Source organism: Falco peregrinus, chromosome 14 (assembly GCF_023634155.1).
Source record: "Falco peregrinus isolate bFalPer1 chromosome 14, bFalPer1.pri, whole genome shotgun sequence".
Lineage (NCBI taxonomy): Eukaryota > Metazoa > Chordata > Aves > Falconiformes > Falconidae > Falco > Falco peregrinus.
This window is the reverse complement of record NC_073734.1, coordinates 5,680,185-5,737,756: the sequence shown is the minus strand read 5'-3', so window position 1 is coordinate 5,737,756 and position 57,572 is coordinate 5,680,185. Positions and strand designations below refer to the sequence as shown.

Here is a 57,572-nt window from a genome sequence, read left to right as displayed (position 1 = left end):
AGCGCTGAACCCCCACACTCTTTCTGTAAGGACGGTGGGGCATCCTTGCTTCTTAAGACTCTCATGATAAAAACATCTGCAGTGGCAAAGAACTGCGTGGATGCTGCAGGAGAGTCTGAAACGCTGGTGACGGATGGGTAGTCTGCTTTTAATAGGGAATGAAGTGATCCCTAACCAGGCTCGATTTGAGTTCACTTGCAGCAGCAGAGGAGCCTGTGTTTCACTGCTGTGTGATGAGAAGAAAAGTTCAGCAGTACAATGGGAAATACTTTACTGAGCCAACTTTGTTCAGAAGTAATTAAAAATGAGGTCTTTCTATTCTCTGCGCAGCCTGATGTCCTCGCTTGTCATGTGGTTCAGTGCATTCTTTCCAGCTCCTTTCATGGCACAAACAAGTTAGGATGTTGTTACTGCACACCCCTCTTTTTGAGGGTTCAGCGGGGAAAGATGCTGAACAGCTCTGGAGGCTGGTCGGTGTGAGCAAACCCCGCTCCACCCTCATGGCAGCCGGGAGGGTGTGGGATCCAGCAGCGACCACCCTAGGTGTCACATCACGGACGTGAGCTTCCCAGGGCAATTTGGCCCTTCCTCCTATCCTCGCTCATGGGAGAGATGCGAAGAGAAAACAGTATCAGATGAATGGAGCCTCTACCAGATCCACGAGACTTGAGAACATGGGTCACTTTGGAGGGGTTTTTCTTTTGTTGAATGATATTAGTCACAGCGTGGTGTGTGGCACAGAGCAGTGAGGCAACATTGTAATCTGCTAACAATAAAAGCGAGGTGGCTAACTGCCACTCAGTGCTGAAAACTATACAATAATTAGGGTTTTCCTTCAGACAGCTACGTCCATGCATTTCCTGGAACAAGGACAAGGCCACACAGCTTCAATACACCGAAGACAACAGCGGGTAAACAAGTCCATGTTGCTGTGTAGTCTTCTGAGTGACAGGACTCAGAGATTGTTTGTTTCCATGGAGAGAGAAAAGAAAAAAAAGTATCTCCTCATCAGGGGAGGGAGGGAGGAGAGCCCTCCCCTGGGCCCCGCAGCCAGGCCCCCTTCCAGCATCTCCATGCACATCAGTCCCTGGTCCCACCCCCCAGAAAGCAGGCCTTAAGGACAGAGGCTTTATCCCATTATCTCTGGAGACCAATAAAATATCGTAGAAAAGGGACGGTTAAATACTATCTTCAAGTCATGTCTGGGTTATTTTTTTTTTTTATGATTTCATCGTCTTTTGCTGCTCCAAAGGGAGAAACAAATGTTTTCTAGGGGCATGTTTCCATTGAAAAATCTAGCACTGGGGCTGTGTCTGCCTCCACAACTGCAGCAAGAGGTGAGGAGCTGGGAGAAAAGCATGTGCTGGGATTTCTCTCATTCCGGTTCCTCAGAAGGAACAGCCCCGTGCAGCAGTTCTGGCTTTAGAGGAAACATCTGTGGCTGTAGCCACGTTATTCAGGCAAACATACCCCTCCGTGAGGTAGGCTGTTGTGTACAAATGCTTTTATTTCCTCATTGCCATCTATTAAAGATTATCTCCCTACAAGAAAAGTGCACCATTTCCCATGTTTTCATGTGTAATGTCTGTGATGTCTGCTGTAAACATCATGAAATGTTTGCCTGCTCCTACACTGACATAGGTATAAAAGTCACTGCTTTTCATCTTTCAAAGCACTGCAGAAATGTTTAGGGTCGTGTATCCTGCCATTGTTCTGGGCTGGGCATCCCACTGAAGTCACTGGGAGAAATGAGTTCAGGATACGGACCTATCTAGTCAATCTTTACATGGCCCCAGTAACACCCACGTTTTACAGATGGGAAAATGAGGAAGGCGGAGATGGCTCCTGATAGACTAGATGCAAATGGCAATTCCAACCACTTTGGAAAACAACTGGAGGGAACAGACTAGAAACTCATCAAAAATAAAAATAAAAATAAAAATAAAAATAAAAATAAAAATAAAAATAAAAATAAAAAATAAAATCCCATAGCATGGTAGCCTTTGGACTTTTCTATGTGACAGGTACCTGATGTCCCAGATGGGCACCTTGTTGCTGCTTCCCAATGGAGAGCCGCAGTGTTGTGGTTGCTGCCTCCACGCGCAGGTCAGCCCTGCTGTGGCTGGGAACGATTCTGCCCATCCTGCTCCACAAGCGCCTTCCAGTCAGGGCACCCAGCACAAGCCTTTTCCCAGCCCAGGGACAAACCACAGCTCTCTTGCCCTGTGAGACCAGACGTGCGAGAGAAACAGAGATAATTTTTTCCAAAACACGCCTCCTCCCCAGGTCTAGCTAGTCACATACATGTGTTACAGTGCAGCCATCCCATGCAGGAACACATGGAGCTAGACCAGGGTGACTTTCTTCCTTTAAGGAATAAGGCAAACATATGGGATCATTAGTGGGAGAAGAAAAAAGGGGGCACAGAAAGAAGGGAAACATGAAATGCTGCAAAAGCTTCTACGTTTCTAGGCATTAGTGTATCCATTGCTGCCACTCCTTAGTATTTTTAAGTGAATAATTAGTCAGACAAGAGTAACACTTACATTTTTCCAGAGGGATATCATGTTTTCGGAGTCTTTCCAGGCACCTGCACTGCTCAGACTCTGCAGCATAGTGTTTCCATCTCTCTGAAGGCGGCGATTGCTCGGGTAGCTGGTCTGCAGCGGCTTTTCTTGACCACAGAGGAACACCATTGCTATGGCAAGTGAACTCTTGGTACTGTGAGTCCCTGCAAAACTTTCCAGGCCATGTCATCTTGCTTTCCCAGGTGTGTTTGCTTATTTTTTCAGTAATTAGCCTGAGGCTGGGCTGAGCCGCAGAACTGCCTTTTTGCACCACTTTGGGTTTTTCAACTCCGGCTGCTTTAAGTAAAGAAACGCCTATGTTCAGGCTCACACCCATGTAAGAGCCACTGAAGTAAAGTGGCACTGCCAGTGTCCCCGCATCTCTTTCCATGATCAGGCAGAGATGCTTTGTCCTCTAGAATTGTCATTTGCTCTTTGCTGCTTGTACCAGTGGCCTGCAGGCTTCCTGGGATCTCTCAGAAGACCTGCGAGAAGTGTCCGAGAAGAGGAAATTCATGTTTATGACAAAGTGATTCACCTCAGTGACATTTGCTGAAGGATCTGCATCTCCCTTGCAAAAATTTAGCTCATTTTTAAGATTGGAGTTAAAACATTTATTAGAAGTTTGATGGATCAGAGCAACTATTGATCATGGGAATTGGTCTCAAAGAGCTTTTTGTAAAACTGTGCAAACAGACAAATCCCCAACCCAGAAGCTCAGTAACAGGTTTATTCGTTGCGTTGTCTTTCCTCAGCAATATTCTGATGTTAAGTTCTTATCGGGTAGGATGGATACTGACGGTGCAAGTTACTTAAAAACCCCTGAGCTGTGGGCCTTCCCTCGCTGATCTGATCTGGTAATTGTTTCTATGAATAACATCAGCCCCTGATTGCAGAGCTGCTGCTAGTGCCCAGGGCACCTCCTGCTCATCGGGGGGTTGGGGGGGTCTCCTTTGGCCAGTCACGCTTACCTGCATCAGATATTTTATCCCCAAGGATGGCTCCCAGTGACAAAGACTTCTTGGCAGGGATATGCAAATGCAAAGCCCACAGGAGCACCCCAGCACTGTCTTGTCCTGAGGAGATCAGTGTCAGGCAGCAGCTACGCTCGTAAATATGCATGGAAAGGGAACAGATGTTCAGGTGTGGTCTTCCAAAAGCTTTTCAGTGACATAGAAATCCAAGTCCCCTTTTCAAAAGTGACAAGAACTGTGGCTCGGATGCCCTGTTGTACACAGGTCCCAGACTTCTGGTTTTGAGGGAGAAATCAGGCATCCAATTGTTCTGATGGATCTGAGCCTTTGCCTGCTAAGAAGTTGGTACCAAAATCAGAACTTGGCCTTCCAAATCCTGCTTAAGATTCAAGGTGTCTGTTCCCCTCAGTTAAGGCTCCAGGGTACCCAGTTTTCTGCTACTCTGGGTAACCAACCTCACCTGAGAGCATCATGGGCCGAGTGTCGGCATTTATGGGCTACTTCATGCTATGCCATGCCAAATAGCCCCCTCTGTCCCTCCCGGGCACTGATCAGAAGCATCCCATAAGCCAGTTTGGTGTGGCATGTTCAGTCACCACTATCACGATGCTACATCTGAAGGTGTGATAAAGGAACGTTCACCTTCAGAGCTCCGGATGCCAGAAGCCGGGGGCGGAGGGAAGGGGGGGGGGCAAAAAGAAAAAAAAAAAGTAAAATAAAGCAAACCTTTAACACCCAGCCCTTGGAGAAAAGGTCAGAAATCCCCAGAACCGGCCAGGTTTTAAGCCCAAATTGGGGGAACCCGCGGCGGGGCGGGGAGCGGGGGCGAGGCGCGGGGGGGGGGGGGCGGTGGTTCCGGTCCCCGACACCAGGTGGCGCTGCCGCCACGGTAACGGCACCGCCCGCCCCCTGCCGGGGCGCCCCCCACCCCGGCCCCGCTCCTCCCGCGGGGTCCCCCCGGCCCCGCCCCGAGAGCCCCCCCCCGGCATCCCTGCCAGGATGCTGCCCCCAAAAAACGAGCCGCAGACCGCCCCGACGCCCCCCGGCGATGTGCGTGTCCCCCCGGGGGGGGCCAGCCCCGTCTCTCCTGTCACAGCGGTGTGCGCTCCTGCTCTGGGGTCCCTGCGTGACCCCACGCCCCTCAAGCGTGTCCCCACGCGGGACCATCCATGCGCCCCTCATCCACATGCCTGGGGACACAAGCCGGGGGGAGGGTGACAGGGTGGCGGCAGATGCGTGGTGGCCCTGCGAGGGTGGTGGACGTGCCGGGAGGAGCAGAGGGAAGGGTCGAGGTCCCCAACTCCTGGCCATGGCAGGGCACGGCCGGGGCACAGCTCGCCTGTGAACCCCTGGTCCCCTGAGCCAGGGGTTCGCTTTGCATCAAACCCAGCTGGAGACACCAGGCCCTGTTTCTCGTCATGCTTCAAAATCTCAGCCCTGTAGAAAACTCATGGGCCTGCATCTGCAATGAGACCTTTCCTCCAGGAGAAATCCAAAGCCCCAAGGAAATGGTGGGGGTGTAGCACCCACAGACTGGGAAGCGGGTGCCGAGGAGCAGCGAGCGGGTTGCTGGTACCCAACGCAGCCACAGCAGCTGACCACGCTCAGATCTGGGCCGTTACGTGAGCAAATACCACATTTCTGAGCAAGCCCATGTCTCATCTCCTGTTACAGGGCTCCAACAGCATTTCTGAGCAGGCTTCTCTCCTCGCCTCCCACCAGAGCCCAAACCAACCCTGCAAACACAGGCGCGGAGCCTGCATAAAGGCACCGTTTGTGATAGCGGCTGGGGGTTTTGCCATCCTCTGGGACAATACATGCAGGGGAAAAAATCAAGTTTGTCTTGTGCAGAAGGGCTGGGGGCAGGAGCCTGCGGGGTTTCATCCTCTCCTCCCTGGTGGAGGTGTCTGAGATGGAGAGCTGTCTGTTTAGACTGCGCTCACTGGCTTGAGGAATATGTGGCGTCCGTGGTATGCGGTGGCTCTGTTTTTCCAGGTTTAGGAACCGATGGGAGGGAGGAAAATAAATCATGTACACCTTTGTTGGGGACCAGATATCAACCCCCTTCAAGCTGGACCTCAGGCTTGCAAGGTACCTGCTCTGCCCTTTCCAGCCTGGCGGAGACCAGGCTGTGAAGGCACCAGTCCTGCACACAAACGAGCAAGTCCAAAATTAATCTGAAGGATGAAAACGAGCCTTAGGAGCAACAGCAAGATTTCAAGGAAGGAAGAACCACTTGGCAAAGACTGAACTCCTAACCCTGGGCCTTTATCTCAGCCACACCTAGCGCAGTTATGTGCTTCAGGAGCAAAACCCTCAGTCCTCAGCTGGTATATGAAAAGGATGGCAACAACACGGCTCACCTCCAACGGGGACGGGCAGCAGCGCAGACGATGGAAAACAAAATCCACCCGTAAAGGCATAAAAACAAGGAAACCCCCATAAATACTGCAGGCTGCTTGCCACTACAGACCAACTCTCACAAAAAAAAAAAAAAATAATCCAAAACCCCTCTCTTCCCCCCCAAAAGAACCCCAAAACAACAACAAAAAAACTCTCTAAGAGAGGCCTCCACCAACTCTGTTAAAGCCTTTCCCACCTGCTTAAATTAAAAGAATAATTAAGCTGTTGTTGTTACCAGCTAACTTTGCTTTTAATTAAGCTGATCACACACAGCTGGGCTAAATAGTGTACAGTAACCTAATTTCCCTATATAAAGACAGAAATACACAGCCAACTAATCAGATTAATTCACATGCTGTTTTGTATGTGTATATTCATAGTATGAGTGTTGATATAGATATACTGGCCCATGGGTTAAAGCAAAATTTCCTGGGTATGGTGGTACCCTCATTTAGATCAAATAAACCCAAACTTTGCAAGGAAAAAACTACTTTTTTTTTCCAGTCCCCGCTGCCTGCTGTCCCCTCGCTGCGGATTTATCCCACAGCATGGGATGGTGATGGTGCAGGAGATGATCTGCTTAATTTTTATTATTATTATTATTTTTCACGCAGGGGAAGGAGCCGCGGGAACTCGCAGCGCCGTGCCGTTCTCAGCGGAGGTTCCACGGGTGGAGCACGGCGGGGATCCGCGGGGATGCGCGGCTCGGGCTGCCCCAAAAATGCCCGTGTCCCTCCCGGGGTGGGGGGGGGGGGGGAAAGGAGGCACAGGCTCCGTCCCCGCTGTATTTTCTCCAAGAAACAGGCAAAGAGCCGTGAAACACCGCCTTTCGCTTTCTCCTTGGGGGGAACAACGTGAAATAATAATAACCGTAAAAAGATAAAAATAAAAACCGTCTCCGGTTTTTCTTCCCTCCTCCTTTCGTTACCCGCATTTTAAATATCCCCGGCGCGGGAGGACCCCTCGGAAGCCGCAGCCGAACCCCAAAAAGGGCCCTTTGGAGCCTGCACCGAGGCAGGGAACTGAGGCACCGACCGCGGGAGGTTTGCGGAGCCGGGCCGGGCGTCCCGCGCAGTGCGGAGCGCTCCGCGCAGCTCGGCGGAGTTCACACACTCCTCAGATATAATTACGCGTGTTACACCGCATGCTCGTTTATTTGATGCTCATACAATCGTGAAGCCCATGTACAAATAACATACATGTTTTATTTCGGTTCGATTTTTTTTTCCTTTGGGGACAAAACGTACACAAAAGGGCAGGGCGAAAAAAATACCCCCATAATTACAATTTTATACAGTGCAGAAAGAATTAAAATAGGTGTCACCGAACTGTACAAAGACAGGGCGAAAAAAAAACCATAGAAAGGGGAGGGAGGGGAATAATCCTTCATTATATATATATTTCTATAAAAACATATGGAGGATTGTCTTTACAGAGACCATGATCGGTTTAAAATTTACAAAGGTTAACTAAAAAAAAAAAAATCTATATGGCAAATATTGCCAACAGAGATTCACCGATTTAATACTGATCAACTGAGACTACTCGTGTCTCGATTATTAGCAACAACAAAAAAATTATGTAGAATAAATAACAGAATGAGCATGGCTGTCTCTTGTCAAAGTGCCTTATTCTCTCTGCATAGGGTCTGATCCTGCAGTCTTTATGCAGGCAAAAAAAAAATTAATAGCTAAAAGAAAAAAATCCCTCTGACAGATTTCTGCCCCCTGGGTGTTTGCCGGAAAAAAAAAAAAAAAAATTTCTCCTAAGAAGGGGCTCGAAGTGAGACGGGACCGACGGGGCTGGGGCGGGGGACCCCGGTGTCGGGCCTGCTCCTGCTCGCGGTGCAGCGCGGAGGGGACCGCGGGCGCAGGATGCGCCGGCTTTGGGGTCGGGGTCCTTTCCAGCACATCCCCCCCCATCCCCAGCCCGATCCGGCTGTCCGCCTACCAACCGTGATGGCGACACTGCTCAATGCCAATTACAAAACTGAATTAGTAATTTAATTTTATCTTTCCCCCCCCCCCCCCCTTTTTTAAAGAAGCATCAAAACCTCAGTTGTCAGACTCTTCACCCAAACTCGCCGTCAGGGTTCTCAGGGCGGAGAGGGGGCTGCTTTTGCTTTCTTCTCAACCCAGCCCCAAGCGAAGAAGCAGAAGAAGGCAGAGACCGTCGGTGACTCAGACCCGTGGTGGCGGCCGGGCCCGGCCGATGCTCAGCTGCGGGCAGGCTCAGCCCCGGGGCCGCACGCCCCGTCCCCTGCCGCTCCCCGGGGCGCCTGTCTATACCTCCCGAACAAAGCCAGTCTGCAGAGACCCCCCCCATTCCATCGAGAAGGTCCTGGAGGGGGGGGGCTCGGTGCCCGGGTCAGGCCTTGCCGGCCCCAGGAGGTGTTTTTTCCGCCCCGTATCACATAACGCACGGCTTGATGTCCTGGTATGTCACTTGTTGGTGGTAATAGGAGCCGCTGCCCGCTGAATGCATGGAGGAGGAGGCCATGGCGTTGAAAGAGAAGACGAATTCCTTTCTGTCGCACATGCTCGGAGACTGGGAGTGATACCGCGGGATGCCTGCGGGACGGGGGGGGGGGGGGGGGGGGAAGATAGTCAGCCATGGGAATTACATTTAGTAGAGGAGGTTGAGCGCGGAGGGGGCGAGAAAAGAGAAAGCCGCCGTCTGGGGTAAAATAAATAAATAAACAAATAAATAACCAGCCCACCCAGCCCCCGCGGCCCCCGGGTGTCAGCGCGGAACTGGGTGTATTTTTGCACGCACACAAGCACCCGGGCACCGCCGGGGCTCCGCGGGCGCGGACAGGTGCGGTGGCAGAACCCCGCGGCCGCGGGCGCTCCCTGTCCGGCCTAGGGGCGCTCCGAGCAGCCGGGGTCCGGCCGCGCCGGGTTTAGGGCTTTGCTGCCCGTTCTGCGCCCTCGGAGGTGCCCGGTGCTTTTCCCACCGCCTCCGCCCGGGCGCAACGTCCGCGGGGTGCGGAGCGGGGGAAAGCGCCTTCGTGCAGCGGGGCCGGCGGCAGAGCCCGGGCGGGGAGGCCCAAACGGCACCGGAGCGGGGCCGCTGCCGCTGCTGCCGCCGCCACCCCGGGGCACAAACCCCAGGTGAACGCGGGTGCGACGGGGCGCGGTGCTCGCCCGGGACCCGCGCTGCCGCCACTCCGCCGCCCGCAATTCCGCTGTTAATCCGGAGCGTTTCGGTGAAGGCCGCGAGCGGGCCCGGTGGCTCCTCGGGAGGGATTTTTCCTCCGTTTTCCCGCGGATGCGGGCGTGCTCCCCCGGAGCCGGGCCCGCACGGTGCCCGCCGGCGGGTGCTGACCCCCGGTGCTGGGCCCGGGCTCGGCTGCTCCCCACCGGCCGCCTGACGCTTCTGCCCCGCTTCGCTTTGCCATTTCTGCCCCGCTAACGCTCCGTTTCACACCCGCCTCTGCCAGGCGCTTCCCGCTCCCCCGAAAGGCCCGGGGTGATGTGCAGGGACCCCCCCAAACCTGCCCCTTCGCCCCACCACGGCCCCCAGGGCTATCCCCGCGCCCCGAGGTGAACGCGGGCGGCAGGACGAAGCCCAGCGCTGCCCTCGGCCCTCCCCAGGCCTCCTCCCAGCCCAAGCACCGTGACCCCCTTCCGAGAGCCGGGGCACGGCCACCCCCGGCAGCTCCATCCCCGGGCCGGGGCTGGGGGGCGCGGGGGGCCCGGGCCACCGACAGCCGCAGGGGCGGAGGAGCGGAGGGCGGGGGGGGGCGATGGGCCGGGAAAGCGCAACCCCGAGCGGAGTTGCCGGCGGGCCGTGGGGTGCGGACAGCGGACATTCCCCCTTTCCTCCCTCGGGGTCCCGGCTGAGGCGTGAGACCCCCCGGGCCTCGCCTTCCCGCAGCTCCCGCCCTGCCGGAGCCCACCGGCTCTAGGCCCAGCGCTGCCCCAGCGGCGGAGCAGCCGCCCCCGGGGAGCGGAGCCCCGGCCCGGCGGTCCCCAGACCCGCAGCGGCGGCGAGCCCCGACGGCCTCCCGGTTGCCCCCGGGAGGGGAGGCGGGGAACGGGGGTCTCCTCCCGGGGAGCGCACGGCCGCTGCCCACGGAGCGGCTGGGCCGGGGCCCACGCGTGTCCGCGGCCGTCGCGGTGTGTCCCACGCGTGTCCGCGCCTTACCTTGCAGCTCGGCGGTGTTGTGGCTGTTCTGGTGCAGGTAGGACTGGTCGAGGGAGTGCGTGGAAAGGCTGGAGGAGAGCGGGTTGGCCGTGGGGTTGCAGGGCGAGAGGGGCTGCTGCTTGATGTAGGACGCGCCCGTGTTCAAGGCCGCCGAGGCGGAGGGAGCCCACGCCGAGGCCGAGCTGGAGTAAACCGAGTGGGGCTCCATCACGCCGCCGCCGGCGAGCAGCGGGGAGGCGGGCACGGAGCTCTCGTGGTGCGGGTACTCCCCCGCCGAGGAGCCGGTACAGCTGCCCATGTAGGAGTGCCCACCGTTGGCGGGCAGGTGGGGCACGGAGTGTCCCGCCAGGCCCATCCCCTCCACGTTGCTGGACAAATGCCCGTTCATCATCCCCAAGCCCCCTTCGAGGGAGAGGCTGTTGGGGGGGCAGGAGAGCCCGCCGGCCGAGCCCTGGAAGCCGTAGCTCTCGGGGAGGTGGTTGAAGCTGAGCCCGTTCATCATGCTGTACATGGGCTTCAGCGCCTGGCATTTCCTCCTGAAGCCGCGGGGCCGGCGGCGAAAGGAGCCCTCCTCGAACATGAACTCGCTGGCCGGGTCGATGGTCCAGTAGTGGCCCTTGCCCGGGCGGCCCAGCCCCTTGGGCAGCTTGATGAAGCACTCGTTGAGCGAGAGGTTGTGGCGCACCGAGTTTTTCCATCCCTGGTAGGAGCCGCGGAAGAAGGGGAAGCGGCTCTGCAAGAACTGGTAGATCTCGCTGAGGGTCAGCCGCTTGGAGGGCGAGCTCTGGATGGCCATGACGATGAGGGCGATGTAGGAATAAGGCGGTTTCTCCGGCCGCCGGATCCCCGCGTTAGTCTTCTTCGCCTTGGGACCGCCGCTGCCCGGGCCGCCGCCGCTCCCCGGAGCGCTGCCGGCCGCCCCGCCGGGCGCCGCGGAGGCGGCGTCCATGGCCGAGCTCTGCGGCTGCTTCTCGGCCACGGAGGACATGGGGCCGTAGCTGCTCTGCACCGGAGGAGGAGGGGGCTGAGAGGACAGAGCCTGCTGCGCTTCTGCAGTCATCTACGGCCAGGTCCGCGGCGGCCAGCCCCGGCCCTCCTCCGCCACCCTCCCCCAGGCGCCCCCCCAAAAGGCCACGCTGCCGGGGGCTCGCCGCCGCTCACCCCCCACCCCCCCACCCCCCCGGCCTCCTCCCGGCCCCCCGGCGGGGTTTCTCTCCACCGGGAGACTTCACCCCTCCGCGGATAAACAAATGGAAGCGACGACGACACCCCCCCCCCCCTCCGCTTTCCCTCCTCCTCCCACTTTATCCCTAAATCCGAGCCCGGCTGCAGAAGGCGAGCGAGAGGCGGAGGGTCGGGAGGAGGGGGGTGCGCAGGGAGGCGGGATGGGGGGGCGGGTGGAAGCGATCTGAGCTCGGCTGCTGCGAGAGAGAAGCCGGCGGCCGCCGCCTGCGCCTGCCCCGCTGCCCCTCGGCGGGCCGGGCTCCGCCGCCGCCGTGCCCCCCCCGCCCCGCCCCGGCTCTAGCTGGGCCGGCGCTGCCGGTGCTGCGGGGAGCTGCTTCCCATCGCGGTGGCTGTCGAGTCTGCCCCCGGCCCCGCCGCTCGCCTTGTACTTTATCTCTCGCAGCGGCGTCTGCCGCTCCTTGACAGACGTAAGAGCGGAGCGGAGATCCCCGCCCCGACCCGCTCCCCCACGCCCTCCCGGGCGGCCCCCTCCGCCGCCCTGTCCCGGCCCCCCTCCGCTCCCCGCTCCCAGCTGGTGGGCAGCTTTTAAAGAGCCCTTTCCACGCCGCCCTACCCGCCCCGGGGGCCGCATCCCTGCCCAGGACGGGGCGGGGGGGGGCTGTCCCACGCGTGACCGCGACGCTGCGTGGGCAGGCCCCCCCCCATCCCCCTGCCACCTACTGCTGAGAGCCACGGCGGGGGGGTGGGGAGGGCCGGGCGGTGCGGCCCGGGCTGCGGGCAGCGCAACTTCCGCGGGCGGCGGGGGCGGGAGGCGCTGCCCGGCCGCGGCCTCCGCGCAGCGCGGAGCTTCACCCACCTCAAACCCCCTCTTCGTGCGCTCTTTTAAGCTCGGCGGGCCCGGGCAGGATGTTTATACTGCGCAATGTAAACACGGGCTCGGGGGTGCTTTAATAAAAAGAAATCGGCGAAAACTCCCGCTGCCGCTCGAAATGCCCTTTTCTGCCTGCGCCGCCGCGCCGGGGATGAGAGCAGGCGTCGGACCCCTCGCCTGCTCCGAGGCTGCTCTAGGGATGAGGGTGGGTTGGTGTTTCGGTTTGTTTTTTCGGCTGGGTGTGTTTTGGGCTTTTTTTTTTTTTTTTTTTTTTAGCGGGGGGGTGGATATAAATCTGTGCTGAAGTTTTGCAGTTGAATCCTAGGAGCCTGGTGCTCAGCTCTGGCGGGTGCCACGGGCACGCACAAGGGGTGGGGGGAAGGAGAATAGGAAGGCAGGGAGGCAAAGACCCCCTTCTTTACCCTGCCCCCCCAAAAAAACCACCCTTTTGAACCTCGTCCCATCAGGAGACCTGTCACTTAAGGTAAGTCGTTTGAAACCTTTGTCACCTTCTTGTGAACCGCGCGTGGAAACCTGCGCTCCGGGGGGCGGCAGGGCGGGTTGCACGGCTGCAGGAGCTTTCAGGGCTGCTGGCTGCCGCAGAGTACTCCCTTGCAAGACTGGGGAAAGGAAGAGGGAAAGGAAGGGGAAAGAAAAGAAAAAAAAAGAAAAGAAGAAAAACTTCCCCCCCCCCGCCCCCGCACCGCTGCAGGCCGCAGCGCAGTGCTGTGGGTCCGGCCCCCTGCACCCTCTGCACAAACAGCGAGCGGGGGACACCCCCCAAGCCCCCCGTCTTCCAGATTTGCTTTTAAAGTTTTTAATGACAATTTAATACCTTTTAAAAGAAAGATACCGATCGGGTTTCCAAACTCCCTCCGCGTTATTCGCGAGCAGTTGTGAGCAGCCTCCGGGGCGCCTGTCACATCTGTGATACAACCAAGAGGGATTCCACATCAGGGGCTTTTCTTTTTCTCCTTTTTTTCTCCTTCCTCCCCGTCTTTCTTTCCCTTTCCCATCCTCTGCCCCCTCTCCGAAAAATAAATCCTGCCGAAAGCACCGGCCCTCCTGTTCCCGGGGCAAGGGGGGGAGGGGGGGGGAGGGGGGCTTTGGGGACAGGGACAGGCAGAGAAGAGCCCTGGACGAACCCCAGGCCAGGGGCAGGTAGCCGAGGAGGGGGTGAGAGGAGGTGGGGGAGTTACTTCTGGAGCTTTTCCTTTGAGGAAGAGGAGAACGGGCCGCCCGGGCTGTCGGGGGAGGCGGCGGCCGCTGCGCCCTCCCGTCCGGGGTCGCGGAGCAGAGCGCGGAGCGGGGCGGCTGCTCGGCAAGGGGGGGAAAAAAAACCCCAAAATGCTTTTTCGGAAAGCGATCACCTTTCCTGGCTGCTTACAGCTCCGGGGCAGCTGGTGCAGAATAAATCCTCCGCTTCTCGCTGTATTTCTTTTTATTTTTGCGGAGGGAGGGCATCGCTGACCCTGAGCTTTGCTCCGCATCGAATTCCCCGAGCATCCCCCCCCCTCCCCAAGACGCCAGAAGGGTAGGTTTCTTTGCTTTACATCTCTCTGCGACTGAATCTTCCCGATCTGTCCCCAAAACACCCGGGGATGAGCTCGAAACACAACGTAAAGAGCTCCTGTAAAACCCGCGTTCAAAACCGTCGCCACCGGCAGCGTTTCCACTAGGAAATAAAATATCTCCGAGCAAAAAACCCAAAACCTCTCCGTGGAAATCAAACCATTCCCCTTCACAGACAACCAGCCCCTGCACCAGTGCCCCTTTCCCCCTCTCGCAGTATCTTTTTGGAGTGCGAAGATTTGGTTTCCTCTATATTTATGATAGCCAGCAAACGTTAAAAATGGAAATATATCGCTGCAGGTTTTATAGGCCTCGCCGTGGGAATAGCAGGAAGGTTGGAGGGTTTTACACCGAGCCCCTGAACCGGGGAAAGGCGAGCTTGGGGAAGAGAAGCCGTGCTGTGCCTGATATTCGAGGGGGGTGATGGTGTGCGGGTGGACGGGACCCGCTTGTCCTGGGGTTAAGGGGGGTTGGGTGGCCTAACTGCCCCCCCCACCCCCGGCAGGGGAGAGATGCAGGGAAGGGGGAAAAAAATGAGGAGAAGACGACAATAAAAGATCATCTAGAGCAATTAGCCCTGCTAATCCTGGCACCGTTTGGAGCCCGTTTTGCCGCCCTGGCCCCGCATATTCCCCGCGACCACCCCCGAGCCCCGCCACGCTTCCCAACCGCCACCCCCACCCCCCACCCACCCCCCCCCGAAACTCGGCAGTGTTTTGTGTAAAAATAGACAAATCCAAGCTTTCTTCCTTTTCCTGCGCCGAAGGTATTTTTACTAGCTAATTGCTTAAGTGAAGTCAACTTTGCAACCAGGCCGGGTGTAATCCGAGTATGGAAATGTATATAGGTGGTATTGTTATAGGCGGGCTGGGTGCTGCTCGGAGAGGGGCCGGGGTGTTCCTGCGATCCCGGACCACCCAGGGCGAGGGGAGTGACCGCCTCATGTCCCCCTCCCCGCTGCCCCTGCTTTGCATTAACACCACCCGCAGGACACCCCCCCACCCCACCCCCCCGCCTCCCTCTTGCCCAGCACCATCCCTTTTCCCTCGGCTGTTTTTTTTTTTGTTTGTTTGGGTTTTTTTGTTGTTTTTTCTTTCTTTTTTTTTTCTTTCAGTCGCGACCATCCCCGTGGCCGCTGGCTCCAAATCCGTAGCAAAACGATCCCTAAAGGTTTATTTAAGGCCGAGGGGGTACGTTCAAGCGAGGGGCTCAAGGCTGGGGACATAGGCGCTTGGGTGTGGGTGGGTGTCAGGGGGTGAACGGACCGAGGGAGAAGTGGGATCTGGGGGGACACACGCACCCCCAAACCATTTTTGAGAGTCCATCACACGGCAACTCTTTGCCCCACGCGTGTGTGTGTGCCCGGTGGCAGACGGGCCCTCTCCCGGTGGCAGCCAAAGCCCAGCCCCGGCCCCCGGGCACCCCCCGCGGGCAGAGCTCGGCCGCCGGCTCCGAGCGGGACCTGCGGGAGCTTTTAGGGAAGAAGAAGCCGCAATCGGGAGCGGATGCGAAGCGGAGCTGCCGAAGCACCTAAGGCGGCTGTGGGGAGGTGCGGGCTGGCTGTCAGCCGTCGTGTCTCAGGCAGAAGTTCAGGCTTTGGTCAGAAAGGGGGAAAAAAAAGGAAAAATCTTACACGTGTCCCCCCCCCTTGTCACCCTTTTCCCCCCTCTGCCCATCCCGAGACTGCTCCCCCCCCCCCCCCCCCCCCAGCCCACATTTTCCATGACGTCCTTCGATGAAATATTGCAGCACAGGAATTTACAGCCCTTTTCAGCGCTGGATTTTTTGGGAGTTTTCTGGCAGGACGCAGTCCCAGCAATACAAATCGGTTCCAGCGATAATAAGCTCCGAGCGCTACCACTTAGGCACAATCGCTTCCCACAGAGATCTTGAAAATATCAAAGTATTTACATCCCTGCTCAGGGACGGATAGCTTTGCCGGGGGGGTGGAGGGGGGAGGGATGCTTTTGGACTAACTGGGATTCAGAGCGACCTGGGTACCGGGAGAAACAGCGGGGCTGAGCCGGAGTAGAGCTGGGACCAGGCGAGGGATGCTCCCGGCCATCCCTCAACAAATTCGCCCTTAAAGACAGCTCGAATCGTAAATTCAGGTGTCAATCCAGAGGTAAATCCAGGCTGGCATTGCTGAGACACCCATGCTTTCTCGGACAAGTTTTCTTCCCTGGGGGCTCCTCCAGCGACGGGGCCCGGTGCTGGGGATGCCCCCGAACCCCAAAGAGGACCCTTGGGAATGAACACACCCCCCCACACCCACCCAGCTCCTTGGCAGAGCAGTGTGGCGTGCAAATAAAATTAGTAGCCATTTCCAGCTTTTCTAGCCCCAGAGCCCGGGTTAGCGGTGAAATGGGGACAGCGAGGTCGAAAAAACATTTCGATCCGCTGAGCTTTTTGGGGTCGGGAATCCCCTCCAGCCCCCGACGGCTGCAGGAGCGACAAGCCCGGCCGGGCCGAGCCGGGCAGGGGAGCCCCCTCCAGACGGGGAGCGCGAGGGGCTGCCCCGGGGCTCAGCCTTATTTCCAGGCTGACTGAACATTTTCGTTGTTTTCTTCCCGACTTTAAACCAAACCCCCGCCGAAATCGCACCGACGTGCCGATGCTAGAGGAGCGGTGTGTGTGCGTAATTTTTAGCGGCGGGCAGGCGAGGGCCCCCGGCCCCCTAGTTTCGGGGTATCACGCAAAACGCGTCTCCACGGAGAGGTGCGAGAAGTTAAAACGGAATAGCCCAAATCAAGGAGAAAAGGATTATTTTCTTCCACGGGTACTAAACCCTGCGGGGACGGTATATTGCCGGGCTGAGTAACAGCCAAGCTGGCGGCTTCGTCTACTAAAGATCGGGGAGAGATGTGAAAAAACAAAGCCGCTGGGTTTGGGGAAGGATCTGGCCTCCCTGTGCTGGCCCTCGGTGCTCAGTCCCGGGGCACAGCAGTGCCTGGACGTGGGGGCCCGCCCGGCTGCGGCGAGGTACCCCGGGCCGGGGGTGCGGGCAGCGGGATCCCTAAGGGGAAAACCCCGGGACGGGGGGGATTCGCACGGTCTCTGCCACCGTGTGGAGCCACCAGTGGGTCCCCGGTGCTGCGGGTGGGCTCCTCGGAGGAAAAAGAACCTTGTGTAGCACGGTCCTTCCTGAGACAGGAGCATCACCCGGCTCCGAGAGAGGAGGGGGTGCCAGCACCCGGGGGTTGCCCAGGGCAAGTGTCCCTGGGGTCCCCCGCAGCCACCACCCCTTCTGCCTTGTCACCTGTAGAGTGGGGAGAGGGGGTTGCGGTGGCAGAGCCATCCACGCAGGACGCGGCGGTCCCCCGTGGGGAGGGATGCGACAAGAGGAGCGGCTGCCAGCGAAGGATGCTAAGGGCAAGGCTCCTCCGGGAGGGCCGGGCGAGGCTGGCACCATCTCCGGGTCGTGACAGCGACCTGCCAGGAGGTACCGGCCCACCCAGGTACCTGCCCGGGGGAGGAAAGCCCCCGTAGGGTCCTGGCGTGCGAGAAGGTCCTGGTGCAGCAGACGGGCTTTGTCCCTCTGGGCTGTGCCCACGGAGCTCCCACGCTGCTTGCAAAAGCGGCTTTCGCTGGAGGGACCCCTGGAGCATCCCTCTGGGGGAAAAAACCCCAAACTCACCCGTGGGCCGTTTCCCCGAGTTTTTTGCTGCAGGGAGAGGGGCTGGGCTTCAGAGCGGCCTTGCAGCCCCCGGGCTAAGGGGCAGCACGCGGCAGGCGGAGGGGGGGGACTGCACTGGCCAAGGCAAAGGCCCCCGGCCCGGGTCGGAGGGGCTGCAGTGGGCTTTGCCTGCCCATCCCGGCGGGACCTCCCGGCCGGATCCAGCTCAGCCCGCACAGCCACCACCTGTGTCCCAGGGCAACCTTCTGATTTTTTAAACTTTTTTTCTAGAATAAATCCCGTATCTAAACTCTATTCCCCCCCGCCCCTTCCCCATCCCAAAGCGGGGGTTCGGGACTCGTGTTTTTTGTGAAAAATCCCCGCTATAAACAACTGCAATTCTTCTCTCCCTGCTCCCCTCCTTACAGAGACCTAGGGATGCCTTTCCTTGGAAGCTGCCCCGGCAAAACCTGTTTCACATCGTTATTATTATTATTATTTTAAATAAGTAAACACCCAAGTAATGATGTGGAGCCACACTACGCGGGGTGCTGCAGATTCGTGTCCCCCTTTGCTTCGCAGTTACCGGTGCAGAGTTAAAAGACACCAAAAATTGGTTAATCATCTTTCCCACCTCCTTAGCAAAACAGCAGAGCGCCTAGCAAAACGATCCCTTTTGCACAACAGGTCCCTAGTTAAATATTATAAGCGATTTTGGGGGGGCTTTAAAAAATGTTCTGCCGGGAACAGCGTGGTCGGTTGGCATTCCCGGGAAAGATGCTCAGTGGATACTTGAAATCCCCGAGCCAAGGTGGGAAGGCGTCCCGCAGCGCTGGTGGTGATGTCCCGACGGTAACCGATTTCTGCAGCAAAACCGTTGCTTTTTGCGAGAATCGGGCTGATAACGGGAACGGGCGCATTCACCCTCCCCTTCCGCATCTGGGTTTCTTGGGGAAGGGGATGTGCGTGTGCGAAAGCCGGAGAGGAAAGGGGAAGAAATCTGTAAAATAACCCCACCAAAACTGGCGTAGAACTCACGAAAAATTCGAATAACGAATCCAGCAATGGTTTTGTTTTTCCTGTTTTCAGAGTCGCTCGCTGAATTACAAACCCCCCCAGTGCGTTTCTCACAGCACCCTCAGATCCGCGCCCTTAATCTCCCTTAAATTCCAGTTCTTAAAATATACAAAATCATTTTACATCTAACCCCCTTAAAATCGATGAATGAGGGAATTTCTGCCTGGCCGCCAAGGCACTGGAGGCAAATCACCTTCTCCAGCAGATTTTGCGGTCTACCTGCGAGGAAAGATGCTGCCCGAGGGCTTGGGTTGCAGCACAGTAATTTTTCTCGCAGGATTATTCGTTTCCCCTCTGGAAACGATCAAATTCGAGCGCTTCACGCAAAGCGCCGAGGGCTCGGGGACCTCTGTCCCCCCGCAGCCGCGTCTCCCCCGCCGGAGCGGGGCTCCCGTGGGACTGGCGGAGCTGTCGGTGCTGGGGGCAGAGGCAGCCCCGGGCCGCCCGTGCACCCCCCCCCTCGCCACGCGTGGGACGGGGCGAGCCACGGGCGGTGCCGTCGGGGCGCGGTGCTGAGCCCTTAACCCCGCTCGAAACGTGTCTGCGCAACCCGGCGCTGGGAGGGAGGGGGTCCGACCCCCGGGGGTGTTCAAACCCTCTCGGTAAGGGTCAAACGGCGGGGATTAAACTAAATCCAGGCGAGCTGTGACATTGGCATGGCATGGCGGGAAAGGACATTTTCTTTACATCGGGAAGAGGCTCCAGAGCAGGACTGGAGCGGAGCCCGGGGTCTGGTTTGTCCCCCAGCTCCAGAAGAGGAAAATAGAAGTGCCCCCAAACACTGCAATAGATCCATGGGTATATAGAGAGTGTGTGTGTCCTGGAGGGGAGAGAAGGAGGGAGAACAGGAGAGTGAGGAAGAAGAAAGAACAGACCAAACTACACACAGTAAGGCAGAAAGAAAGACATAGGGAGAGAAAGAGAGAAAAAAGAAAAGGAGAGAAAGAAAAAGAGATAAAGAACGAGAAGTAACAAGAAAGACAGAGAATATGAAAAAGAGCGAAACAGGAGAGAAAAAGAGAGAAATGAAGACAGACATGAAAAGCAAGAGAGTGAGAAAGAGAGAAAGGGTGAAGGAAAGAAACAGAGGAACAGGGAAACGGAGAGGCAAAAATGAGGGCGAAACAGGAGAGAAAAAGAGAGAAATGAAGACAGACATGAAAAGCAAGAGAGTGAGAAAGAGGGTGAAGGAAAGAAACAGAGGAACAGGGAAACGGAGAGGCAAAAATGAGGGAAACAAAAATTAAGAACGAAAGAGAGAAAAATAGAGGCAAAGAGAAAAAATAGGAAGAGGAAAAGCTGGAAAGAAGGAAAGAAAGAAAAAGAAAGAAAAAGAGAAAAAGACGAAGAAAGGAAGGGAGAATAACAGAAAAAGAAACAAAGAGGGAAACCAAAAAAGAAAGACAGAATGAAAGGGAGGAAGGAAGGAAGGAAAGGAGAAAGGGGTAGAGAAAGGAAGGAATAAAAAAGGGAAAAATGGAAAAAGGGAAAGACGAAAAGAGAAAGAAAAAAGAAAGAAAAGAGAACGGCAGGAAAGGGGAGAATGAGAGAGAGCACGAAAGAGAAAAAAAAAAAAAACCAAACGCAAGAAAGCAAGTACAAAAAGGGAAATTAATTTCCTGCAAAACCAATAATGAGACATCGACAACCCAAGTTTTCCCTGGAAAGCTGGGCTGAGCCGGGAGGGAGCGGCTCCTGCGGGTAGAGCAGCGTGGCCGCGGGCGCTGCCCGTCCCGCCCCGTCGGGGCCGCGGGTACCTGCCGCCCCGGCCGCTCCGCCATGCCCGCAGCCCTGCCCGCAGCCTGCCCGCTGCCTGCACGCAGCCCTGCCCGCAGCCCTGTCCGCAGCCCTGCCCGCAGCCGCCAGCCCTGCCCCGGGCGCCGCCGAACGGCGGGAGTACCGGCCCGGCACCCCTCTGCCCAGGGGGGATTGCTTCAATGCTTTATTGTTCCCTTCATCTTTCCCCGGAGAGGGGAACTGGCAGTGTGGGACGGCTCTGGATACTCCCCGCGCCCCCCGGGGCAGGGACACGATCGGGACCGCGGTTGAGCACCGGCTCCCGCGCAGCTGCGGCCCCGCCGCCCGTCGGGGAGCGCGGCCGCCCCGCGCCTCTCGGACCCGGCTCAACCCCGCGGCGCGACCGGCTCCGCGTTTGCTTCACCGGCTTAGTAGGTGGCCGTGTATATTTTTGTTGAAGTAGTGTTTATGTTAATGAAAAAGGCTGAGATTACAAACAGACCACTGAATGCCCGGGATGTTGCTGCCGGATTGGTCTAAGCTGTGTATTTTAAACCTAATCAGTTTTTGGGAGCAAATACGACTTTTTTTAAAAAAATTATTATTTTTAGTGGAAAGACATTTGGGTTCTTTGGGGAACCCTGTGCTGCCCCTTCCCTCCGGTGTCAGGGCTGCATTTCCCGGTGTGGTGGGGAGGGATGGAGGAGGGTTGCAGTGAAAAGCATCTCTAAGAATCAGCCGTAAAAAACAACGAAAACGAGCCCTGGGCTCCTGGAGGAGGGCAGGGGAAGGGGGCGTTCAGCTCGCCCTCCCCGAGCACCCCCCAAGGATGCAGAGGGGTTCCCGGTGGCAAACGGGGCATGTCCCCCAAAATGTCAGCTGTACGGGGGGACAAACATCGGCTGTGCTCAGGGGTTTGTCCTTGCCGGGTGGAGCCAGGCAGAACCTGAAATTTGCTTCAAAACCCCATGTAATTTACCATTTGAGATGGTAAAAAATAATAATTATATATAATATAATTCCAGTCCTTTTAAATGCTAACTAAGCATGAATCAATTAGTCAATTTACATAAAAAGAAAAATACAGAAGTTTTTTTTTTTTGGGGGGAGAAGCAGCTATCCGTCTCATTACTTTGATTTCAGGATCTGACTTTGGCGTTAGTCTCCTAATTTTCTTAACAAAACCCCCTCTCTCCAAAATTATTCCTGCTTCCCCCACTATTTCTATCCCCATCTGCTTTGGCATGCTTGAACTGTCGATAGTTAAAAAGATCAGATTTTTACAGACTTTTTTCCCGCCCCTACTAGATAATTTCCCAGCATGGAGGGATCCACTTTGGGAGCGGGTTTCTCCCCCCCAGGAGCTCTGGGAGCAAATGTGTGCGCAGCGTTTGGCATCTCCCTCCTTTTCAACACTTTCCTTTTGTGGGCAAAAGCTCTGGGTGAAGGAGCCTCTTCTGCAGGGACAGGCGGACCTGGAGGATTTGTATGTTCAGATGTTTTACTACTGCTATGATTCCTCATTGACTCGAGCACAAAGAAAATCAGAGTGTAAACAAGTTGCTGTTGGAAGGGGATGGGAAAAAATTTGGGGTGAGTGAAAATGTAGCAGGGAAGGGATTAAAAAAATAAAACAAACCAAAGGAAAAATGGGAAAATGCAAAAACCCTACCCAAATTTTTCCCCATGTAATGGCTGTGCTGTGCTAGAGCTGCAGGGGACTTCTTGCCAGGTTTGGGAGGCAGAGGAGTGCTCTGAAAACAGCTTTTTCTCCCTTAAAAATATCCTTAGGGGGTCAAACCTTGTGGGAAGGGGAGATTCCCAGCATGGGGCTTAGTGAAACCTAGAGGAGTTTCTTTGTTCTCTCCCCACACCTGGAATTAGCCTTTATTCAATTATGCTTTTCTTTGCCCCCCTCCCCTTTTTTTTTTTTTGGGGGGGGGGGTGGGGAACATCGTTTTGTCCCAGTGACATTCAGCCATTCTGTAGGAAGGATTCTCAGGACAAAAAAAAAAAACCCAAACCCAGTAGAGCAGATGGCTTTGGAGAAAATGTCACCGAAAGTAACCCTGTGCTGTTAGAGTCAGCTAGGCCCTGTGTATGTGCTGGGGGTGAGGGTCAGCAGGGCAGGGGGTCCAGGGGTCCCCAACCACACAGCCCCTCACTGGTGCCTGCCTTGTAGCAGGGACCTTGCGCTGGTCACTGCGGGCAGCCCGTGCTGGGGACCAGCTAAGGACGGGCACACAGGGCTGTCCCCTACCCCACCATGCACACGTGTGCACCCACGCACCCCCACGTACACATGCTCCGAGACCACCTCCTCCCCAGGCCCCCATCCAACCGTGCTGCTCTCTAGAAGCACTAATGATGCCGCAGACCAGCTATGCGGTGTGAGGCAAAAGCAGATGAAAGTGATGTCACATTAATGTCAGCTCACAACTCGAGCCCACACAGCCTTGATTGCTCTTATTAATCTTGCCAATTTGTCTGTCAGCACTTGGCTAATCCCTAAATAGCCTCCCAACAGGTGCTTTATGCTTCCGCCACATCCCTGCTCCCCGGCACCCCCCGGGAGCCCCGCTTGCCCTCCCTGGTGACACCGGCTTTCTCCTGTCCATCTGGGACTGGCTCTTTTCCCCGGGGAGGGCTGGGGGGGGAGAGAGGCGACTTTGCAGATGTTGTTTAGTCTGTCCAAAGAGGGGTCGGAGCTTTGGGCTTCCCAAAAGGAAGTGATGACCAGGCAGAGGAGATGCTGGAGAAACTGGGGGATGTGGGGGTGGCAGAGGGGAATCACCTGGGGGTGGGCAAACCCTCTGCATGGGTTACCCCCACATGGCAATTAGAAACAGCACTTACAGGACCCTCCGTCTCAGCTGTCGCAGGACAGCAAGCCACGTTGCTTTTACTTATCGTGGCTTTGGTGGTTTTACTGAGAGGGAAGAGAAGATTAAAACAAAAGGTCCGAGCTGAAGTTGCAGTGGAAAAGCCACGTTACACCCCAAGCAGTTTAATCCCGCAGTTAAGCTGTGGGTCGATTATTTCCTTTAGTATGCTATCAGAAAATCCGCTGGCTTTTACAGTGTATATTTAGCCATAAAGTACCAGTCATGTATCGAGTAGAAAACTAAAATTACTGTGTTGCAAGGCTTAATCTTCCAAACTTTGTTATTTAGCACAGTAGCCTTAATCACAAACCACAAGTTTTGTGTTTAAGACTGCTAAACCTTATTAACTGCTAAACCTTATTAACTACTGAAGTAGAGTCCAGGCTGCTTTCCTCTACCTGCATTAAGATTAAAAAAAAAGAAAAACTTTTGTTTCTGTTTGGCAACGCTGCTGCGTTAAACGGTTCGCGTACAGATTACAAACCCTGTGCATTGCAGTGGTCTCCCGCGGTTCACCCGGGAGATGCTCTGGTCTGGAGGAAGAGCTGCCAAACCCGACTTTGGTGCAGCAGGCTCCTATTTTATATCCGAAGTTGGCTCGGGCTATTTCCAGCCCTGTGCTCAGCACAGCAGGAAGGAAGAGCTTTCAGGAGCATCTTCAACCATTTCTCCAAGAGCCTGGTCCAAAGTGGTCCGAGTCACTGAGGGAAGTATACCCGCTAATTGAGCTCAGGGCTATTCATCATTAACCCTTGGGTGCTTCAGATCAGATCCTAAAAGCTCTCTAAAAATACCATTCATGACTGCAAGCTGTTTCATTCCATCCTGACCTGGATATATTATCAGGACACAGATATTTTTTTTTTTTTCTTTCTCCCCAGGACATTTATTTCATCCAATAAGACTATCCATCACAGCACACTGGAACCGACCTACGATCTGAGGATATTCTTAGATATGCAGCATGTCAGGAAACGGCTAGCAGCCCTGCATGATGCAAATATTTGGACGACTGAGAGGTAGGAAGGATTGTCCAAATGTTTACTAAAGGCTGTTGATAGCCTAAGGATTTATAACTAGTGCATAATGTCTGCCCCCACACAGCTCCTCTAGCAGGTGCATCCAGTTTTAACATGACACATGGTATGTGTGCGCTCTGGGAAAGGGGATGCAGGAGAAAGCCAGTTTCGCAGGTCTCGGCTCCCTTTCCCCAGCTCTGTTAAGCTGCTTACTGGTTTGGAGCGCATGGAGCAGCAAGATGGGAGCCCAGGATCTGCTCCAATGATGCGTGCCCCTGGTAACAATTCAAACCACTACTAACATTTAAAAACAAAACACGAGCATCAAACATGTTTAGTTGGAATTTCCTAAGTGAAACCAATGCTCTGAATTATTTAGGCCCATCAAAATATTCCCTGTCACCCTCCTTCAGTGCTGTGGTGGAGGAAATTCATGACATTGTTCTAGTTATTGTTCTTGGCATTTCACTTCCTAATTTCCACCACCGGGATTTGATCTCTTCTGTCTCACAGTAAGCCTTAATTGCTGCTACAGGCATATCAGAAGTGCTAACAGATCAGTTTTAACCATTTCTGGTGTTCAAATATCTACAGCTTTCCAGTAGTGGTGCAGAGCCTGCTGGAAATGTCTCATACCTATCGCCCTCTACCTCTGCCCTTCCAGCCAAATGAGGAGTGTACATCCAATATTGTCCAGGCTGACTGACTAGAGCTGGAGATATAGCCAAGGGAAGATTTAGCTCCTTGCCCAAAGCCAACTCTGGTGCCTTGATACCCCATCCTGTATCCTATTGTCCTGATGCCACTGCCTCAGCAGGGATCTGCATCATCCAGAGAGACCTCAGAGGGCTCTAGCCCAGTCCTCTGCTCAAAGCAGGTCCATCACCAGCACTAGACTGGGTCAGCCATGGCTTTGTTTAACTGAGCCTTGAAAACCTCCAAGGACAGAGTCCAACAACCATGAACATTGATAGTCCAGGTAGCAGAGGAGCTGTCAGTGCGCTTGTGTCCATCCCACCAGGTTGCCAAGCTCTGCTATCAAAGCAGCAGCTGTTTTGTCTAGAAGCATTCCTGCTACCGTGTTATTGAGAAATAATATCCTACGAAATGGGAGACGACAGCAGAGAGTTGAGTCACTCAAGCCTGGTAATCACCTTCCTCTCTGCTATTTTGCAAGTTTTAACTATGCTGGGAACATGAACGCTTGCATTTAGCGCGCTGCAGATGCCCAGACAGCCTACTTTTCTTAGTAACGAACAGCAATTGTATCTGCTGCAGAAAAGCCTTTAATTCATTACAGCCCCAGACTAGTAGGAGTTTACCGACTTCTCAGATGGGGAATACAATGACCCTATTGTTTTGCCAAGGGAAGATTTCTTAGTTGCATGCTGTTGCATAAACTGTATGTTTTCTATTTGTTACCTGATTCATTTAAATGAGCTTCCTTAGATAGGGTTAAGACCATTTGTGGTCCTCACTGCAGCAGCAAAAGAAACAGTTGCAAGCTGTGCACCAGATTATTAGTATTACCTCTTTTGGTTTGTTTAAAAAACTAAGAAGAGAACTTGGTGTTCTTCTAGGGAGAAGAAATTGCGTAAGAAAGTATATGGGGAAAAAGAAGTAAGTGCTCAAATTCCAAAGTCATCTGTTTGCTTGATGAACATTTTTTTATATATTAAATTAGGTCAGCCTTAGGTTTGATGTCATATCCTCAGTGTGACCTTAGATGTGGAGTCATAATTCAGACTAATTTGGACTCTTCTTTCCCTGAATGTATTTCTCAAGAATTACCCACCAGTGCTGGAAACACATTGGCCAGGCAAGGCTCTTGAGCTGTCAGCTGGTGCAAAGCCAGAGGGATGCAAGGAGGAACCAGTTGCATCTGGAAAAGTGGCTCGTTGGTAGCTCCAAGTTCTCACTGGGGCTGGTGGCATCTGGACTGGGTGTCCCAAGGGCCAGCACGGCAGGTGTAGAGGGACCAGAGGCAGGGCGTTAGCTGCAGCGTTGCTTCTACTGCAAGAGCATCTGTTTCTGCAAATGCACGTGCTGCTTATCTTGTGGTCATACTGTGTACAGTCCAGAGCTTTCCTGGTGGTCACGCCAGCCATGCTTATCCATGAGTATCTTCACTTTTTCTTAGCTGTGAGCCTTCGAGTTATATTTGCACTCCAGTGGGGATGAGTTAATGGGGCTGGAAGAGTCTTCCTGCAGGTCTCCTCCTTCCATGGAGACTGGCCAGGGGATCGCATACTGGTGTGGCTGGCTCTCCCCTTTCCCCAGACGCTGGCTCTGTGTCTGCAGCACGGTGGGAATGTGAGGGATTAAGTGAAGGAAATGGCAGGCTGGGCTGGTGGGGACATATACACCAACCTCCCATCAAACTGCCCAAAGAAATTCCCCCTGGAGAGAGAATTCAGGCTCTGTCTGTGTTATCTTTCCATACTGCTGGGTCGCTGGGTTGGGAACTCACACCCTCTATCCCAGCCAGCTGTTTTGTGAATGGGTTATGTCTTTTCAAATACTGTAGAGACAGTAATTTTGAGATTACAATAATAATAATAATTAAAAAAAAGGGTAAAAAGATTGGATATAAGGCATTCCAGCCCAGAACTGCAATCCTAAAACCTTGGTTTACCTGTTGTCTAAACCTAGAAGCACCCATGCTGCGTGGGGGCAATCGCAAACTCGAACACCCCCATCAGAAGAAAGAACCTGTTGGTGATCCACTGCAGATCTATTCTTTAGTCTCTGTGACAGAGCAGTTTTAGGGGAGAAAGGCCACCAATACCAGCTTTCAGAGAGGGTGTTGAGGGATGGAGGCCACTCTTCTGTTTTTTAGCATTCACTGCTCTCTTCCCAGCTGGCCCAAAACAGTTGCATCTGGAGTTGCTGGCTCTAGGAGGTGTATGCTCACCTTGGTGGGGGAGAGGTTGATCCTTTTTTAAAGCCCTGACCCTCCCTAAGCCCTGAAATTTAAGCATCTCATGTGGGCTCTTCTTACTTGGAAATGCTGCTGCTCTTTGTCTCACCTTTGCTACTGAAGTCCAACCAGGAGAAGATTGAAAAACCAGTAGGATTTGGCACAGGGTTAACCAAAACAGAAATAAATGATCTCAGTCCCTGGTAAATTCCAGTGCGTTTGGGCTTGGAGACTGGGAGCGATGGCTTGTGGTCCAGACCAACATGGTGCTTTTAGCTATATACAATCAGATGTTTTTCTAAAGAAAATCATTACTGACAGATTAAAAGGTTTTTATTCTAAAGGCTTTCCCCTGCCTAATCTGCCAGGGAACATGCAAGACTGACTCAGACTCCGCTTCCTTGGAGTAAATCACAGCATGGGGCTGCCTTATCTCAACCGGAGACCCTGCACAGGAATGTTGCACTGTCCAGCCCTCAGGCCACCCACCCCTGATCCCAGGCATCAGCATCTGCTCCAGGCCCAAGCTCTGACCCTTCAGAGACATATTTTTGCAAGGTCAGGAGGTTGGGTGGCGAAAGGGGAGTGGGGAATAGCAGAGGGAGAGTTGAGGCTGGCTCTGCAAAGAGGTTTCAGGGGGATGTTTATGCTGGCCATTAAGTGCAGGCTTGAGCCTGTTCTCTCCAGATTTGCTGCCCATCTGCGTCATTTGCATGCAAACATGCATCAGGCACAGATGCAGTCCCAGCTTCAAAGTCTTCTGGATGAGGGTGGCCCGTGCGTGCTCTGCACCCTTGGTCCTTGGTCATGCAGCTTGGTCCAATGGGACCAAGGACGGATCTGGTAAGGCAGCCAGCCCTACTAGGCATCATCTTACCCTTTTGTAGGGCAACAAGGGTGCTTTTAGCATGAGCTGCAGCTGAGATGCTGTGGTATAATCAAAGGAAAGTATAAATAAGCAGGGGAGCACGTAGGAGAAGGGGAGAAACAGCTCTGTCAGATGGAAGTAGATGGGTGTCCATCTCAGGTGGATGGAGCTGCAGCACTGTCTATGGCTTTCATTCATCACAGAACATTTCTTTTTGTGCCATGTTGTGGTACTCACCATCTGCTAGCTTGTCAGTAGAAAGGGTTACAGAAAATACCATTGCACTAGATAGCTAGGGTCCTCGTACACATCGATGAACCATTCACCCCTGTGCAAAAGTTATCCTCGGGATTTATGGTCAAAAAATGATTTCATGTGAAGCGTCGCTGTGAAATTTCTGTTGCATTTGTCTGGAAGGGCCAACTAACTGGCTTCATCCAAGAAGTAGCTGTGGAAGGGGTCACTGAACGTGGGCCGACTGTCAGGAACAGGGAGAGACTGTTTCTGTGGGCATCACAGTGCCTTCCCAGGATGTATTTCAAGAGAGGGAAAGGGGGAAAAAAGAGAATGCTCCAAGCAAAATTCTGATTTTCTGAAGTAGCTAAACTGAAATCAGGTTGTTATTTTTTGCACAACTGCTTGTGTATAAATCCTTCGTGAATGAAGGGGAAAATGTAATTTCCTTTTCTCTAAGGGCTGGTACCAGCGAAGACTCCAATCCATTGCCCGGTGAAACAAAGAAACAGGGTCCAATATGGAGGATTTTACTGTGAATTCCTCCCTAACTACTCATTAAAACAAGCTACTCCAGCTCCTACTGAGCCTTTTAAGCAAGTGGCTCATTTTCAGAACTGAATTTGTAAGTCTGAAGTCTGGGAAGTCGGCCCTGCCCATCGCCCAGCCCAGGCTGCACCTCACTGCCGTCCTGTCCCTGTCCCACGGAAAAGCCTCGGGCTGAGCCATCTACTGCAGCATCCATGAATTAAATTCCCATTTCAGCCCTCGCTTTCCTCTGTGGCAGAGCATGGGAGTCTCCCTTCCTCCCTCCCTCCCTCTCTCACCGTGCAGCTGCTCAGCTCTGCGAAGGAAAGGCTCCCAGATGTGCTTGGGAGGGAGCGGGCAGAGTCCTGAATTCCACTCCATGCCGGGTGGACTCTTTGTATATTTTGTTTTAAGGAGAAAATATGTAGAGAGTCCTTGCAGAAAGGCCGAGGACCAGGCACGTCCCTGTGAGCGCAGTAACCACAGGGCTAGGAGGTCTTGCAAGTCATTTGCCCTTGGCTTACCCTTTGCCTGCAAGATGGACCCGTGGCTGGCAGGCAGCCCTCGGCACCGCCAGCAGCTGAAGTCCATCTGCATCACACAACAGGTCCCTAAACCCTTTCCTGGAGATGGCTCAAGGTGACCAGCTCCTTTGAGAAAATGAGGCTTTACTCAAAAGCCAGTAAGTGCTGCAACACCTAAACACCCACGTTTGGTATTGTTGGCATTTTTGGCTTGTAAATGATGTGCCGTATCAGCTCAGTAAACATTCACACACTCGTAAGCGTTTTATGGAGCTGGTTTCATTGCATTTTAAGTGCATTTAATTGTGGTACTTGGTAGCTACTTGATTATTGCATGAGACAATACATTTACGAAGTGTTGGCCTTCATTTAGTTAATCACTTCATTGATGTGTAATATGAAAGAGGGTATGAAACTAATTGTTTCCATGGAAACAGGAACCCAGCAAATGATTTCATATCGCAGCTTGGCAAAAGAAAAAGAAGAAACTTCTGTAATTGTTCCCATTAACCAAGCGCAAAGGATTCATGCTCAATCTCTACTACACTCTGCTTGACTTCTGCTGTGAATTAGGGGACGAAAAGTCATCGCAGAACCACATAAAAAAGCACCGAAACAAGCTGTGTTTTATTGAGTATTTGTAGTTCTGCCACCAAACCCATTTCCCTTCTGCTTTACAGGTTTCTGGCCAGCAGCACCAATGACTGTCATGGCCAAGCCACTAATTCGGAGATGTCAATGGACAGGGGCTTTAATCATGCGTGAGCTGTGTGCGTGCAGGAGGGAGGACGTCCACGCTGCAGGACTGAGCTGTGGGTTGGAGGCAGGACAACCCTCATCTCAAGGGTGAGTGCTTAAGGAGTGTAGGCAAGGCCAGCTTTTGGAGCAAGTAACTGAGGTGACCCTCTCCAGCCCCGGGCAATCGAGATAGACTGCCATGCAAATCAGGCTGCGTGCGCACAAAATATCCCAAACCTCACCTTTAGTGAGGTTTTCCCCTCTTCTTCTCTAGGGTGTACTGATTGCTGGGTCATCTCTAGGGCTTTGCTGTTGTAGAAACCCCCAGTATCACTGTACTAGAGAGACTCACATTTTCCACTTCTCTGAATTTGCCACCAGACCAAGATTTCCTCATCCCAGGCGTCCCAGCGAGGAGCAGCAGGTCCTAGCAAGGTACTTTATGGTTATGGAGCATCATGTGCAAGATCAGCCAGGCCAGTTTTAGTAAGACCAATGGTTCTACAACGCCATGGGGTGGGCTGCCTGTGCACCCATGTGGAGGTGTGAGCCTCCCACACACCCTCCCACCCCAGGGTGAAGGTACCTGCACCATCCCCTCATTTGCCTGGGGATTCTGCCCCTAAACGCAGCCCCATCATGCACAGGGATGTGGCAGCACAAACCCCATCCTGGCTACCAGGCCAATGGCCACCCAACCCCACCAGCTTCTCTGGATGGACCAGGAGACATGGACCTGCTCCATCTCAGGAACCACCGTAGAACAGGTTTCTCACTAGGCTAATTACTGCTAATTGTGCCACTTTGCTATCTCACCAGCCTTGCCCTGAACAGGGCTGATAGGGTATCAGTGAGATAAAGAGCACTCAGCACAGGTAACTGGTGAATGTGGGACCTGCGGTGGGGTGAGCTGCCTTCTGGAGGGGTTATCTCCTGCTGAGAGCCTGAGGCACCGGCCTCCTGAAGGGGGACACGGTGGTCCTAAGGGTAAGCGGAGGGAAGCTGCCATCGGCACACTCCTCAAAGCTTTTTAGGAGGTGCTATAAGGGATTTTGGTGACTCAGAATTTGCAAACACTGGGAAAGCAAGCTGGCATTCATTTTATAGTAATTCTTTTAAATTTACTTAACATGCAGTTTGTTCTTTTGAGTGGTTTTTGCTGTTGTTAATTTAACACTCTAGAAATGAAGGTTTCATCATTTCTCCTCCCCCTCCCTTCCTTTTTCTTTTTCCCCACAAAAAAAATAAATTATGTTTTTTTCACAAACACAGTATCTCTCAGATCTTTTGTTATCTTTTACCACCTCTGCTGACCTACGCGAAGTAATTCAGCTCCTACACCGGCCTCAGAACCAGGTAGGAATCGTTAACACCTGCTTACCAAAGAAACTTGGACAAGGTATTGTTGTTGTTCTGCAACATTTTTCAAAGATCATTTGCAATAGAAGACCAGAAAATTTTGCAGCCAACTCAGAGACAAGTCTTGTGTGTAGATGTAGTTTCTGGCTGTGTGTGTAATCACACATTACACTTGGCAGGTAAAACACACCGGTACACAGTGCCTGGCCGTATCAGTACCTACATTTTGTCTCACATTCCGTATCTTGTAAAAATGAATAGAGCACCACTACTTCATCTGATGGATGAGTCAACAGAGCTTGTTCATGACTATCAAAGTCAATGGCAGGACAACTCACACACTGCAGAAATCTGCTGGGTCCTCTAATCCAAAGCTTGGGATATTTTCCATACCAAGTATCTACATATACGAGCAATGTAGGAGAGAGAGATAGGCAGGCAGGCAGACAGAACATTTTCCTCAAGGTACCTCAATCATCTGCTTTTCCTTTTACCCTGCAAGTCCGGTCCGCTTTCAGTTTGGTTTAAGTTACCAAAATTTCTCAGCTTGTTACAGTAAAGCTCATAACAAAGTCTGTGGCCAGCTCTTTCTTTGATAATTCCTTTCCCCCCATTTGTTTATCTCAAGTACTGAGCTTTGTTCCAGGCCCAAAACCAAAAGCCTTTCTACCCTGTTCTCTTCTTGACTTGTTGCAGATGTAACGAAATAAATCTTTAGAAAGAACAAACCTTCACTTCCTCTCTCCCGTCTGATTCAGTCACAAAGCCCAGGAAAGAAAAATAAATCACAGTGTGAGCTTGCCCAGTCTGGAAGGATACCATGCCTAGTCCTGTAGGCCACCATTCCAATCGGACGTGTCCATCCCTTAGAGAACTCAGCGAACGCATCAGCAGCATCAGCCCGTGCTGTCATGTGAAACCACCCATGCAAAGCAAAGCCCCGTGCGTTGCCGTGAGCTGGATGCCCATCTCACCCCCCTCTTCCCAACTCTCCGTGTTATTTTTCCCCTCATGATCTGACAACGGGAAGTAGATCTGACCACCATGGAACCCTCGTTTCGAGCATGGCCAACGTCAAGGACCGACCAAGAACTTGTGATCAGCCTGAGCCGAGGCTGATGTGAAGGTCATTGGCAGCAGCAAGCTGTTGGTGCCTTCCCGGAGCTTGTCCCCTGGACACCGAAGGGCGATGGGTATCGCTGGCTTTTCTCACAGCCCCACCTGTGGCTCTGTCCCTCTCATCTCCCCCTTGCCGCCCACCTAATGCATTTTAAACTGTAATCAGAAAAATCAGCTGCAGGATGTGTTTGTTTTTGAAAAGTGGCCGTAGCAAAGAGGTAGAAATGTGCCTCCAAAGGGAATTTCTCCTTCTGAGAGATGTATCCACGTAAAAGCTGTGTTGCTCTTCCATCAACCATTAAAGGAAGGCTCAAGTGATCTCTAAGCACAACCAAATTATGGTGGCTTGCCAAATTGATGTTTTCAGCTAACGTGCCAGAGATCCCATGTATGTTCTCCTACCCTGTGGTGAAACACACCAGCCCGAAGCCCTTTCCCAGTGCCCACTTCACTTGGCATTGCCTTGGACTAGGACCAGGCAGCCAGGCACAGCATCCTCACCATGGGGATCGCAAGTGAAGTGGGGCACAGGCTTGTCTAGATGTGCCTAACCATCTCGTCAGTTGACATGGATCAAAGTTAAAGACAGACGTAGCTTTAAGGTGGGGAATATTGGAACTGTATAAAAGGGATGATCTGGATTTACACCGGGTAGCATCTGGCTTGTTGTTTTTTTATTCTTTCAAAGGTACTGGGGGGAAGATGTACAGAACCATGAAGGGTGTTGAAGTCAGAAGACATTTGGATTATGCCTCTAGTCCCAGACCTGCATTCTGGATGGATGAACTGAGGGTTTTCTTTCTTTTTTTTTTTTTTCTTTTTCTTTTTTTTTTTAATTTAAACAAGAGGTCTTTGCACATTTGAAACAATCTGTACAGTTAGCATTGAAGAAAGTGTAATTAGACACTTTGAGAACTGGAAGAAATTAACTCCAACCACAGACCGTCACTCAGACTATTACTTAATAATACTTCCCAAATGTGCAAAGTACTTAGTTTTAGAATAACAGGAAAGAAGTAAAACTTCTCACTGAGAGCAAAGGCTTTGGCTTGGGAAGCGTGCATGGAAAAGTCAAAAGCCACCGTGCTCCAAAGCCAGAAGATGCTCGCCACCTCCCACCACCGAGGTGTACCAGCGTGTCAGGCTGGGTCAAACCTGCTCAGCCATGGTGCTGGGCTGTGAAGGATGTGGTTCATGCTCCACAGCCTCGTGGCCCTTAAATGGCTGGAACTGAGTCAACGGGAGCGACCAGCCCGAGGTGCAATGAGCTACGTGTGAGAAGATCGCCTTCAGTTTCCAACATGCCAAGGAAACCGCTGAGAAATTGCTGTTTTCCTTCTTCTCCAGCACCAGGCAGAGCCGTTGACTCACCCCGCACTACAGAAGCCTGGCTAGAAAGAGATTATTGTGATTTCTGCCCGTTTCTTTCCTCGCTACAAAAGGCCCCATTCATCTGGGCTAATTTTGAAGGGCGAGCAAGGGGTATCAGTAGCATGAACTGTATCTGAGTGTCTCAACCACATTTCAGCAAGCCACGCTTGTTGGCCAGTCCAACGCGGTGAAATAGATATCTTTCATTTGAAGCTTTTTAGTGGATCATTTCTCTGATTTTAAACAGAAGTATCTTTTCTGGCCGTGGCAAGTTTAAAAAGTCCTGACGAAGCAGGGGCAGCCATTTTCATTGCAAAAACAAGAGGCCTTTCAAAAAGTGGGGGAAAAAAACTTGTTCTTGCAGCAGATACGTGTTTCTGCTGCTGCAATCAACGCACCTAGGCTTGCCTACCTAAATGCACCCCACATACATGCAATAAGGCCATGTCCAGACATTGAATCTCTTGCCTTATTTCAAAGTGCTGAAAAAAATGGATGTAAAAAAAAAAAAACCAAACCCATACATGATGCCTTATATGCTTAACTGCTGGTCTTTGTGAAGCACAACTGGGACTGCCTGTGTGTGGGAAGAGCTACAACATAATTGCTTTCAGCAGAATATCACTGTAGTCTATAATTAAAATATACGAGGTTGCCAGTTTCAAAATTTTTAAGTGATTTCATCTGTATTTGGGTGATTATGTCTCTCTGAGTGGCTCATTTAAAATGATACTTCTATTTTCAGCACATAAAATGGTTGTTGGGCAAAAAAGAAAGGTAATTTTGTCTCTTCTTCTTACAGTCTCCAAGAAAGCGCCTAGGGAAGGCTGGAGAGGCAGAGCTCAGACTTCAATGACATGTCCCATCACCGGGGAAAGCCTTGGTGAAAGCTGCTTGTGAAGTGTTATTCCAGAGATGGAGTGGAAGGTGTCGAGAAAAAAAAAGAAAAAAAAAATCACTAACAGAAAAATCTGGCACCTCCTAAATCACAGTGACAATTTCAGCACAGTGTTTACGCAGGGTAGTAAAAATAAATTGCCTGAGACTGATTATACCCACATGCCACTCGCCAGGCAGCAGGGATGTCCCACAGTATCGGAAACCAAACACGAGGAAACACGTGCCAGTGGCAATCATCATCAGTGCGACAGCACTGGGGCCAGGACTGCCTTCTCCCCAGCCCCAGCAAGTGGAAGCAGCAGTGGGAAAAGGCATGTGTTGCTCCCCCCCTGCCACTTGGACATGATCACATGAAGGGTGGCTTTTGAGGCCACCACAGATGAGGAGTCCTGCAAGGACTATGGACAAATGAGCAATGTGGTTTTAGGGTATCCTCAAGCTTTGATAAATCATGCCTGCATAGTCATGAAGCCCCTCTGCAATTTCTCCCACAGGTGGGACCTGTGAGATCAGCTGGGGAGTCAGCAACTCCATCCCTGTCCTCTCTTAAAAAGCCCTCATGGTCCACCCCGTTTGCAGCCAGACCTACCCAGAACCTCATGCAAAAGCGGAGGGACCTCTGCTGCAACTTCATTAGGAACAACTGCAGGGGAATATCCTGATCCCATCTTAAGGAGTAAAACTCAGGGCATGTCTGCCCTTAAAATATAACCCACAAAGTGTTCCAGATTACCACGGGTGGGAGATAGCCCTTTTCTCATCCCCATCATAGAGCCCTTCAAAGCCTTGCTCTCATTTCTGGTCTTTCTCCACAGTAACCTCTGTCTTTAAGAAGAGGTCTGTGCCCCAGGAGCTGTGTCACTGTGTCACAGTGACAGTCATAGGGCATGGCTAGTTTTGGTGGGATTAATCTCCCCAGAAAGCTTGTAACTCTGATGTTATCCTTTGCTGGGGGCTGTCGTGGCACCAGTTATCTGCTGGGCTGCAGTGTCCCTGCAGGAGTCAATGAGCCCCATCCCTGGTCTAAAAAAGTTGCATTGTACTGATGTAACAGAGGGGGTAAAAAAAACAGAGAACAAGAAACTCAGCACAGTTAACACAGGCGCCCACGTACAACGATCTCCAGCAGAACAGGGGCTCTGCAGTCGATATAGCTGGTGGGCTGAAGGGCCAGAGAAGGCAATGCAGACACTGAATTACCTTGCCAGGGCCCTGTTGCTCTTAAAAAAAACAGGGGAAAAGGCAAGAGAGAAACCCTCTGGAGAGCAATTTTGAGCAAGGCAGGTCAGCACCAGTGTACTGAATGCAACATGCAACAGCTTTCAGGACACCCCAATGATACAGATATATCAAGAATAAATTCTGTGCTTATTCCAGTCACTTGTAGGTGTTGGCTTTGAGTATGTGTAAAATGTCTTGACTTCGTGGCTTTCAGCAGAGTGATAAACCAGCTAGAGATGTGCTCGGTTCCCCTTGGCGGATGCCAAGGCCAGCCATGCCTCAGCGCTGCTGGGGAGCATCGCCTTCCCGGTGCAGGAGGGATGCACACCCGCGAGCTGCTAAAGGTATGCGTGGCATGCAGCGTTTTTGATCAAAATAAGTAATATAAGAAGGCAAATACGATAGCATCGCTGTTATAATTGTAATGAGTCACAAATGCTATTTTGATGGTTTTCTTTGAAAGAAATACACAAAACCCAAGCGATTTAATTAAAGATCTCCAAGGCTTTGTAATCAGCATGGCCACAAATGAAGGCAAATCTACTTTCATGTGGCAGAATACAAGAGCAGTTTTCCCATTATAATAAAAGGAAAGAAGAGAAAAAGACATTTTAAAGAGTTTTGTTTATAACAATACTAGGACATGACATGAAGGACCTATATCCCCCATGTGAGAGAAAGACTGTGATGAGCTTAGATAAAGCACGGAGGGTTTGGGGTTTTTTTTGATGGTTTCTGAATACATGCATTACATTACACATGTCTGCTTAACACTGAGCACATCTCCAGGGAGTTCTTTGGCAAATGTGTTTGGGAACAAGAAAAGGAAGAAACTGCCAGGGAGTCAGACACCAACAGGTAGCTAGAAACATTCACCCAGCTCAATTCCTGAAGCTTGTTCTGAGCTTTTTTCAAAACAAATGCCCAAAGACCAGGACACAGAAGCAGTCTTTGAAGCTGCTGAGATCTTTGAATCAAAGAAGTAGGACGGGTCACTCAGCAAAAGGCTTTTATTTTTGCCAAGCAAGCATGGAGAAAGTGAGCATTTTTGACCTAACTGTGCATGGGGCTCTGACCACCTGGGACTGATCTGCTCGGAGGAGCAGGAAACACTGTGAGGCTTGACCTGATAGAAATAGCTACTGTTTCCTTTGCATCGTACGGCCACCGAGCCTGCGAGATGCACAGGATCCTGCATGCATCCAAGATTTGCTGCAAAACATCAGGGAAATGGCGAGAGGGCAGATTAATCTCGTTTACTCTGAAGAAGCCCATGATTAATGCAACTTGGATAGTGCTGTAGGAAGGGGGATGGCTTAAAAAGATGGAAGGAAGTCTGTGGCTGTCCTTAGTTGATACTATATATGGTATTTGGTCAGTTCTGCTTTAGAAGCTGTAGCCAGAATCGCATTTTTATTGTATTTCTTTTTTAAAGCAGAAAAAAGGTCAAATAACTTCACCGCACTCAAAGAGCCCGTGGTGATGGATAGTGCTGCGAGTGGCAGCTGCTCCGTTTCGAGCCCTGGGAGCGCTCGCAGGGGCTGCCACAGGGGTTACGCCCCCCGCCTTGCCCTCTGCCAGACCAGTGAGCCCTTAGACTGGGTGGCCTCTCTGCTCCTGCTCCCTTGGGACTCCCGTAGCTCAGATTTTGACCCACATGGACCAGCTTGGTGGGGAACTGTGTTGGGTCTGACGCATGAACCCTCTGGACCAGAGCTGCGGTGACTGCGGCGGGGACAGCTGCTGGCTGGTAGGGGCCAGGGTCCAAGGAAGGGAAGGATCTTTCTTCTGCTGTTACTGATTCCCCTTGTGACAGTAATGCCAGGACGGTGCTAGGAGCTATACGGGCAGTGATTGCAGATGTTCAGCTGACGAAAGAGGTGACTCATAGGTAACGAGTCAAATTGATGGCCACAGACCATCAGAGTATCTACATGTGGGACAACAGGGCAATCAGCAAAAAGTGAGTCTGGGTCTACCTCGGAGGATCACAGCTTCTTCTCTGTCCCATTCCAGTGCCAAGAAAGCCATAAGCTCACCTTCATCCTCAGTCCCCTGAAATCTCAGTGCTCCTTTCAGCAGCTCAGGTTCATTTAACGGGATGGGGCTTTGCTAGCAGGGCAGGTCCACCGAGTGGACTCATTCCTGCTCTGAACTGGCCACCCCAACAGGCTGATTTCTCAGGACTAGGGCCATCTGGTTGACCCACCCCCTCTCCAACAGCCCTTGTTTAAGGTCCAAAGCATTTGGGGGCTGCATTTTTTGCAAAGCCTAACAGTTCTTTCCCTCTGATCCAACCAGCACTGATAACCGGTGCTGCTGAAAATGCAGGAACATCCCCCTTTCCCTCCACTCCCCTTTTACATCTGCTCTACATTTGCATCTCAGAAATTAGAGAACTTAGTTATGCGGAATTACATAGCTCGGGCTGGAGTATGGAACTGATTGGGTATTCAAGCTAAATAAGACGAGTTTAAAGATCTTTCCAGGAAATTGAGTGGAACACCCAAACTGACATTTGGTATTAAATATTATATTTTTGCAGTTGCTCTTTATAGTCCGTTGGCATTGAACATCTGGGAGCACGATTCAGAACATGCAGAAACTGAATACCTGCTCAAAATTATGCTCATCAGAGCTCAGAAATTAAAATATTACTGTGTACACTCCAAGCCAGTCCATTCCTAAAAGGTAGGGCTATTAAAATATGATTAGTTGAGCCATATCTGGTCTCAGAAATGTCATACACCATTACAACTGAAAAGACCTTGATGCAATTCTATTGGCAACGTCCCCTGCTTGATCAGCAGCAAGATGCCAAAGAATGAACCTTGCAAATACTTGCTCCAGTGCTAGGAGGGAAATTAAAGAGGGGGTGGTGGTGTCTCAGAGCTCTCGGTTGTACAGATTGGGGTGGCTTTGGGCTCCTCCTTAGGGCAGGCAAGAGCTGAAAGCTTGCACATTTTTTTTCCTGATGTGTGAATCGCTTTGCTGCCTCAAGCACATGTTACATCTTCATCTTCACCCAGGTGGGGATTGTCCTCTGCCACAGCCCCCCCTCCCAGACCCCAGCAACTGCAGCTCCCCATTCCCAACATGTTCACATTTCCAAGAGCACCGCGCACTTCATGGGTGGTCAGGATTGCATTTCCCCCCTTGCCAGAGAATAAAATCCAAACAACAACCACAGAAACCTGCAGAGACTAGGCTCAGGTTGGGGTAATTATAATTTCCTTCCACTTCTTGCAACACAGTGATTGATATATATATATAAATATAAATATATATATAATAATTCTTTGCAATATATGGTCATTTCTCCTAATGAGGTGTATTGCCCTAATCAGGTTGGCATTGCACAGCATTAATCACTGTAAGCATTTCTGTGCTGAAATCTCTGCAAGGGCAAATCACCACACAGAGGGCTCAGCCAAGGGGGGCTGGTGCTGGGTGCCCCATCCCCCGTGGACACGGGCAGAGCCCTCCAGGCCTGGGCTGCTCTCAGATCCAAGAGAAACCTCCCGCAGGGATGGCCAAGGGGTTCAAGGCAATTGCCTGCTCTGGAAAAGTCAGTCCGAGGGACTGATCGGTTGGTGCAATTACAACAGCAACAACATCCCCCAGAGCCAGCCCTTGTTCTCTGTAATTGAAGACATTTCCCATAGGCGGGTGGCATATTTTTTTTTTCAAGCGTGGCTGCACTAAACCAGACATCCGAGTAAGATGCAGTTTTGCAAAAACAAGGCAGAAATGCGGTTATATATTTTTTTAAGGTCTTGGGACTGAGGCCAGGCAAGGTCCCAGCCGTGGTGCCCCCACTTTGCTGCTCTCTGTCCGCCCTACACCGCACAGCAATCCCCATTAAAGCAAAGGCAGTGCACCATGCCCTGGCCCGGCGGGAGCTGCTGCTCCCTGACTTTGTCAGGGCTTATTACTCCGTGTTTTCACACTTATCCCCAAGGTGTTGAACTCGCCCTGAAGGTTAATTAGTAATTTATTGCGCTGTCATCAGTTCGAGGCTACTAATGGCTTCAATTTAGCCCCAGGGCTTTTTTTTTTTGCTTTTTTTTTTCTTCTTCCTTTTTTTTTTCCTTTTCTATTTTTTCCTCCTTTCCTCTCCTCCTGCCTGCTTTGGAGGAGTTGGGAGTTGCAGCGCGTGGGAAAGATGCAGATCTACTAGGAAAAGCATGTGGAAATAAGGTCCAAAGGAGTAGGTGAAGATGGCCCCTTCCCAGCTCTGGGAGTGGACCCCAGTGGTCCTGTATCCCTGGCCCAGTTTGCAAAGAAACAATTTAAAGCAATTCACAGAGAACTGCAAAGCCGAGGGTGTTTTGGGGTGCTCCTAAATGCCCAGCTTGAAGCAGCATCCTTTGGACAGCTTTTCCAAGGCAAGGTGGCCATGGAGCACGAACCTTGGGCTGAATGGTCTCTGTGGCTAGCAGCATCCCCTTCTGCCCTTGCAGGGCACAAAATCATCTTGGCTGGAGAAACCTAAACCAGCTTCACTCACTGTGAGACATCTGTGAGTGGGCAGAGGGCAGCCTGAGAGGACACACTGAGCCCATCGCCCCGGCCTCTGGGTGCCTGGTGTTTGCATGCACAGCTGCAAGGCTTGGCAAAGACCTATGGTTGGATCCAGCAAGGACTGGGGTTGGGGATACTGGGAACAGGGCTATTTTGATGCGCCTCCAGTGTGCCTCAGTTTTCCCATTTATTTATACAGCAGGTGTGCAGCCCACCTCGCCCAGGTGCACACGCAGCCCATCAGGCAATCTGAATAGCAAAGCACCCCCCACCCGCCCCAAAAGCCCTCCACACACCCGAAAAGGACTTAAATGCTGTCCCACCAGCAATCCCTCTTCATCCTGCCCTCAGATGCTTCCCTGGGGCTTTTGTGCCCCCCCTCCCCACCACGGGACAGTGCGTGGGCTTGTCCCCCCTGCTGTATTTCATAGAATCATTTAGGTTGGAAAAGACCTTTAAGACCATCAAGTCCAACCATGAACCCAGGACTGCCCACACCCCATCAGCGCTGCTTTGCCTGATGGTGTGCCTCTTGTGAACAGCCGCGCACAGATTTTTTTTGGAAAATAACCATGTTTCCTGTGTTTATGAAGGCCATTAGGTAAACCGGCCATGGGGAGGAGGGCAAAAGCATGGGAGGTGATGGTGAGGTCCAGCTGGGCGGCTGTCTCAGCGCTGCAGCCTGCATCCCGGGCAGGAAGGGGTAGCTGGGATGGAAGCATCCCACCGGGGCTGAACCACGAAGGCACAGGGTGCGGGGACAGGCAGCTTAGGTAGCCTTGACACCACCAGCCCTTCCCTGCGTGGGCACTGGGGACACGGGGACAGCAACAGTGGGCTGTGCCTGGGTGATTCTGGGTGCCAAGCTCCCAGTGCATCCTCCCCAGGGATTCACGGGTGAGAGGAACTGGGAGAAAGAGAACTGGGCCGTTTTAGGAAAAAAGGGAAGAAACAGATCTCATCAAGAATACAGGGGGTTTCTTTCAACCAAAAGGCTGCAACAGATCCCTCACTACTGGCTCTTGGGAGTGATGTGGTGGCTGAAGGCAGATGCAGAGCGGAGCAGGGGCAGCGGGATGCCCGCATCCTGCTCAGCCACGGGACCATGCGGGGGGCGAGGGGTGAGCCAGTCCTGGGGGGGAGGGGGGAAAGGTGCATTTCTCAAAACTGTGGGACCTGTCAAGCCAGAAAGGAAAAAGGTATGGACATTTCTTTGGATTTTGATTTAAAAAGAAATAAACCCCCTATATTTAGCTTTCACCTTCAGACACACACACACACGTGGATTCTTAGAGTAACATCTGCTGTTCCCCTCCCCTGTTTAATTTATGGCCGTTAACTTCAGGGCTAAGGACAGTTTATGGAAAAAAACACCTGCTTTCCCCTGCTCCCAGGACAAGGGTGGAATTTTCTCTGACTCTGCATCCTAAATAAAGCTCCGTTCCAGGCCCCAATGATTCATACCACGGCTCACGCACACATGCCTTATGTTAGGAGGCCCTGTCAAGATGCTCATGCCCCTTTGCAGTTCACGGACTCGAGCACAGGCTTTACACAGATCTCATTTATACACATCACCGGGGCTTTCTGCAGAGCCCAGGGGAAACCAGAGCCCTGGACACCGGCTGTCCTGGTGTTGGGGTATGGCCGTGCCATGGGCCAACCTCTTGAAGAAAGGCATGGGGAGCCCTGTTATATATAAGGGTCACTGGGAACGCAGTAAAGCCACCCAGTTCTGGCTGCTAGCCTGTTTTTGCTACATCCCACACTTATTCCAGTGGGCTCCATCCTTCCCATCTCTTCTCCAAATGCACCTTGTACATGCACCAAGCTCAGGCCAGCCCTTGCTCTGCTTTCTCAGCAAGGCAGTATCTCAGCCCTTTGACACAGATCCCTGGCTCTGCTTCTGTCATTATAAAAGATTGTCTTTCCATGATGGAGCTTTCACTCATGGATGCTTGTCAAGAAAAAAAAAAAAAAAAAAAAAGAGGCGGGGGGAAAAAAAAAAGGCAAAAAAAAATCAAAATGAGAATTGTTGGCAGCAAACGGAAGATAAAACCTGGACACTCATCCAAGCTTGTATTTGGAAACTGATAGCCAGCGCTCAGGCGGCACGCAAAGACCCCCCACATAGCAAACCAGCCCTCATCTGGAGCACGGTGCAGCACGCAGGGCTGGAGCCCGGGGAGGCTTCGCCCCCACCAGCAGCCGCGCCACGCACCCCGACGGCAGCGCGAGGGGAGGGTTGCTGGCTCCCATGCATTTTGCAAGGGGGGAACAAAGCAAGGTGGTGGCGGCGGGGGGAGAAGCCTATGACTAATCTTGTAACCTTTCCTTTTAGTGTTTAAGAGAACCTAAGTCTGTTTACAATAAAATGGACTGATATTTTTCATCCTTCCAAATGGAACAAGGATTATATAAACAAAGTAACCTCAGACACAGAAAACACCTGTTGAAGGGAACCGGCTTGAAAAGACATGCAAAATCTATCTGTCTATCTATCAAGGCCTCCTGTTGACTTGTGGTCAAGTTCAAGTTGAAGTGCACGGCAGAGATCTGCTGATGGGGGAAGGCTGCGATAAGCAAAAGCATTAGCAAATGTCCATGGTTTCTGCTTGGGAAATCAGGGAAGGAGCAAGGAAGAGCTTTCTACCTCTTGAAACCGAGGAGTTTAGGTCTGCACATTCCTAGGTAACTTCTGAACTGGATTGGAGCCGTTTTCCCTGTTCTCTGGTATCTCGCTTCCAAGAAGAAATCCCAAATTGGGAAGTTACGGAATAACCTGTCAAAAATCTCCCTGTCATCTTCTACCCTTTGGCTCAGGTTTCAGTCCTGCACCAAAACATGTAGGATTTCATTTCATCCAAACTGCTGTGGTTTTGATTTTTTCCCAAACTAATCAAATTGAACACAACCATGGTCACATAATCCTACAGGCTGGGTTTGAAATCATTAAGCCCTTCAGCTTCAGTGGTGTCTTGCGGTGGTGAGTTCCACAGATTAATTATGTATTTCTTACCACAATATGAGGCTACATCGCATCTTTGCTAATTACCAACCTAAGGTAACTAAATCAGTTATGTCATATCCTTTCATTTGGCTTTTTTTTTTTTTTTTCCCCTCTTTTCCTCACAGAGGTTTGCCAAAACCACGCAGCTCCTTGAACAGAACCATGCCAGGGAAGTCCTACACCTGTCAGCCAGCCATGGTTTCAGGATGAGCTCTAAAACAGCGCAGAGATGAAGGATACCCAAACCCTGGTTCAGTCTGTTGTGCTGGCAGCACCTCTCAGCATCTTGGGAGCCTGCTGGGAGGATGCCCCAGGAGATGCCTCAGGTTTCAGCCACTCTGAGGGTGCTTCCAGCAAGCCTGGAAGCTGCAGCCCCCGGGGAGCACAGCAGTACAAGTATCGAGGCCATGGAAGACCACTCTCCTGCAGTCCTGCCACTGGATCAGGCCCACAGCCTGGGGTGGTCCGCAGCTGGATGCTTTATTAGGGTCTGGCACCTTCCCGTGAAATGCAGAAGACATCAGCAGTAGGTGTGCTTGATGACTCGTTTTATTGTGTTGTTTGGTTGGTGTTGAAGAAACGAGCACAGACTTTTCCAAAACGGAACTGGAGGAAGCTGTGTCATCCTCTAGAAGCCATTCCCTTCTCCCCTGAGAAGTGATATTCCCCATGAGCTGCGAGAATAGAAATTTCCAAAGCCATTGTTCAAAACCATGACAATTTCATCCTCATTATAACTTTTTTCCTTTTCCCACCCCTCCAAGAGCAAGGCAAAGAAAAATTATCTATTCCAGCACACCGTGGAGCAGATTTCTCAGCTTGCATAAATCAGCGCAGCTCCACCGATGCCATGGAGGCACGCCAGCTTACACCTATTCAGGAATCTGGTCTCCTATTTTTTTATACCTCGGATTTCAGCCGACTTCCCTGGCTGAGGATGAGGAAGGCTCCAGCAAAGTACAAACTACCTGTTTATCTCACATCCCATCCCAGCGGACGAGCTGACACTGTGGGACCACGCGCATCGGAAACACGGCTGATAAAGTGCAAAACCCTCCGCTGTCTTCCGCTGCGTGCACACGGTGGTAATTCTACAGAGAGCTTTGCTTAAAAAATGTTTTTCCACCTGTAATGAGAGAGGCTGTCTTGCTTTGCCTGGGCTCTGGAAGGGCGTGCTGACAGGCTGTGTGTAATGTCATCTCTCTGCTTTAAATCCCGTTCCAAGCTTGGAAATCCAGCGGGCTGCACGGAGGGCTGTTCCGGTGGAAGTGGGAGGGGGGTTATTTCACTTTTAAAGTTTTTTAAGGGGATTGGTTTTGGTCCTAACCTAACAAATAGGTCGACACAGGTGATTATTAATCAACATGACCTGAAGTCAAGTTGTCCTTCAGACCAGCAAATGTCTGTGGTCACTGGGTGCCCAGTTCACCATCTACCCACAGCAGCCTCTGCATGCATTCCACATTAAAAATGCTCAGGCTTTTGCTTCATATGTATTTTATGTATACTGTCACATCAATTAATACTCACAACCTATTCAGGTGCAAAAAATTAGAGGAATTAAAGCCTAGAAAATATATACTAGGTTGTCGTATACTTTCTCGGCAGCATCCTCTCCACGCTAAGGAGCTGCGCACCCACAAGGGTGCTGGCTGCAGCACCGCATCCCCGCACAGGGGCTGCTCTGTTGTGCCAGCTCCTCCAAGCACATTTTGCAAACTCTGGTGCTGTCACCCCGAGTCCTGTTTTCCAGCAGACACAAGTCTGCAGCAATGGGAAGAACGAGGCATGGTGTTCTCAGTGATGGTCCCTTCCGAACTTCCAACTATAAACCTATAAGCCTTTAGAGTCTCAGCATTTTCCAGTTACACCACCCGTACTGGACTGGTCCTGAAGTCACAGCAGTCCTTTGCATGCTGCTTGGTTTTACACATCCTCCGAGCACCGTACAGTACATCCCTTAACCTGCCCTGCTTCTATACATTTTTCTAGACCATACTAAGGAGGTAGATCCTTGGAAATGGTTACTTTTCCCAAAATCCACCTTTTTCAGCCTTTCCAGGCCCTGCTGCACCAGACTTGGTATGAGATTGCACTGCCATTCCTCACTGCCTACCGAGCCTGTGCTCTGTGCACAGGACTGAATGCAGCATTTCACCAAGACACTTGTTGCTCTGCGGTATCAAGCCTTGGCCACAAATGCCTTTTCTTAATTCATACCTGTATCTCTTACCTACCAAGGCAGCGTTATCTAATAAGCAAATAACAGTAATCTGATTTCCTGGCACTGCATGTGGGACACACTTTCTGCCTCGTTCCTTGTTTTTTTGTTGGTTTTTTTTTCCTTTTTCTTTGGGGTTATCAGTCCTTTCCTGTAAAACTCTTCTTGTTGGAAAGGAGACGGTAAGTCACAGAGCTCTTAACATTTTCTTTTAGTGGAGAAATGTGACTTTTCATCTTTAAATAATTATTCAACTTGTTGCTTAATATAGTCTTAACATAGCTGCTTTACAGTGTTGCAGTAACAGCCAGGCACTATCTCATAAACGTGACTCATCTTCTTATCCAAGAATATACATATTCCTTACAAAAACACACAGCTGAGCACTCTTAAATATTTATCTCATCCCCAAAAGAGAGATAGGACTGGTATCAATAGATCTGAGCCAAGGCTCACATCCAGGTTTAGAGCCCAAGTTCCCAGCTCACTCTGCATTTTCTAGAAGGGTCAGACCTGGGCACCAAAAGTTTGCCTCTGGGCTTGGCTCGGGGGAATCTAGCACACCCTCTGTAGGGCCAGTCCTGTGGGGTGGGAGATCCTCAAGGGCCAAGAGCGTGACTAGTTGGGTGGTCTGTGGTCCATGATCTCAGAAGAAGCAGGAAGGGATATGACTGCAAGTTCAGCGTTGAGTTTCTAACATGACATTGTAGGATTGACTCGCTATAGATCAGGTCGGACCAAATTCTGATCACACTTCCACTGATTTTGCAACATTGCAAAAAGTGCTGACACTAGCCAAGTCATTCCCACATAAACAAGAACAAAATCAAGCAGATGAAACTTGGATCTGGACAAGGGTGCTCAGATCCAACTTGTTGGCTTGAGCTTTGCTGTAACTAACATCCAGCTTGGGCAATGAGAACCGCAGAGCAGAACTTGCATGACTTTGTCTCCTTTCCCAGCCTGTCCAAAGAGTCATCGCTGTCCCAGGCAACAACCATAGTTTCTAACACTCAGTGCTTTCTGTATTTACACATACGCGCTCCCTCAAGGTCACCTTTTGGCTGCTTCTTTTCCACCTCCTGGAGTCCAGCATTATCTCTGCTGATTGTTTCCAACTATAACACATTCTTGATTTTTTGACTTTTCAGATAACATCGAAACTTCTTCCAAGCTACTTTGTCTTCCCGCCAGTACCTTCTCAAGCCGAAGTGAGATGCACGTATCTTGTATCTCACCAGCCTGGCTTCTCACTCAAGGCACGTGGGCACAATGCGAGAGTGCCAAAACATCACATATAACACAAACCTGGACTAATACAAAGGCAGCTTTAAATTAATATCAGTTCAAAATTATCAATACATTCAGTTTGATTACTAGGCTGTTAGAAATCCGTACTGAAGGTATGGACTAAGAAAACAAGGACAATCACTCCAGAATAAGATAACATCTCCCCAAGCTGCCTCATACAAATTCCTGCTGGGTTGGTTGGCTGCCTTTGGATGGAGCTCCACAGTTCGGGGCCTTTCACTGGTTTCCACAGACTCAGCAAGGAACCAGCTGCTGTAACTCAAATTCAAGCATGAAGGGCAGATGACCTGCCCTCACCCAGGTGGTTCCACCAAAAGCTTTGCAGAGTCACAAGTCTGGGCCAGCTCTAGCTGAGCAACTACAGCTGTTCTGTTCGTGCCAACTCAACCATAAGGCTGGCCATTACCTCATGGCTCTGTCTCTCTGCCTTCACCTTCCTCCTCCAATTCCTCCTTCCAACACAACAGCAGCAAGAGCCCAGCTTGGCTCTGGTTCCTGAGCCTTTGGACCACAAGATGCAGTTTTGCCTAAACTGATGAGAAATCTTGAACTGCTTTCCAATAATCCCACTCCCACCAAGGCCAGTGTGTCAGGTCCTTGGTGACTGCACATCCCACTGAAGCCACCGAAGCCAACGGGGCTGTGCTGAAACACGCCACCTGACTCACTTGGCTCTAAACCTTTGATTATTGTGACTTCAATGAGAAGAAACTCCAGGCCTCCATGACCTTTTGCTGACCCCAGAAGAGTTTAAGTAATAAACTGTTCTCTTGTCATGTGCAACTCCCATAGGATCCCTCAGCCAAGCAGACCACGGGCGTTTGCAAGGTAAGCAGCCCAGCATTTGGAGAGCACAACGACGACGCTACGGCTGAGAATGTTAATTGTTCTCCATCGCCCCCAGTGATTTTAACATTTCATAATTCCTCTGCTGCCTGACAGCTGGATTCTTCCCTAATTAGAAACCAGTTGTAGTTGAAAAATCAGACATTTCCTGGAATTTAAATAACCAATTTTCCACCAGTCAGCATCCAACAACACAATCCTACAGCTCCATTCTGAGCACATTGGAAAAAAGATCATTGGGACATGCTGCATAAATGGGGAGAAAAGGGATTTTGGTGACTTCACACATTCACATACACCATTCCTGAATCTTTGTATTCCAGTTTTTGTATTTTTTTTTTAAAGGTAGAAATAATACCATTCATTGATGAAACCACAATTCAATGTGTTTAAAAGGCAAGCACGTTCTTAAATACTGTGAGTGTACCTTTAGATACAGAGCTGGCATCTGACTATAGCATTATTCATCTGTGCTTTAGGAAACATGTTGTGATTCGTAATCAATGCAGAATAAATACTGATTTTTCCTCAGTCAGTTGCCACATGATTTGTTCATTTTCTCTCTGCAGTAAATTGCTATGACAGTAAGGAATAATTCTAAATTCCCAAGTCTTAGGCTATTGAAAAGACAGAAGGGAAAGCCCTTGGACAGCTGCTGGCCTCCAGGAAACTCCATGAATGGAGACCTACGGCGCTGCATCCTAATTACATCCTTGGGGAACAGCAAAGACAGAGCCCCAAGCACTCACGCCAGTGGAGGCAGTAACAGCAACACCATCTGACAATCCATCTTCTCAGCTGCTATTTTCTGTTCCAGAACCCACAGTTTCAGGCATATGTACTTTTTTTTTTTTTTATTCGGTTTCTATCTCTTGTGGTCGTGGGAAAGAAATAACCCTTCAGCTGTAACTGATTAAAGAGGTTGGTGCTTGAGTTTGCAAGCAGCCTGAAATGAGAGCTGGTAGAAATTTGAAGAGCCTGCTTGTCCTTGTGAACCGTGTGCAGTGACCTCTTGAATGGATGTCACTTAACAGAGTCCTTGCCTTAACTAAGAGGACAACTGCAAATGGAAAAAAAAAAAAGCATTGCCTGCTCAAAATGACCTTTGAATCTGCGACTACGTGAATAAGCTGACTCTGATTAGAAACCTTGAGGCAAGAGCTCAGAATTCATTGTGTCTGGGGCATCTGTGTACTGAGTATGTTCCAGAGAAGCTATTTTACTTGCACAAGAAATTAATGGGACTTTGAGTTCTCTTTGAATAATGGAACTCAAAGAATGTATATATTTTACATAGGGATTTTTTTTTCCCCCCTTCCCTCGGGAGCAGCTGGGTTTTCCCCAGAATATCCCATTCTCATGGTCTTGTCTATTTTGGCGTCACCTCTATTTCACTTGCTTTGCCTCAGGGAGGAGGGCTCCACAGACAGCCCAGCTCCTTCCACCCCCTGCCTGCGAGATGCAGACTGCCTCCACCTGTGAGCACGGTGCTGCGTGTTGGGCAACGTGCTCAGGGAGGGCAGCCGAGGAGCCAGCAGGTATTTGGACACATGGGCACATCTAGTCAAACGGGAGGCAGCTTAGGACCTCTCTGCTCGGAGCGTTTTGTGCAGCTGAGCCCATGAGGAATGATGCAATTGGGAGCGTGCAGCATTACCCCATCCCCAGCTCATTTAAAGCACAGGTGAGAAGCTGTGGCAAATGCTCTGGAAACGACATAACTCATCACGCGATATAATTTGTCCCTAGACAGCATGTTAGCCAGTGTAGGGTTTGCCAAAGGCATTTAAAAAGCTTTGGCCTTCAGCAGGGAAAAGAGAAACCAAGGAAGAACACCTGTTTTAAGGAATAGGAGCAATTCTGGAAAGCATATGCAGAGGCTTCCAGAGGGGTTTTAAAATGGACTTGTCAAGCAACTTAAATGGAAACGTTACTCCCAAAGTTTATTCTAAGATTTGTGCATACTTAACCCATAAACCCACAGCAAACAAAACACCGTCTAAAAGCCCCAAGGGTAAATAGAAAGAACAAATCCCACGTAGATCACTACAGTTGTGTTGGGGGAAATCTTTTTGGAAGGGGCTGTTTGACTCGGTTTCAGCCTTCCTGCCAGCACTCGGTGGTATATAGCGCACAGGAGAGTATGCTTCACCTGGTTAAATTCTGCTTAGCGGAGGTATCGAAGCCCGTGGAGCAACACTGATGATGCTGGGCTAAATCTTACCCCAGTTATTAGGGTTTCCAAGGTATGTGAAGATTTTTAATAATAAGGAAGGCTAAACAGAGATGTCTGTTTTTCATAATTGCACACTGCTCCCAAGACAGCTGTTCAGCCATCTTGAAAATCAATGTTTTGATGCCCTTTGAACCTTCTTTTCCTGTTGAGTGTCTCTCCTACAGGTTGCTCCCCAGGATGAAAACAATAAAAGCAAATATATAACAGTAAAGGCCTGAGGTTAATGTCTTTAACAAGATAATGTTACTTAAGGGAACTGTAAACCAAATCATTCCTAAATTCCATTTGTTCTTTGCAATCTAGGATATTATGAAACCACATGTGTGCGTGTGGATGTGTGCATAGTGGGCAAGATTTTTTATAGTAATACGACTGCGTTTTCATATTGCGTATTCCAGTATTCCCATATCACATAGTTTGCTGAGAATTACTATTATTCTAACCATTAATCCTTTTATTAGTAACTTGCTATTGCAGCTGTGTCATAAAGAATCACATCGTAACGTAGCTGGCTACGAGTCTAATGCGCAAGATCTAAAAAAATTTGCACCAGGTCATTTTACCAAGCTGAATTTCTTTCTTTGGATCTAGTATCAAAAAGCCAACAAACTGGCACATGCCCTTAATATTTTTTAATTTTCACCAGAGAAGAACTTGCTAAAATGGATTCAAGCTGTGTTCCTTGTGTGTATATGAACTTTTTGGAAAAAAAAAAAAAAAAAAAAAAAAAAGAAAACATGAAAGGGTAAATAGTCTCCCGAAGCAAACATACAGTTTTTTATACCCACTGAAAATTTATCTCAAGACATGTTCAGGTTACTCTCTCCAGAAGTTACTTTTGCAACATTCTTAGATATTCCCTGCAATTCAATTAACTTCAGGCAAATTCGATATGGAACAAACCTCTGATCCTACATGTGTGTGTTTTCTTGATTTTCATGGAAATGATAGATATAAATAAATGCAGACTAAAGGAGCGAGACTAGTTTATTTAACTTTATATTATCTACAAGACTATAAAACCTGGAAATAAAACAGAAACATAATCCTACCAAAAGGTTTTGGAGGTTTTCCAGAAAAAAAAATATCTAAGGGCACTTGTTTCTACTGATATCTACATCACTGGAGTCATTTCCATTAACACTAACAAATGAAAATTCCTGCCAGTGGGAATCAGAGGGGATCAGAACCACTCTACAATGACAAAAGTCTCATCTCCATGTGCCTTGAAATTGCAAAGCTACGTAGATGTTGAGGTAAAGGATATGAGAACTTGAGGATACGGTCACCCTGGCAGTTTCGAAAATGTCGGCCTGAGTCCAATTCTTCCTCCTCCTTTTCTCCTCCTGACTCCAAGCCTTGCTCCTGCCCATACATAACTCTTGGGTGTCGTAAGGCAACGGATATTTGGTGTGAGGTCTGCCATAGGGATCAGGCAGTAAGGTATTTGACTGCGAATGAAGAATCTCTACAGGTGATCAAGGTGAAAAAGAGAAAGATCTTCAATGCTATTTATAGCAGGAATAGGCTTAATCGTCCTCTGAATGATCAACGCCACACCTAGCGATGTTCCTGCGAACCATCACGGCCCCCTGAGGAGCACCGTTGTGCCTTGCAGCACAGCACTATTTGTACAGCCACACGAACTGGAGGCTTTAGAGGCGGCCATGGGTGAGCACGGAAGGACTACAGGGTCTTGCCCAAGAGAATTTCCTTGAATAGGTACATCTGGCAACCAGGGGGAAATGCCCAAGACCTCCCAGTGGCGCAGTGGTGGAGCCAAGGACCCACATTTTTGCATCCTCCCATGGGACCACTGAGTTTCTCATTAGCCTAAGAAGCTTCAGCAGTTGCTTCCTCATCCATCCTTTGTGGAAGAGCAACAGCCTTCAGACCTCTGATGCCAGTCCAACCTGCTCACCCCACGATGGGCACCCGTCATCTACAGCAAACCCTAGAAGGCACAACAGAAGGATGTATGGCCAGGAGGAGACCCCTCTCCCCAAAAGGAGGAGGTCACGGACTCTGCTTTGACACGAGCCACCTGCATGGTGTCAGCACGTGCCGCGACCTTCGCGGGCAATAAAGCCGCCGTGCCTCAGCGAGCTCAGGTTTAACGGGGCTTGTGCAGGTTTTTACTGCTGCTCTGTAAAATGCCTTTCATAAATGGAAACATTACCTCTTTCTTCTTGCACAGATTACAGGTTTTCACACCCAAACTTATTTTTACGTAGGTTCCAGGTATTTAATTTTCTCTCCTAGTATTAATTACAGATTAACCCAACCTCAGCATGCCGTCACAGCTGCTGGTATAACACAGCCTTGGGGCAGTGGATACGTTTACTTCATTAATTGTCAAAATGCTTCCTTCTAGGCTATCAGCAGAAGCATCACCCCACAGTCCAGAGCAGAACTGATAAACAAGCACCATTCTCCCATCCTTCCCAGGATGCAACTACACTTTTCCCAACTGAGGGTACATGCCTTCATCTGTGCAGTATTTCTAAAGGGAGAGGAGAGAGATGCTGTTTAAACCAGCAGATCAGCAGATATTTTCATACATTTTTGTTAAAGAAAACAGATAAGCCAGGTGATAGATTTTCCTGATACCAAACATATTCCCAAAACTAATAGCTTTTGTAGAGGATTAAAGAAAGATCCTACTGTATGAATGAATGAAAAAATGGCAGACAAAATTCACTGTAACTCAGCTTGAATTTTTACACTTGAAGAAAAACCTGAATTACAGCTTAGGAAAAGAGAAAGCTCAAAGGAGAGGAGGAAGATTTGACAAACATTTAATTATGAGTGGCAGGCAAAGGGCATAAGGAACAATTTCTCCCTATTGCTCAGAAGCTGGAAATTTCAAATGAAATGATCAGGCAGTGGTCCTGAAACAAGTAAGAGTACGGAGTTTTTTTACACCTCATCATTGTACGCTGTAAAAAATCCTGCCCGGTGGCTGTTTTGGGTACCAAGTGTACAAATGGATCCAAAAATCTAGCGTCCTCTCTGCTGCCACTGGGAAAAGAATTATAAATCTGAGTACAGACACGTAGCATTGAATAAAATCAGTGTATTTGTATCAAAAAAACTCTTAGGACTTTTGGATCTCAGCTATGTTACCACAGATTTCAAGTTCCCCATGTTTTGCAACTGATTTTTGAAGTGATCAAATACTGCAGCTTTTTACTGTGTGTTTACTAGAGTGAAATTTTCATTCCAGAAAAAGGATCCCCATTAGCATGAGATTCGGGACCCCTGGAGGTGGAGACATATGTATTTCTAACATTTTTGCCAGAAAGACAAACTGACACTCCACACTAATAAACATATTCTGAAACAATTGAAAAGAAACATTTACCTCGACCTCCCACCCACAGGTTATTTTTAGATTTAAAAAAAAAAAAATAGAAGAAAAAAACAAAAAACCACAAAAAGCCCCCAAAATCTTTTAATCTAATCTTGGCTATATTTTCCCCTTCAATGCCTAAGGGATACAAGATTATTTATAACAGGAAACCTTTGATTTCTGAGCTTTTATGTTTTTGCAATGTTCCAACTTACAAAAAAAAAAAAAAAGTGTGTTGATATTTAAGCAAAAACCAAATGGCAGTATGCACCCAGGGCTAACTGTCCCACCCGGCGGTGCTACCCCTGCTGCCTCCTGCTAGCGTGACCTGGAGCAGACTTAGGTCCACGTGAAAGGTGTTGATAATTCCACACTTAAAACAATGCAACCTCAGGAGCACGGAAAGTCATCAGAGAGCAGCATCCCTTTCTGTGCCTTACCCTTACCGGAACAGCCAGGAGGCAGCAGTGACAGACGCGTTAAAGACACCCCTGGGCATTTGCCTTCCCATTAGCACGGCCAGCATGAGGTTTGCACGGCGGGTCAAGGAAGGGACCAGACATTTCCCTAACCACAGCACAGCCAGAGGGTCCTCCCTGAGTCTTCCCAAGGTCAGCGGAAAGTTTCTCACTGACTTCAGAGGTTGGAATTAGGGCCACGAGAAGCACGTGGATGGCACTAACCCATTTTTCCACATTGCACAACATGCACGTATGTAACAGTAAGTGTAGAATCCAGCTCTACCTCTTGGAGAGGAACCCCATCTCCTCACCATCGCCCCATGCTCTCCAGCCCCTTCCAGCATGCCTGTGGCCCTGCGCACAAATAGGTCTGCTGTAGCTCTGCCAGCCTTCTTTTTAAGAGGATCTTGCTCCACTCTTCCCACCAAGCTGTCCTCGTTCTTGTATCTGTAGCTAAATATCTCCAGTCCCAAATGAAGAAGTCACTGCCTTTCTGACTGACAGGTGTCAGTCACTCCAGGCCATAGCACGGGCGCAGGGCTGTGCCTGATCCAGTTTGGCGATTCATGCAGGCACAAGGTACGCTATGATTTTCAGTAAAACTTTCCCTACAGGACACAACCCAATGGAAAGAACTGCCGCTGACAAAATTTCAGCTGGCTGGGGGCCAGTACAGCGGAGACAATTTCAGGATCAGGTGTTGGATCACCATCTTCCTGCGACTTCCTCTAAGTTAAAAAATAAAAGCTTCTTCGATACCTTGATCCTTAGGAGTGCTCAGGATAATGTTACTATGAGAGATTAATTCTTCTTGGAAATTTCTGCTTTGATTCGTTCAACAATTAACGGGTTTACTGAAAGCAAAACCAGGGCAAGATGCTGCTGCCAGGTCCTCTCTCTTCCATTGACAATTTCTGTCTAACGGTATAACACACATTGAACTACGAGGGTAAAATTGGATGGGAATATGTTTGTAAAGAGCAGCATCAGTCTAAGTGATTACAGACCTTTGAAAAGTTAAAAAAGAATAAATTAATGTGGTGGTACATTTCCTGCAAGCTTCAATAGCCAGAAAAACAGGAAAATCTCTCCACATGTTTTAAAGATATATATATATAAATATATGTATATAAAATTTGGTCTTTGCAGATAGTCAAACAAATGCCAAGTTCAGCTTATGAGGGGTAAATCAGATTTCTGCACACAGAAACTTTCCCCTGCCTGCATGTGCAGGTTAAATGGGATTTTAATAAAGGCATTTAATCAGACCTTATATAATTTCAACACCAACAGCTTCACATGGTCCTTTTCAATCTTGCCTTAATTATGGTTACGAAGAACGCGATAATACTTCTTCTTTTACTGGCAAGCTGAGAAAACTAATTTTGTTGCTGGCTTTGCCAGGCACTTTTCCAGGCAGATGGCCTGAGCCCAGTGCCAGTCATGGTCTGAGGCTGGTCGGTCTGCCTTCCTCACCGAGGTGATGAGGATGGACAGAGGCAGCTGCAGAGGGGACACAGCAGTGTAGCCCTGGCTGCACCAGGCAAAGTCCCATCTCTGGCCCTATCATTTTTTTCTGGTTGTTTCTTCACTCCTGCTCACACGCACAAAAAGCCAGTGGCTTCTCACCACCACAACAAAAACTGGAGCCATCACACATTTCCAGCAGAGAACCCACCAATGTAGGACAAAAATTTGGCTGATCTCGTTGAATTTTTTATTTTAAAAAATATTATTAGAACAGGAGCTTACTCCTCAAGTCTGGATAGAGAGCTTTTCAGGGGACAGAGAAAAGATGGGGCAGAGAAGAGCTGTGACAGGTGGGGCTGTTTTTTCTCCCATTTTGTCCAAGTTACAACCGCTTTGGCAACGGCACAGACTGCTCTGCACATGGGTAGAGGCTTGATCCAGTCTGGATTATTCATGTTTCAGAGGTGGTCAGCTATCGGCTAGGAATCCAAAACCACAGACTAGAATAAATCTTCGAAGATCACTTTCAACTCGCAACAGTTAGAATAATAAAAAGGCAGCACTGAGCTCTGGCAAAAACATGTCTTTTAAAGTTCAGCTCTTTTCTTTCCCTGTGAAAAATCATATTCCCCCTGCCTTTTCTCTACCTTTAATCCCAGCAATGCTGCATTTATTCTAGTTGACCATGTACTTTCCTTTGCCTCTGCCTCCCTCTTGCACCAGAGCATTAATGAATGGGAACATTTTTCTTACTTTCAGAAGCATTGCAAAAGGTTTCAAAGTAAATTCTCTGGAAGCCCAACAAGAGCCCACACTTCCCCCTGTAGCGTGCTCATGGCGAGAAACCCAGCAAGGAGAAATCACCGTGACCCCATCCTCATCAGGAAAAATAAATATGTTTTCTTCCATCTGAGCCGCAATTCTACACGGAACAATTTAAGCCTTTCCTGCCACCTCCAGGCATTGAGGTTTGTAATTGAAATCCTGAGGAACAGAATTGGCCAGCAGACAAACAAGAAACTGTCATCCTTTTGCATCTGCTTTGCTTTTGGATGATTTAACTGGCCAACTGATCTTTGCTTTTTATTAATATTTAATTTTTCCCCCTCCTCCTGAGCAGGGCAAGGTGTTATGAGTGTTAGTCTTTGGAATCGGGAATGAAAGCTTCAACCCACCGTGCCCTTCTGCTGAGCTACCTCCAATGCAGCATGGAGGGATTGCTCTGGGGGGACTAAGGAAACCATCTGGCTTTCTGGGATGCTTAAAGTGCTCAGCCTTTCTGCCAGAAAGCAGCTGATCACTGCCAGCTCTGGCAGAAGGTCTTCCAGTGTGATACCTGCCTAGAAGAAATTCAACAGACCTGAGCCACCTCGTGCGACTTGAAAGCTGGTCTCGCTTTGACAGACCAGGGGATCTTCAGAAGTCCCTTCCAACGTCAATTATTCTGTGGCTATCACAACTGCTTAAGCACAGGAGTCTCAGTGTTCATAAGATGATAAAGCCCAGAGGCAGGCTCTGATTTGCAGTGCTCCAGCCCCAAAGCAAGTCGATATGTCATGAAAGAGGACTTAAAGTGAACCTTGAATCAGAGAAGTGGGGAGAGGGAGGCTGGGGGACCACCAGGTAGCTGGGCTCTAGAAACCTGGAGGCATCGAGATCCAAACCTCCATCACCCGGACTTTTTCTAGGGTCCTTCCAAACACCCCCTGTGCCTGAAAGGATCCAAAAATTATTTCAGAGGACACCCACATCTAAACATAAGAGGTTGGCAGGTATCGGCAAAGCTCCAGTAAATTCTTACAGATCTCCTGGCTTATTTACGAGGTGTCTTAGGCACTATAAACAGATTTTTTTTTTTGTGTGTGTGTGTGAATTGTACCAGGAAAGGAGCAGGGGAGCAGGACAAAAGCAAGGAAACTTGGCTTGAGAAAACACCCAAACACGTCAAGATGAAGAAATGGTACAGTGCCTGGAGCGGGCATCCGTCCTCTGCTCCCCCTCCCCTCCTCGGAACGCTGGGCTCCCTAGCACATCAGGGCTGGAAACAAAGTGTCATTAACATCCATTGTTATTTACCTTGGACTCGAACTGATGCTACAACAGGCTACTCATCCATCTGCTCTAGGTGACCCTGACATAAACCTCTAAGGAACGTAAGCAGTGATATCCCAATTAAAACTAGCTGGAAACTATTCAAGACACATTTTTCCCTTTCTAAGACAACAAGGCTTTGACTAACCAAAGACATTTGGGAGAAGTCATTTGCTTTCCCTGGGCATGGATTTTTATTGGTGGTTTTTTTTT

General features: G+C 50.5%; 1 protein-coding gene and 1 long non-coding RNA gene across 5 annotated transcripts; one reads left to right on the top strand and one right to left on the bottom strand.

Annotated features, from left to right (window-relative positions):
• Positions 1 to 7,070: 7,070 nt before the first annotated feature.
• On the bottom strand, positions 7,071 to 11,240 carry FOXF1 (forkhead box F1). Its single transcript, XM_055819046.1, has 2 exons — positions 10,094 to 11,240; positions 7,071 to 8,514 (listed from the first exon to the last, which is right to left on the bottom strand). Exons 1-2 carry the CDS (start codon positions 11,151 to 11,153, stop codon positions 8,354 to 8,356), a joined length of 1,221 nt encoding a protein of 406 aa, XP_055675021.1. The 5' UTR covers positions 11,154 to 11,240; the 3' UTR covers positions 7,071 to 8,353.
• Positions 11,241 to 12,016: 776 nt separating this feature from the next.
• On the top strand, positions 12,017 to 36,395 carry LOC114011596 (uncharacterized). 4 transcript variants are annotated; one of them, XR_003553566.2, is made up of 4 exons: positions 12,464 to 12,633; positions 23,918 to 24,055; positions 29,810 to 29,975; positions 34,519 to 36,395. It is a non-coding gene; the product is annotated as an uncharacterized LOC114011596 (long non-coding RNA). The 4 variants fall into 4 exon arrangements; XR_003553568.2 differs by lacking the exon at positions 34,519 to 36,395 and adding an exon at positions 30,249 to 31,775; XR_003553567.2 differs by lacking the exons at positions 12,464 to 12,633; positions 34,519 to 36,395 and adding an exon at positions 12,017 to 12,354 and having other exon boundaries at positions 29,810 to 31,775.
• The last annotated feature ends 21,177 nt before the right edge of the window (positions 36,396 to 57,572 follow it).

Coding starts and splice junctions, on each gene's coding strand:
- FOXF1 (XM_055819046.1), bottom strand. CDS start 11,153: ATGACTGCAGAAGCGCAGCAGGCTCTGTCCTCTCAGCCCCCTCCTCCT. Junction 8,515..10,093: donor CAACACCGCCGAGCTGCAAG/GTAAGGCGCGGA, acceptor CCCGTCCCGCAG/GCATCCCGCGGTATCACTCC.